Genomic DNA, 70629 nt, shown 5'->3' on the forward strand with positions numbered 1-70629 from the left:
ATTCCACCTCCCCTGGCCGAACCCCCGCCATAACCTGCCGACAAACCAGAGTATTGTTATCAAACGACCATGGCCCTTCATCGAGTACCCTCTGCACGTCGGTTTCATAAAAAAAAGATAAACATGAACACGCCTGGCTGAATCTCTGTAGCTTGCATACCCCAAACCGGCTGCCATACCGAAGCCATGACTTGCCGCAAGTATTTAAGCTTGATCACCTTGGTCGTTAAGAAGCGCCCCACGCAAACCCAAGTTTTCTCTTCCTCATCCGCCACAACTCCAACCCCATCCCCCACCAGTTCGAAACCGGCATCCCCCTCTTCCTCAATCGCTAGGTCTGCCCAACGCTGCGTGAGCCGCTCGACCGTTTCGTCCGTTTCCTCTCGCTGTTCGACGATATCATCATGGCCTTCATGGCCTTCATGTTGCAGGGGGTCCATCGTCGACGCTCAGCCAACACCGTTGCCGTAACAGAACTGGATTTTGCCGTTCGTTTAACCAGAAGATCAACCGGAGAACCAAGAAAACATAGAAGAACCCTAGGGAGACCCAAAAACCCTAGAGAGAATCTAGAGAGAGAAAAAGTATATCCATTATCTAATGTTATGTGCTTATTTACTCACCCCACAATTTCAAATAATCACATAAACTTTAAATCGTATGTACAAATTAAAACTTATGAATATTAATTTCCCTATAAGTTTTCTAACAAGATCGAATTGGAATGACAATAACAAAGCTCTAGCTAGTTAAATTTTACGAACTATGTATAGAACTGAATGAGTTAGAAGAGCTGTAGCTCTTTATATAGTTTGTGCTATTTCCCGGTAGCATATATTTAAGTTTTCTTTGATCACTTTTCACATCCAACTATATTCAACAGCAATACAATAATGCCTAATTAAGTTACGTACTGCTAGTATGTAACAGATACTCCATTGTAACAGAGTTAGTAGTATTAAAAAAATATGTGTCCAAACTTTGCACAGTAATTATTTGCCCAATTTTAATGTCTAATGAAATAATTTATGGTTTATCGGGGTTCAAACCTAAGACCTCTCGTTTGCTCACCCCAAGGTCTTTGGCAATCAAAATATTTATATCTTGTGATTTTTTTTTTTTTAAATTTGACAATAATGAATATTTGTTTTCTTTTAAATAATCATATCCAATTATATGAATTGATAGCAATACAATAATGCACATATATATATATATATATATATATATATATATATATATATATATATATATATATATATATATATATATATATATATATATATATATTTAAAAAAATCAAACAAACAAATAAGCATGCCCTCAATAGCTATGCATTTGCTTCTATATATATACTAGCTACTCAATGGTAACAAAGAAAATAAAGGTAAAAAAAAATCCCATGATTGACTAATCACATTACAAATAAATATGGTAAAATAAATCTCTACAAAACATGTAGGAAAGGCACCAGCATCATCTGCTGCGGGCGCTGTGTATGAGCAGTCAGAAGAACCCAGAAAACGAGTTGGCTAATATGATCAGAGATGAAGAATATGAGAGCAAATCCGGCAATGATATCATGGAAGCACCCTCCGGCGACGATCAAGATCCCAACCAACGCCCTAATAAAAAGAAGCGCCGCCACTACCGCCACACTCAACATCAAATCCAAGAAATGGAATCGTAAGTTGGTTCTGCATGTTAGTCAAAATAATCAAAAATAGTTTTTCCACTTATCAACTGTCCCGAGCTAAACTGATTGAGAGATAATTTTAATGTAACAGGTTTTTCATAGAATGCCCACATCCTGATGATACGCAAAGGAAGGATCTTGGACGTAGATTAGGGCTGGAGGCTCTGCAAGTCAAGTTTTGGTTCCAGAACAAGCGCAGTCAAATGAAGGTTCAGTTCCCCCTTTGTTTCGATCGGTTTAATGATTTTCCTTTTAATGTCGTTTGATCGAATTTAAGGAAAACCAACATCCTTAATTGCATTAAAAGATGTAAAAATGTCACCTTTAATTTGCGGGCTGTTTTGGTTTAGGCACAAAATGATCGCAGTGAGAACACGCAACTTCGGGCCGAGAACGAGAAGCTTCGAGCAGACAACATCCGTTACCGGGGAGCACTACTGGGCAACGCCACTTGCCCCAACTGTGGAGGGCCGGCGGCCATCGGAGATATGTCATTTGATGAACAACAGTTAATAAGGATCGAAAATGTTCGCCTCAGAGAAGAGGTATATATTATATTATTGATCGAGCGTGTAAGTTACAAGGAATTTCTTGAATTTAATGTTACTATGTATGTATGTGTAATCTGTGTAGATTGAAAGGATTACCCAGATTGCTGCGACGTTTGGGCATCAGCCAGGGGAGCTGTACAGCGCCGGCGATCTTCTCCGGTCAGTTTCCGGCCCCATGGAAGCTGACAAGCAGATGATCATTGAGCTTGCGGTGGCGGCAATGGAGGAGCTGATAAGAATGGCGCAAACTGGAGAGCCTTTGTGGGTTCCTAGTCCAGACAACTCCAGTAAGGTCTTATGTGAGGAGGAATATGTCCGGACGTTTCCCCGAGGAATCGGCCCAAAACCTCTCGGATTGAAATCTGAAGCTTCGCGAGAATCTGCGGTTGTCATGATGAACCACGTTAATCTCGTCGAAATTCTCATGGATGTGGTACGAATATAATAAAATTCTGGTGAATATAATTAGCCATTATATATAGTTATTATTGTTTCTAATTTCGATCATTTCTTGGGTTTTAACTGGTTTCAGAACCAGTGGTCGAATGTGTTTGCTGGCATTGTTTCGAGAGCGATGACTTTGGAGGTCTTATCGACTGGCGTTGCAGGGAACTACTACAATGGAGCATTACAAGTGGTCGGTAATTACATTAATAATTAATCTTAATGCAACATTTTAATTTGGTTAGAATGAATGAATTGAAGCTTCTTTTCTTTAATTATATATGTATATTGTTTGGTTTTTCTTAAATTAGATGAGTGCTGAGTTTCAAGTCCCTTCACCGCTTGTCCCAACACGGGAGAATTATTTCGTGCGATACTGCAAACAACATTCCGATGGAACTTGGGCTGTCGTCGATGTTTCCTTGGACACACTCTCCCGATGTAGAAGAAGGCCTTCTGGTTGTTTGATCCAAGAAATGCCTAATGGTTACTCTAGGGTACGTCAATCCTCTCCCATCCATCCTAGTACTAAGCATTGTTGAAAAAATCGCTAAGCGCCTGGGACCGCCTAAGGTACCTAGAACGCCTATGCGGTTAGGCGCGCCCATGCCCATTTGCCTATTTTGCAACACTGCTATTAAGTTATTACGGTAAATTGTCTCAAACTGCGGGCCCTATGGGACTAGGTCAAGTGATCAACCACCTGACCTAGCACTCCAACAATAAGATTATATTGAAGATTGGGTTGGCAAAGCATACGCCTAGGGCACCTTGGAGGTCGACGACCGTCTAGCGTTTAAGCGTCGATTCGTGATTTTTACAACACTGCTATTAAGTTATTACGGTAAATTGTTCCAAATTGTGGGCCCCACGGGGCTAGGTCAAGTGATCGACCAACAACATATTGACTGACTTGGAGACTGTTTAGGTTGCTCGGGATACTCTTTAACTTCTGGGGTTAACTGCTGGAGTTTAAGATTAGTCTGGCTTAAACTTAAAACAGAATGTATGAAAAAGTTATGTAAATCATATTAGCTAATATTCTATCTTCCATGATTCCATAATTTGGTGCAGGTGACATGGATTGAGCATGTGGTTGAAGTTGATGATCGAGCAGTTCATAGCATTTACAGGCCATTAGTCAACTCCGGCCTTGCATTTGGAGCCAAACGCTGGATAGCCACACTGGATCGGCAATGCGAACGCCTGGCAAGCGCAATGGCGGCTTATAACATTATTCCGGCAGTAGACGGTGGAGGTATATATATATATATATATATATATATATATATATATATATATATATATATATGTCAATGCCTTTTACTCTCTCTGTTCTTCCTCTACAACAAAATAAATCAATGGTATTCATCTGATCGAGGTGCTGATAGTGATTGGTGTGCAGTAATAACAAGCCCAGAGGGCAGAAAGAGCATCCTTAAACTGGCTGAGAGAATGGTGATGAGTTTCTGCGCCGGTGTTGGGGCCTCTACTTCTCAGACATGGACGACGCTGTCGGGCAGCGGCGCCGATGATGTTAGGGTTATGACTAGGAAGAGCATAGATGACCCTGGGACACCACCTGGTATTGTGCTAAGCGCTGCCACTTCATTCTTCCTCCCCCTTCCACCCAAAACAGTCTTCGATTTCCTTCGCGATCAAAACTCCAGAAGGGAGGTAAGTAATAACCATTTATATCATATCATATTCTTTTCTTTCTTTCACTACCAGAAAACCCACACCCACAAACATATATATATATATATATATATATATATATATATATATATATATATATATATATATATATATATATATATATATATATCCTATGATTCATGAACAGTGGGATATTCTCTCAAATGGCCGTCTTGTTCAAGAAATCGCACATATTGCCAATGGTCGTGATCCAGGGAACAATGTATCTCTACTGCGTGTTAACGTAGGCTTTCTCATCTCCTCCTGGCCTCCTCTCATTTCATGTCTTCCCTTTCCGTTGAATCTGATAATATGTACGATGAATTCCGGTACTAATTAATCATGCATATATATATATATATATATATATATATATATATTTATTTATTTATGTTACAGAGTGCGAATTCAAGCCAGGGAAATATGCTGATGATACTGCAAGAGAGCTGCACGGATTCAACAGGCTGCTTTGTTATGTACGCTCCGGTGGACATTGTCGCCATGCGTGTGGTCCTAAGCGGCGGCGACCCTGACTACGTCGCCCTCTTGCCGTCCGGCTTCGCCATACTCCCCGACGGGCCACCCGGCAATGGAGGGTTGAGCCCTGAGATTGGGTCCGGCGGATCACTGATCACCGTTGCTTTCCAGGTTCTGGTCGATTCAGTTCCGACGGCGAACCTATCTCTTAGCTCGGTAGCGACGGTTAATAGCCTCATTATGTGCACTATGGAGAGTATCAAAGGTGCAGTCAGGGCCCGCTTTGAGGGCGGGCCGGAAGGGCATCCGCCATGGACCCAACCTTAGGAAGGACTCCACTCCTAGCATAATTTTTTTTTATTTTTTGATGAGGTTAAAAAAATGTTTGCATATACAAAGATTTGAAATTATGCTTCAAATTTATTTATTAATTTTTAATCTACTTAATAATTGCAACTATTTGATATATATTTTAAGGGTTAATTTCACTTTTGGTCCTATGATTATTGGGATGTTGTTAATTTTAGTCCACAACTTTCAAAATTAACAATTTAGTACCCTAACTATTTACTTTTTTTTTTTTTATCAATTTTAATCATTCTGGTCAAATTGTCAGCCAATTGTCGCCAATTTTTTTCCACATCCCACCAGCCTCTGTATTAATTCAAACAATGGTTTACAAATTAGCTTCCATTTTAACACTGAATTAAAAGAATCTGGCAACAATTGACTGATAATTTGGTCGGACTGACTAAAATTAATAAAAATTAAATAGTTAAGGTACTAAACTATTACTTTTGAAAATTGTGGATTCAAATTGACAACACTCCAATAATCATAGGACCAAAAGTGAAATTAATCTCTTATGTTGGAAACTTCATTCATGAGCCACACCTAAAATTATTATCCATTTAAGAAACTCTAGACCTCTTTTGGAAAAGACTTGCAATGCATTCTAATAACCATGCATTTTGAAGGTGTATTGACATCACTTGAGTTTGAAGGTGTATTGACATCACTTGATGAGATCCTTTATACCTCTAACATCCATCAATGAATAAAGGATTTTGTAGTTTGCTTTCCTTCCTTAATTTCCTTTTATCAAGCTTTAAACCACTAACACAATGAAATTTCTCTTAAACATTTTACCGTGGTCTCCCGTTTTGTTCATTATTGGTACCATTTTGCTAGTTATTGAGGAACCGCAAGTTATACCCGTTATTCTCTCGTCTCTTTCAACTAGTTGTTGTACTCATGAGTTTCATTTTTTGAAGTGCTCTCAGTCACATGGTTTTGACCTCTAGGAAGATTTGCGGTTCTTTCTACATCTTTCTCTTATATTATCATTTCATATCCTTTCAATTTTAGTACACATTTATAGACATACACATTTATAGACATCAAATCTTTCGATAAGATACCTAGCTAGTTAATATATCATCTCACTCAGATAGGCGCAAGTTTAATATTGCCCAAAACCTGACATCTTCTACATCTTGTCTTTGTTTTAGGGTGATGGAAGAAAATAGGGTATGCACTTGTTTAGGGAACATCCTTCTTAATAGATATCCATTCTTAGCAATGGTTTGTTCTGGTGTTACAGTTTAAACTTTTTTGGTTAGTCTTTTTGTTGGTTGCTAATCAGAATAAGAATGAGAATGGAATCAAATACTTAATAATGATAATGGATTTTGGTGAAAGTATTTTGCATGTTTGGTACTATGGTGGAATTGGAATGATTAGCAATATTTGGTTATGTATGACCCTATAATGTAAATAAAGGTTTTAAAAATACAAAAATAAAAAAATCAATGCAATTGATCATAATATAACGACATCCAAAACATCAATATGAACCAAAAAAAAAAAAATCAAAACAAAAATCTAAAAGTACTCTTGCAATTAAACTTAAAAATTAGATTACCAATACGATGGAATGATACCCTTTTTAATTAGGGAATGAAATTTTTAATTGACGTGGTAATCAAATCCCATAGTTGTGTTTTAAAAAATAGTCAACCAAACACTAACTATATATGATTTTGATTCCCTTTCCTAATGTGAAAACCCATGAACCAAACACACACCCTAGATTTATTGAATATAAGATTTCTAAGTAGAGAGCGGTTGGGGTATGCTGAATAAATCCAACCATGCTCTATAGAGAAATAAGATATTCAATAATTGTGGGATCATTCAGTTTCATTTTATACATACGATAGTTTTATTATAGAATCACTAAAGTATCATTCTAATTTAACTTCATGTTCATTTGACAATATACATTTAATGTATGAGACTCGATATTCAGTTTCATTATTATATACACACAATATTAAAGTATCATTTTAATTCATCTAAATGTTCATTTGACAATATACATTCAATGTATGAGACTTGCTATTCAATATACATTACCGATTTCAATAAACAAATTCAATATTTATTTACCTATGCATGAATATTTCCGATATAATATTGCATTGATATACTTTGAAATACTTATTTAAAAATAATCATTGGGCATTATTTTATTCGCACAAATCGCCTAAAAGAACTAGTGTATATATATAATGAAGCTTAAGCCTAATGAACCAGCTTATTACTACATTGTAATGAATTGAACGTCTTTACATTTCATTAGTGTTTAGGGTTCTGAACTTTTAGTTTTTCTACGAAATATTGTGTCTGTTTTTCGAATGCATTTTAGCAAGGAATGAATTGAAGCAATGCCTATATATAGGATAACAATATTACCACATTTAATGAAGCTTTAGACTTGCAACAATGGCGTCGGAAAGAGAAGAACACAAATGCTCGAAGCTTGGAGAAGTAACAATAGCGCGCTAGAAAAGTAATGAAATCAAAAGTTTGCTTTTCGTTTTTATATTTTTAAAAAGTGGTGCATGTTGCATATATGCAATTGGTTTACTTTAACAACGCTACTTTATTTTCGAAACGACACCGTTTTGAATCATTTAAACCATGATCCATCATATAATGATTAGATTGAATACACACCAATTTTTCTTAAAATGTTTAGATTAATTATTTGAAACATTGATTTTAATGTGAAAAATTATTATGTAGACCTAAACCCACTTTGCAAGATGAATTTGGATTAAAAATACACAATTTACATACTGAATGTTCACAATTTACGTACTAACAGGGCGTTTGGTTGGAGGGATTTTAAATTCCCTTCCCACTTAATTCCCACCTAATTCTAAAGGTCATTAAATTCCGTAGTTTGGTTGGAGGGAATTGCAATTCCTGGAATTGCAATTCCCCCATTTTCATGGAATTAAAATCCCATGTCTCCCCTGGTATTTTAATTCCTAGGAAATAAAGATAGTGATGAGTCAAAATTACCCCTTCCTTTTTTAACTTAAAATTAATGTCTAACAACAATAATGGACATTTTTGACTTTATACTATTTATTCCCTTTCAATTCCCATGTATACCAAACATTGGAATTGAAATTCCCAGTAATTCTATTCCTGTCAACCAAACACTGAAATTTAAATTCCAACTTTATTCCCGGTAATTCAACTCCCGTGGAATTACAATTCCTTTCCCACATAATTCCCCCCTTCCAACCAAACGCCCTGTAATGGGCTGTTTGAATTGGTTCATAGAATAGGCCTAGAATGACATAACATTCCCAGTAATAGCTAGACCTATTCCTCTGTTTGGTAACCACTTGTATTCCCATGAACATTGTTCCCGGGAATGACAAGGGGAATAGAGATTCCTGGGGCCCCCTGCTATTAGGTTATTCCTGAGTTCTCGAGAATAGCCTAAAATTTCTATTTCATATTTCACCCCAATTAAATTTATTTCCTATTTCACCACCGCCACCACCGCTACCACCACCACCACCACCCCAGTAGCACCACCGCTACCGCCCACCACAACCACGCCGCCACCACCACCGTCGTCGCCGCCGCCACCACCACCACCGCCACCAACGCCACTGCCACTGCCACCACCACTATCGCCACCATCACATATTTTTGTAAGGGTATTTATGTCTTTTAAAACATATTTCATTTCTATTTCTTAAATCAACCAAACACGGTAATGTAATCCTAAAGTCTATTCGTTTCGCGAACCAAACTAATACAATTCATATTCTATTCCTTGCCTATTTCGTTCATTATGGAATAGCATTTCTATTACTTCAAAATTCATTCCGTGAACCAAACGTGCTGTAAATGTTCACAATTCAAATTGTAAATATTTAGTATGTAAATTGTAAATATTTAATATAGAAATTGTGTATTTTAGATTCGGGTCCACCTTGAAAGTTGAATCTGGGTCATCAGTCATGGTGTCCTTTTATAAATGGGCAATTTCTCATTGCTCTAATAAATGGGCCTATACTTATATCTTCCGATTTCTTATGGACCCAGGGTGTTATTCATTTTATTTGTTAAGACATTAGACATATGACAGCCCAACTCGGCAACTCGTTGGTTGTTTGTCTCCCCTCTCTGTAGACCGCGTGCGCAGCACGTGCACACAGTCACTGAACGTCCAGCGATGGCAGATCTTCTTTCTCAATGCCCCGCTCTCTTTCCATGAAAATTTCCATGAAAACTAACGTTTTAATTTCGATCTCTTTTACCTTTGAAAAGTCGAGGCTGAGTAAATACTGAATCTAGCTTTACTTGATCGGAGAGAGATGGCATTCATGGCGGTTTTGGAGTCGGATCTTCGAGCTCTCTCCGCGGAGGCACGCCGCCGGTATCCCGCCGTTAAGGACGCCGCAGAACATGCCATCTTGAAGGTTTGATTTCTTCTTCTATTTCTTTGATATATACTATAATTTTAAGCTGATATTGTTAAGCATTCCGCAAATAAACTGTTCAGTAACTGAAAGTTTATAATTTTTGAAATATAACTGAATTTCACATACCGATACCACTTAGCTACCTAAGCTTTCCATATTTGTTTCTCTATTCCGTTTTGGTTATTGAATGTGAAAAGAAGTGGAATTTTCAGAAGATGTGAGTTTTGAACTGGGTATGGTACTGAATTTGCAGCTGAGATCATTGTCGAGTCCTAGTGAAATTGCGCATAGTGAGGATATACTGAATATCTTTCTGATGGCCTGTGAAGTTAGGACCGTGAAGTTGAGTGTGATTGGACTATCTTGTCTGCAAAAGCTCATATCCCATGATGCAGTTGCACCATCAGCTTTAAAGGAGATTCTTAACACCCTCAAAGATGTAAGTTTACCTTTACAATAGTTTCACGACAGATTGTGTAGTAGACTAAATTTTGTTTCGTCCTGCATTTATGCAGCATATAAGTATTTATCATGAATTGTGATTTGTAAATACTTTGAGGTTGGGAAATTTTTGTTATGAAACTATTGCAAGTCAATTTCGATTGGTATCATGCTTTGTATGCTCCAATTAAGGGTTGAAGCAAAATTGAGCCTCCCTAGCAAAATTTAGTGTCCATTCTAACAACTTATTCAAATATCATGTTATTTGTATCTATGCATTTGTGAGTTGTGAAGTTCAGGGTATTGAATTATGGTTGAGAATATTCTGATACATGTTTAATTCAATGGATGAGAGTCCTTGCTTGATTGAGGTAGTAATTCACAATTTATAGCTTTTCAACAGTGCTTAATACTCTGGTGCTCTTTAATGAACTTAACTTCTCAAGAAAGAAAGGAAAATGAGGGGGGTGGTGATATATTTTTCAGAATGTGTACAACTGAACAACTGAAGAAAAATGATACTGTAAAATATATACTTGGATTTGGAATTATAGCTGTATTAGGGTGAAATGATTATGGATGGAGAAGTAAGTTGCTTTAGGCCAATAACCAGATGTGACAGTGGCCTAGTGGCAAAAATCTAGTTGTGCTGTTGGAAGCCAGGAATTAAGAAGTTGCAAATGGAGGAATTTTCTAAGTTTGGAGGATAAAGTAACAAAGATGGAGCATAAAAGGAACCCAAATTTGTATGTTGCGTGAAAGGTGCCACTTCTTTTGTTGGGTGGAGTGAGGGAGGAACAACAGTGTTTGACTACTGAAGATTAAACTTAACATTATACTAAAGTTTACTTTCAGAAGCAAACTGGTCTGCACTTATTGCTGTCCAAAGGGAAAGGGGGTTGCAATGTGAGTGGGGAAAGGTAGATGTGCTCTGTCCGAATGAAATTAATCACCACCTTCTGCATTGGTCTAGTAGAAGGGAACATGAAAAAGATTTACTTTTTCTATTCCCAATTTTCCATCCTTTCTAATCTAGGAGAGGCTAAAATTCTGAAATGGAGCAGTTCATAGTTTTTGGAACTTGAAAGAATTGACCACCTAACATGTTGTAGTTTCGGCAAATAAGATAAACTGTTTTATGACAGAAAATCATGAATGCATAATAAAGTCTTTAGTGTGTTCCTTTTGAGTAATACATGCTTTAGCTGCTATTTTTGTACCTCATTTAATTCTTCTTACTTGTATTTTTATTTATATTGAATCTTACACTACATTTTTATTTTCTATTTTATTTTAAACAGCATAGTGAAATGGCTGATGAGAGTCTTCAACTTAAGACACTACAAACTATCCTTATAATATTCCAATCTTCTTTACAACCTGATAAAGAGGTAATTATTAATTTTCTTTTATTTTGTGTAATCAATATAACTCATTCCCTCTGTAACATAATTTTCCATCTTAATATTTGACATTAATATGCTTAATATAATGTCTGTGTGTTTGTATATGTGTGTGTGTGTGTGTATGTATATTGGAAATGATTGACCTAAATTTATCTAATTCAGGGCTTCTGTGTTTCTCATTTTATTCATTCTATACATCACTTAATAATACTCTATTGAAATGCAATCAAGAGTTGACATGGTCTCATGCATAGATAGTTAGATACATTGGGACATTAAACAACAAAGTAACAACTGTATATTTGGATAATTTGGATATTTGGAAATGGTTGATCTAGATATATGGAAATCAGAGCTTCTACGTACCCTAAATTTTATTCATTCTATGCTTAATTTAATTTAATTGTACTCTTTTGAAATACAATTAAAAGTTGGCATGGTCACAAGCATAATTTGTTCTCATGCGGTTAGAGTTGTCTTTGGTGATATTTTCTGAAACCCAAATTTTACCTTCAATGAGACCATTTTTCTATGCAATTTTGATATTTTGAACCAAGGTAGCAGAATTGAAGTTGTACCACACTGTACCTTTGAAAACAAGTTTTTCTAAATCTTTTAGAACCGCCATGCATTACACTGATTTAAGCACAACTTTAGCAAAGAGTGCTTCATAAAAATTCCTGATTAGATAAAAACATTTGCTTGAATTTTGTTGGATTGCAGCTTTCTAAAGGCTCCTTTTGTCCTCCTTGATCTGGGACTAATGGGAAGTTCTCTGTTTCGGAGTACTATTTATTTACAACCTTATATTTTCTTAAAGTGCATTTATGACATGGAAAGGCAAATAGTAATTTGGTAGTTGGGTACTGAATGTTAACTCATAACTGATCTTTCAACACTAGGGAGTGACACCACTGGATTGTTCTGGCTCTTGAAGTTCCATTGTGTTAACTGCTCTTCATATTTCAGGAGAATACGGCCCAAGCGCTTGGTATTTGTCTGCGGCTTCTTGAGAGCAATAGATCCTCTGATAGTGTGCGAAAGTGAGTTCCAAGTATTACACTGGATCATAATTTATTAGGCATCCCTTACTTGTTTTAGTTTTTACAGTGTCATTTCTTTTAACTGTTTATTTCCGGTTTTTTTTTTTTTTTTTTTTTTTTTTTTTTTTTTTTTGTTGTTGCAAACTTTTTTGCAAATTATTTCAGCACAGCTGCAGCAACCTTTAGACAGGCTGTAGCATTGATATTTGATAGGGTGGTTACTGCTGAGTCGCTTCCTGCTGGGAAATTCGCTTCTGGGATCTATATTTCTCGAAGTAATTCAGTTACTAGTGATGTTACCCGCAATATAAATCACCTAGAGTACGTAATACATACACATTTAGAGGTTGATATTTTATTTCCTTTCTTCCATGTGCCTTTATAATTAGTTTTTGTCTCTTCCTTGTGTTATTTGGGAGGCTAGTTAATTTACTCCAAAGATCAGCTTGGGTAACTTGTAAAAATATAATTATGGAAAGGAAATAAAGAAAGAAAAAATAAATAAAATGATAAATCATTTAAAGTACTCCCTGTGGAACATCAAATATGTTCTCTATTTATCCTCCATCTACATCCAAAAATGTATTCACTACATTCACAGTTTATTAGTCTTTGACTCATTGCATCTCAACCTGCATGATTGATTCTTTTGAAATTTGTGACTAATATTGTTTTAAGACAGTATTACATCATCATTTCAAAAATGTTAAACTGGCAATTGAAGTTCTTTTTTGTGCCTAGAAGTGAGCATACATTGTAAATGCATTATGTTGCAGAAGTCAGAACTGAACATTGCTTGAATAGGTCATTGGAGCAAGAGTTTACTTCTGGAACTTCAACATTAACGAGGAACACATTAACTAAACCCGGAAAGCTTGGCCTTAGATTGCTCGAGGATCTAGCAGCTCTTGCAGCAAATGGATCTGTATGTGTCCTAGTGAATTATCTCGTTTCCTTGACAGATTTTGAATTTGGTTCTGCATTTTGGCCAGTAATTGAGAATTTTCAATTTTCTATGATAACCAATTGTAAAATTAAATCCATTGGGGTGCTGACTGTATTATGCTTGTGTTATTGTTCAGGCTACCTGGTTAAGAGTTGGTTCCCTTCAAAGAACATTTGTGCTTGACATACTTGAGTAAGAAGGCATCCTTTTGAATTGGTGTATAGTGTTGACATCAAGTTTGCTTGATGTTTCTTAATTGCATCCATATTAACATCCATTGGGGAAAAATATGGAATAGTTTGAAATAGTGTTCAGGGGTTTTTGAGGTTTGTATTCTTGTAGCATCAAGAACTTTTTTGGTGGAAAACTCAAGGAAATGCCTATAAACAGAGGTTATGACTTGAATACTTGTTTCCAAATCAATTTGATTATATTTTAATTGTTTCTTGATTGTTATTTAGGTTTATTTTGTCCAATTACGTGGTGTTATTCCGGACCTTGATTCCTTACGAGGAGGTGCTGATATTACTACAATATACTAATGTATTGCCTTTATTTTCAGTTTCACTATTTTCATTGCCTAAACAATGGCCTATAAAAATTTACAGGTTCTCCGTCACCAGATATGCTCCCTCCTAATGACATCACTTCGTACAGATTCTGAGGTGATGCTTCTATATGAAATGTAGTCTTAGAAAATCAAATTTCTGTATATTGAAAATTTGACTTGCTAACTTGAAAAGAAACTGAACTTGCTAATTCTTTTCATTGACAATTTCTTAATTCAATCAGTTTGAAGGAGAAACTGGAGAACCTTATTTCCGTCGGTTGGTCTTGCGATCAGTTGCCCATATAATCAGGCTTTACAGTTCATCACTAATAACTGAGTCAGAGGTATGATCTTATTGTTTTAAAAATATATAAGTTGTTACTGGTTAGTTTTGGTCCTTTGTTTCTTGAAGTTGTTTATGTGTTAATTGTCTAAAACAATACAGAATAATAAAGAATAATGCTGACAGTGGACCCAATTTGACATACTAATATTGACAGAATCTTACATAGAAGGAGGGTTAGAGAGGTGAAGAGAAGATGTAGAAAGGTGGATAAGTGAGATGCTGAAAGAATGTGCAAATTGGTGACGATCAAGTGATCAACTTGATTTTCATGCAATTGACTTAAATTTCTATATATGCAATGGTAGTCATACAGTAACATGCAATCAAACCTCAGTAGCTAGTGTTAAGAGATCTCTATAGCGTGAATCTTGTAATGGAACATTCATCACTGCCTCTAATTCTTCCTACTTTATTCCTTAGGTTTACTTTATTCTATATGGTAGTTTACAAATTCAGACTTGTGAACAATCAATTAGTTGATCTCAACAGTTTCTTGTGCTTATGAATACCTTTCTATGCTAACCTGGCAAAATACCTCTTTGATGCAGGTATTTCTCAGCATGTTAGTGAGGGCTATCTCTCTCGACTTACCATTATGGCATCGCATTCTTGTTCTTGAAATCCTGAGGGTAACTCCAAGAATCTGCTGCAAGCAGATTATGCACTGTAAGTTTATTAAATGACTTGCACATGTACAAACCTATATCTAATTATTAGTAACTCTGAAACTTGCAGGGCTTCTGTGTGGAGGCACGCACTTTACGAGTTCTATTTCAGAATTTTGACATGTAAGATTATCCACTTTGCTATTGATGTATTGAATTGAAGTTATTTGATACTTCACTTTGTTGATGATCGTGATGACCAAACACTGTGCTTTGTCTATGAACATCTTAATGCTTAATACTTAAGATATTTTCTACCTTTTGATTTTACTGAAAACTCTAGTTCCCATTGTGACAATGCTTCATATTTAGTTATAAGCTTAGCCTCTTTCTTTGCTTTCATAACATTCCTGGTGCTTTAGGTCATCTAGTTGTGTAGAGTATCTCAATATTTGGAGCTGACCGTCATGAGTCATTAGAAAGTTCCGTCTTGAAAGAAGTGGTTTTCACTAGTTTTTTTTTTTTTGCTGGTTAACAAAGTTATAAAATGCAACAGCTCTATTCAAATATGAAGTAATATTAACTCTTCTATGTTGATGAAATGACAAAAATATGTACTACACAGTACACACTGACACTATAGTTGCTTAAGCTGAAAATTTGAAGTATGAAAGCAGTAGTACGCACAAATTATGCATGACACTTTGACTATTTTTGGTAGTGCTTATTTTAGAGTTTGTAGCTTATTTTAAGTTACCAATAAACTATAAGCTCTGTTTGGTGAGAAATTACAAGTTTAAAATAAGTTCTTATTTGAGCTTATTCTCAAACACTATAACATAGCCTTTGAGTAATAAAGCCAGAGCTTTTCATTATTTCTTCCATTTTTAATTCCTATGAATTTACAAAAATAAATCATACTACCATTATTTAATCAAAATTCACCCTTCCCTCCTTTTCTCAGTTTTGCCTTTTTTTTTTTTTTTTTTTTTTTCCTCTGTAAAATTTATTTTTCATCTCATTCATTCATAAGTTTGTCAACTCTTTGCATTATAATTTTAAATTCTCGTAGACCTACTTAAATAATTACTTCGTAGAATATAAAAAATCAACTTACATAACACATCTTATATCTACTTTATTATGTAAACTGCACAAATATATTACAACAATTATAATATTATATTCTCCAATTAATTTCAAATTAAACATGTAGAATGCTTTAATACAATAAAATATTTATTTTTGTGAAATATTTTTCAAGAAATATATATGTTTTCAAATTATCGTTAATATATACAGATTTCCTATTTTATCATCTAACATTTATTAGCTTCCTTAACAGCTAATTTTGCCAAATGCTTCTACCTCCAACAAGCTAGTTTAACGGCTTCCTTTCTAACTACTAACATTTCAGTTTTCCAGCTAGGCATGCCAAACAAAGCCTTTATGGTCTTATGATTAGCTGATTTTAGAACACTTTCTAAATTTTCTAGTAAACAGAACCCTCACCCCCAAGATTATATTTTATATTGCCCAAGACTTTGTTCTAGTGGCATAAGTGTGAAATTGAAGTCTCGAGATTGATTACCCTTTGTGTGCGTGTGTGTGTGTATGTTATACTCTTCTATCTGAATTTTCTGTGATCAATGAAATTGTCACTCGTCTTCTTGTTCTCTTTTTATTTATTTATTTATTTATTTATCTTTGGTTGCTTTTATAGGCATCCCAAGAACACAAATGTTGTTGAGAGTATGGTAAAATCACTTGCTCGGGTTGTTTCGAGTGTTCAGGTATATATAATGAGATCTATGTTTTATTATTATCTGCCATAATTCTGTAAATTCATTTGTCATATCAAATGTTGAAACATTATGTTCTTTACTTGAACATTTGCAATTTTGTTGGATCTTTTTTTTTTTTCAATTGTAATTTGCTTAATGTGTCTTTTTTTTTTTTGTTAGTCTTGTCTACATTTCTCCTTATGCTGTTATTATTTTGCAATATTCATAACCTGGTACTATGCATCACACAAAGTTTATTGGAGTATTCACCCTTGACCATTTGGTCTTGGCATCTTGGGTCTATCCTTGCCTCCTTGGGTACAAGGTACACTCATCTGCTTTTCCATAGGCATTAGTGACGTGGAAGCCATGCACCTGCATCTGGTTTTGTGTTAATGTGATCCCAGATTTTAGAAATTTCTGGAGGTATTTTGTTATGAAGGCAAGAAGTTTCCCTATTGATTAAATCTTTTGGTTAATGAAGATGAACTCATTTCTTCTGAGTGATCAAATCTGTCCATTAATGTCGTCCATCCCTATTATTATGTTACCATCATTTGTACAAGTGTTAAACCCATTGAATGTCTTTAAGGCTTGAGCACTGACCACTGGTACATCAGCTTGCAATGATTGCATGTTCTAAGATGCCCCCTGATATTGGCATTAGCAGTGATGAAATAGGAACTAGTGCTCTTTATGTCACCTTGTGATAGGTGGTATGCTTTTTGGTGACTTAAAGAAAGTTATCCCTTCCAACTGGTGGGAATATTTATAGAAGGATAACCACATGATTTGGTTCTTATTAAACACATTCATTGATTCATTTGTTTGTAGAATTCAAAATAATAATAATATATAAATAAAGAAGAGGTTCATACATAGTGCTGGGGCATTGTTTACAGATCTTGAAAGAGCATTCAGTTTATTATATGCTATGACTTTTGCTTCCTGTTACAATCTATTGTAGGACAATCTTCAATTTTTTTTTTTTTTTGGGTATTATTTGCATATTTGTTTTTGTTATAATCTAAGACTAAGATTGGGCTAGGGTCACTCAATTGGGCTATAATAATGTACATGGGCCAAACTACACTAAAAGATTGAATCCAACCAATTAGCTAGTTTAACCTCTGGCTTTATAAACCCATATGTTCTCTCTTATTTTATCAATGTGGGACTCTTAACACTCCCCACCGGTTGACCACTTGAAATTGGACTGGACCCTCTCACTAACGAAAGCTCTGGACACTACCAAAGTGGGCCGAATAAGAGGGCTTACAAAAGCTTGAACGCCATCAATACCCACAACTGGGTGAACCTAAAGTGTACCGAACAAGCTCTGATACCATGTTAGAAACTAAGATTGGGCTAGGGTCACTCAATTGAGCTATAATGCACATGGGTCAAAGCCAAACCACACTAAAAGATTGAATCAAACCAATTAGCTAGTCTCACCCATGGCCTTATAAACCCATATATTCTCTCTTATTTTATCAATGTGGGACTCTTAACAGTTTTATGCTATTGTCAGTGTTATTTCACATAATGAAGTTAAACTAATCATGTATTGGTCAATATTGCAGTTTCAAGACACATGTGAGGAGAGCCTTGCAGCTGTTGCTGGAATGTTTAGTAGTAAAGCTAAAGGTACTAGAGTCTTGATTTTACACTGACAAAAGGGTGACATACTCTGGTTATTTCACACATTAATTTTGTGGAATTTGGTGATTTTAATGTTTAACTGATAGTATTATAGATTGCTTTCAAAAGCTGTGGGGATCTCCTTTTTTCTTTTAACTGACACCAAACTTTGCGCTTTGTATTAAGTCAACTTGCAATTGAAATTTCAACGACATGAAACTTGAATTCACAAAAAGATTGTAACCATGGTGCTATTGTTTTCCTTTCTCTGCCGGGTATTGAAAATTTGAAATAGTTCTTTCTGAACTCGTAAAATAGTTTGACGAAACAAATTAGTAACTAAAGTTTTGTATACCCACCCAATTATATTGGAAAATGTTTACTTATCCCCAAATAAAAGGTATTAGAAAATGAAGTTACTTCATGATATCTGTACCTTGTTATAATTTTTGGCCGTGCAACACCTTGATTTCTTTTTCAGGGGTTGAGTGGAGCTTAGATAGTGATGCATCTAATACTGCTGTCTTGGTTGCAAGTGAGGCCCATGCAGTAACTTTAGCCATTGAGGGACTACTTGGAGTTGTTTTTGCTGTGGCTACTTTGACTGATGAGGCAGTAGATGTTGGTGAGGTAAAATATGATTTATATCTTTCCTGTATATTTTATATTAATCATTCAGATAGTGTATCAGAAGCTCAGCTGTTTATCATGTCTACTTTTGTCTTGGAGCGAACAGCTTGAATCACCTAGATATGAGATTGATCCACCAGCAAAATGCACTGGGAAGACTGCATTTCTTTGTATTTCTATGGTTGATTCGATGTGGTTGACCATTCTTGATGCCTTGTCCTTCATCTTGACAAAGTATGCATATCAAGTGTTTCATTTTATCTTTTTAAGAAATTTGTGTATGTGTTATGTTGAATCTGTTTAGAGAACAATCTATATTTGCTCTTTGAAGGTCTCAAGGGGAAGCTATTGTGTTGGAAATATTGAAGGGTTATCAAGCATTTACACAGGTAACAAACTTTTGACTTGATATTCACCTTTTCTTTTAATGGCTTCCCAGTTGGTAAATATATATTATTTTCCTTTTGCAACATGCCAACATTGGAGCTGTGTATTTTTTAATTCTTTTTTCAGGAAAACCCCTCCTTTTTCCATCTCTATTAAGTGGACTTGACATTTTCAACAGAGCTACTTATCGTGCTACAAGCTTTAAAAATGTTGTTTTTGCTGCACAGGCTTGTGGAGTTCTCCATGCTGTTGAGCCTTTGAATTCTTTTCTTGCATCTCTTTGCAAATTTACAATCAGCATACCAAATGAAGTTGAAAGGAGAAGGTACATACTATACTTGTCTTTATTATCTTTTATGGTTCTTCTCATTTGGTCCACTTATCATGTTGTGAAATGGTTTCTCTTCAAAGCTTGTTATGCCATAGATACTGCAATTATACATTCAAGTGCATCTCATAATCATCACTATGGAGATTTTGATTCTGGCAGTAGTAAAATATAGAATGAGATACACATGGATCTTTTTCCAACATCAGTTCAGATATATTATTAATGAAGTTTTGACTTTGGACAAGTATAGATAGGACTGTAAGAACACTCATTACTATTTTATGTGTCTGATAAATATATTAAGATAAAGCAAATCATGGGAAAATATACCTCTCAACTTTATGAACATTTTCTTTAAAAATTTATTTTAAATTGTTTTTTTTTTTTAAGTAGTCTTTCTTTGGCAAGCCTTATCCATCTCAAGTTTTTATAAAGCAATTTTATGTATAAATACTTTGTGTATTGGATAATTGATCCAACAATTTTTTACTTGCTTTGGTGAGATCTGATAATATTATTTGGGAATTGTTGATTCTGTACGCTGCACCGATTTGGTAGAAATGGTCAGTAAAATTCTGGTAGAATGGTAAAGTTGCTCTATTGCAACTTTTACGACCAATGTTTGAGTCTAGGGAAAGATCTCCTTGTGATGCAGGGTATGTTTGTATCCATTTTACATCCCATGGTGATAAACTGAAGAACTATATGCATAATGGGAATATACTTTGTTGTTATTTTTTGAAGTGGTAAGCTGATTTCTGCTATAGCATGCAAACTTGAGGATATATAAGTTTTGTTAATCTTTCCTGTAGTGTGCAATCACCTAGCTTAAAACGGTCAGAAGCATCTCTAGAACAGAGGGAAACTATTGTTCTGACACCTAAAAATGTGCAGGTACTTGGTCAAGCCTCGTGTCTATATTATACATCATGGCAGTTCAATGCAGAAATTATTCTTTATGAGAATCCAGTTTCGATTAATGGTTCTAACAACTTTTGTACTAACCCTAATTGCTGATTTCAGGCATTAAGGACACTTTTTAACATAGCTCATCGACTGCATAATGTTTTAGGCCCTTCATGGATTTTGGTATGTCAGTTCAACACTTTGATTTATATTTTCTTGCTCAAGTGATCATGAATTTAATACTTACAAAAAGAATGTAGAACTTAAATATATGTAGCCTATCCCAGCTATATTAGATTTAATGATTAGCTGATTTGAGTTGACTTCAAATTTATGTTATGTGTTGAGTTCAACTCTGTAACACTACAAGTAACTTGTATGCTCTATATTTAGTTCTATTTTATTAAAACTTTTCAGGTACTGGAAACACTAGCTGCTCTTGACAGAGCGATTCATTCTCCACATGCAACAACACAGGTAATTTTGAATTCCATAGAAGAAGAAAAGAAACAGAAAAGTAAGACTTTTATTTAAAATTCAATTTATTAGAACATGTGTAACATGTAATCTTTTAAGTTGCATTCTGGTGGGTGCTTGTTGATAATTTATGCTACTTAACCAACTCCTGTTCTTCTTTTCTTCCTTTATTTTCCTTTAATTGTTTTTGTCTTTGGGGAAGGAAAGGAATTGAGGTTTGTTTCAGAAGGAAACTAATGGACTTCTATCTTCTCTTAGTTCAGTATTGCAATTGGTCTTGTACAGTGGATAACTTGATGCCATACTGTATTCACAAATTGTTATGCTTCCTTTTGAATTTAAAAGATTCACAAATTCTGTTATAGCACACAACCATTTGAATTTGTAATGAAAGTTTTTGCAATATTATTTGCCTTTTTGCTAGTTTGCTGTTTGATTTTGGATGTTCTTCATATATGTGGTTTGCATTTCCTTAATCACTTCACTTATGTTAATGAAGGAAAAGAAGAGCAGAACTTTGGATGGATGTTTTTCCCTTGCTTGTAGAATAAGTCACCTTATTATCTAGTATGAATGTGTATGTGTTAGAGTGTAATGTGTCTAGGGAAAAGTGTACTGTAAAGAACTGTATATGAGTAAATATTGTTTGCTTCTTGGGAATGCAGTGTGCATTCTGTGCATGGATGCTGTTGAATTCTCCTGATCAAAGAATTTCATCTTCCAGGAACTTTGCTTTGCATTGCATTGCATTATCTTGCCAATTTAAATCTCTAATTTTGATCATACAGGAGGTCTCCACAGCTGTTCCAAAGCTAACCAGGGATTCATCTGGCCAATACAGTGACTTTCATATTCTTTCTTCTCTAAACTCTCAGGTATTTGGAGTTCTCTTTACCTATATTCTTTCTGCATTTCACTTTTCCCTTAGTTGCTGTGTTTGATCATAATTTTCTTCCCTTTTTCTTATATATTCTTTTATTTACAGCTTTTTGAAAGCTCAGCTTTGATGCATATAGCTGCAGTGAAATCACTTCTTTCTGCATTACGTCAGTTGTCACATCAACATATGTCTGCAACTTTCAGTGGCTTTGTACAAGCATCAAATCAAAAAGTTGGAAGCATTAGCTTCTCGGTTGAAAGAATGCTTTCGATCCTAGTCAACAATCTTCATAGTATGTTAAAGTAGTTTTTGAAGCATTTTGGTTCCTTTTCTATCAGTTCTTTTATGTCTTGATATAATCTGAATTCTCATAACTGGTTTGCCAGTATACTGCTCTAATTATTTAGATAAACTACACCTAGTTTTTCCAAAGTGTTATGGTTCTCATTCCCTTGGCTGGTACTTTAAGAGGTGCAATGATGTGAATTTGAATGATGCAACAAGTTTGCCACTTCATATTATGCTTTTCATTTGAGTTTTTTTTTTTTTTTTTTTTTTTTTTTTTTAAATTTTATATGAAGTGATTAAGGTAATATATTATACAGAGTAGATTATCTATTTGCTAGCTGTCTATGGCTATCACGTAAAGCTTAGGTTTTAAACAGTGTCTGATACAAAAGCACAGTGAAGGATCCATTTCTGAATTTAATAATTATTCATTGTTTCAATGCTCTTGAGTATTTCTGCTGAACTTTTGTGTTTTTAATATGGCTATCTCAGTTGAAACAACTAACACAGATCTGAATCAGCATCCATATTTGAAGGAATTCTGCTTCTCTTAAGATTCTTTTGTGTTGGCTTGAAACTGATAATTTACATAATTCTTTCCTAACTTGATTAAAAATAAAGTATTATGATATCTAGAGTCCAAGAACAAATGAAACACTTGAGTTGGATGAGAAAGAAAACTTTAAATCCTTGGCCGTAAGAATGCTCTTAAAGCGATATAAAGATAGATTTGTTTTGGTTTTAAATGCAATGCCGCAAGTTTTCTTTTTCTCTCAGGAGTTATGAGTTTGCTAAATGTGAATTAAACACTCTTCTCCATTAATTTGAACACCTATGGGACTGTATCTGCAAATTTTGTTTGTTCAGGCATTGTAGCAGTACAGGGAATTTTTCTTTCCCCTTATGATGCCCAATGTGCTTCATCATTTAATTTATAATTTGTATGACAGGGGTAGGACCATTATGGGATGATGTCATTGGCCACTTCTTTGAGGTAATTCTTATTACTAGATATGTAATTCAATGTTAAATTTGCATTTCTTTCATTATTTTCATATCCAAAAAATATTTTGCAGCTCACGACTAGTTCAAATCAACATGTTAGAAATATGGCTCTGAATGCAATGGATCAATCGATTTGTGCTGTTTTAGGATCTAATATATTCCAGGAATATGCGTCCTCTAAACTCCTTGCCAACAATGTGAGATAATATTTTTCTTTCCAGTTTCAACTAAAGGTCTTCAATTTTTTATTTTTTATTTTTGCATGAGAAATATACTTTTATTTCTGATGATTTCTCCAGGTCTGGCCTGAGAATATAGATATGAGATCACTGGAATGTTCTATCATATCTCCATTAGCGACACTTTATTCTTCAACACAAAGTTTTGAGATTCGTGTTGCATCGCTGAAAATTCTTGTTCATGTTTTGGAGGTATGTAGTGCAATAAACTAAACTGAGAACTGGTGTAAAGTTCCCACATTTTTTTTTCTGTGATCCTTTATATATGTATATCTCCATCTTGTGTATTTTCTTTCAGAGGCATGGAGAAAAGCTGCAGTATAGCTGGCCAAATATTCTTGATATGCTAAGGTGTTTCTAATTTATTTTTTTTAAAATTTATTTCCATGTTTGTCCTTATCTGCATTATTTCTAGTGTTTTTGGATGTGTGCAAGTCCTCCTTTGCTTTATTACCAAGTTATTTTGACTTTATTCTCAGGTCTGTGGCACATGCATCTGAGAAGGATCTCATTTCTCTTGGATTCCAGGTGAGAACACAGCATTTTGTGGAAGAATTTTTATTTTTTATGTTTTATTCTATACTGCAATTTCATATTACTATTACATCCTTGCATCTGCTTTCTCATTTATGCTATGGATAATTTCACTTTGCATGGACAAAGTAACTATTCATATGTCATAGAACCCATTATCTTATGAATTTAAGTGGTTGTTAACTGTTAGAACCCAAAGACTCATAAGAAATAGCAATACACAATGAAAATGTAAAATGGAATTCCAATATGTGATATTACTATTAGGTATCATCATTAAACAATATTAATATAGACCCATGATGAATAGAAGCAGAGTTCTATCACTTCTATAGTGACATTGGACAAAAAACAAAACCAGATTTGTTTATCACAATAATAATTATAGACAATGGCTCTAGCTTTCCTAAAGTGTAATGTGTTAAGTATTTGTCCAGCTGTGGCCTTGTTTTGATAATCTTTAAATCCTTTCAGTAAATTATATAAAACAAAACATGTTATCTATTTTCATACCCCCTCCATCCTTTCTTTTATCTCGTTTTGCTTGTTAGATGATTATTAGGTGTAATTTCTACTGATATTGAAGTTTAAGTTTGAACTGATTGAGATTTTCTACGTATAGAACCTCCGTGTTATTATGAATGATGGGCTTTCAACAATACCTACTGACTGTCTCCATGTGTAAGTAATTATTTTGTACTGGCAACATTACACCTTAGAGATAACACTGAGATTTGGTACCAGGACAAAGCATTGATAAATCTTAATTGATTTTACAGTTGTATTGATGTTACTGGAGCATATAGTGCACAGAAAACTGAATTAAATATTAGCCTGACAGCAGTAGGCCTTCTATGGACTTCTACTGATTTTGTTATCAAGGGGCTCCAGGATGCTACTGAAGAAGATAGAGAAGCTGGTGAAAGCATTTCTAAGAGAATACTGAATCATCAATTCCTTCTTTTTATAGATCTATATTATTGCTTTTGTTGGGCTCATATCCTTTTTTGTTTTGTTTTTTTTTTTTGTTTTTGTTTTTTGTTTTTGTTTAAATCTTGTTTCAGATAGAATAAGCAATGGGAGTAGGGAGGAACAGAATCTTAATTCTCCTAATAAAGAGAGTGAACAAGCATTACGGATTAATGTTATTGATCGTGACAAATTGCTCTTTTCTGTTTTTTCATTACTACAAAATCTGGGAACTGATGAGAGACCTGAGGTATGCAATACTTTCTGATAACAATTGAGTTTGTTTTTAACTCAAAGTTGAAGCACTGTAGTTTTAATTTCATTCAAGATACCTCTGTTTTGTATGAGTTTCTTTTCCTGAAAAATTAGTAAAAAATAAATAAATAAAAATAGTGAATTTGTTTCCTTGTATTGACTAATTTCAAGTACAAGCTAACTTTAATTTGAGTCCTGGGTTTCATTAATCTACTTCAGTAACTCTGAACATATAAAAGCTTTTGCACATTAGTGCTGCAGAACCTTTAATGCTTGGAAGTTTAGTGTTCTACTCAAAGTTACTATCATCTACTTCATCCAAGATCAATCAAATTTTATTCAGGCCAATAGTTTCTAGTTTATGTATGAAACTCCAAAAAAAAATTGAGATAAGTTCTTGGCATGTAGCTATCAGAAACTTCTGACCTTTCTAATTCTTTAGTTCAGTTTTCAATTGGAATTTCTCTATGATTGATCTAATGTGCCTCTAGGTTCGGAATTCTGCTGTTCGGACACTTTTTCAAATCCTTGGAAGCCATGGACAAAAGCTTTCAAAGAGCATGTGGGAGGATTGTCTTTGGAATTATGTTTTTCCTACACTAGATCGTGCTTCTCACATGGTAGGTTCTAATGAATATCCATTGTATGTCAGAATTTTCATGTTGGCTGTTGCCTTCTCTTGACGCCATTGTAGCAAAAATCCCGCCTAGGCGCCGATTAGGCCTCCTAGGCACCGACTAGGTCGCCTAGTCGACCGATTAGCTATTGTTCTCCTCTGTTTTAAATGGGTTATTTCACTCAAAATGACATTGTTTTGAGCGAAATAACCCTAAATTGTTCAAACTCTAGATGTTTTTTAGATTAATATTTAATATTTTAGTATTAACTGTTGAATTTGGAAGATGGAATGGCCTGGAGGGTGGAGAATAACACCACCCGCCAGTTAGGCGGAAGCAATAATAAAGAATCAAGGAATGGAAAATGTATAGATAATGTATGATTCTGTATTATCTGTCTATGTTTCTAACAAAGAAACATAGTATATATAATAAAATTAAAAAATACATGGGCGCCTGCGCCTAGTGATTTTTTCAACCATGCTTGACGCAACAGAGATCTTCTGCCCCTAGGCTGCAACATCCTCAAAAGCTGAATGGCAAGGAAAAGAACTTGGAACACGTGGAGGAAAAGCAGTTCATATGCTCATACATCATAGGTATATGAATTTTGAAGTGCTTCGTTATTTCCAATGTCTTTTGCCTGTAAAATTCTTTTGATGTGATTATTTGAATTTGCAGCCGAAACACTGCTCAGAAGCAATGGGATGAGACACTTGTGCTTGTGCTGGGTGGAATTGCTCGCATTTTAAGATCATTTTTCCCTTTACTCAGAAATTTAAGCAATTTCCAATCAGGTGAATTCATTATTCTTTTGATCTACCTTTCGTCAAAATTATATTCAGTTTGAATAACTTGGATAATGAATGATATTGTGCATCCACAGGATGGGACTCCTTACTACGCTTCGTTGAGAACAGCATTTTGCATGGCAGTAAAGAAGTAGCTCTTGCAGCAATTAATTGCTTACAATCCACTGTAGTTTCTCATTCTCCAAAGGTAGTCATTTGTTTTTCTGTACTATTGCTACTGGAAGCAATGGCTAATTGCCTAATTATCTCTAGTAAATAGTTTTATTTACTAATTAGTGATAATTATTACTTCATGGAATTGCTTAACTTTTAATCTCTTTCAGTAACTTAGTTTAATAAAGCAGGGAAATTTGCCAATGCCATACCTAACATCTGTGCTTGATGTTTATGAGCTTGTTCTTTGTAAGTCGCCTAGCTACGATGATAGTGCGACAAGCAAAGTGAAACAGGAAATTTTACATAGTCTTGGTAAGTCTCTTCATTGTCTTGAAAGAAATTTAGATCATTTAAGGTCGCTGACTGGTGCAGTCGGCATTGAACACTTTTTTTTGGCAGGTGATATATATGTTCATGCTCAGGGGATGTTTGACAGTCATATGTATGTAAAGCTGCTAGCAGTTGTAGATATGGGGATCAAACAAGCCAGGATCACCAATAGTAACTTTGAAGCTGAATATGTATGTAATTTAATTTTCATGCTAGGTTATCATCCCTGCCAAAAATTTGCCCACTTGCTAAATTTTCAGATACTGTAGCAGCATATTGTCTCCTTTAAGATTGTAATTGATTCCCAGGCCTTACAATATGAGATTGAATTGGTTTTTCGTTTAGCAGAGTGGGTTGAGTATTTACTGAGACAGAAAATAGAAGTTGAGAAATTCTGAGAAAGATTTAGCTGTGAACCTTGGAATTTGTGTACCTTGCTCATTACTTTGTATCCGATGAAAATTTCTATGCCTTTCATTACCTTTTATCTAATGATTATATATATATATATATATATATATATATATATATATATATATATATATATATATATATATATATATATATATTTATTTTTTTTTTTTTTTTTTTTTTTTTTTTTTGTTGTCTCTAGGGTCATCTTCCACCTGTACAACGCGCAATACTAGAAATCTTACCAATGTTGTGTCCAGCAAAGCACCTTGCTACAATGTGGCCCCACCTCCTTGGGAAACTAATGCAGTATCTTCCAGGATGTGATTCTTCCCTTGAGAAAATTGAAGATGATGCAGATCAAGGAACCAGTAAGATTTTTATTTGAAATGCTTGTTTATCTGGAATTTTTTCTTTACCCAAGTAAATAAAAATTATCTGGATACATTTCATACAGTTCCAAATAGTGATGAAGTTTCTCATGGAATTGCTTCAAATGCCCAAAAGAAGGCAGAAGGTTCATTAACTGCAGGGTCAAGTGGACCAAGTCAACTGTTTGCTGAGAAACTTATTCCCGTACTAGTGGATCTTTGCCTACGAGCTCCAGCTGCAGAGAAGTACAGTGTCTTACCTGACATTATTCAAGTTTTAGGAAGGTAAGAATTTATTAGAAGTGCTTTGATCTCTGCACACAAATTGCAATTAGAACCCCGATATCTTGGAAAATATCATGTTGGTGGGGTTGTTTTATTTTATTTTTTTAATGTAACAAATGTGATAAGAGTAAAGAGACAGGATCAAGAAATCAAGGAGATTATGATATTAAAAAGTAAAACCAAAGGAAAGAAAAACAAGGGAATTCAAAGAATATCCTTCCAACAAGAATAAATTCTTGCCCACAGCTACTTAGAGCTAATTGTTCCAATTCTACTGGATGCCCTTCTTCTAAGAGATGGTCCCTATTTATACTCTATTACCATATGTAAAATAAGGTAGGAGCATCAATTACTGATTACATAATTATTCAATCCCTAATTATACTCTCCATAAAATAAGCAAGGATTTACATAATCAGTCAATCCCTTATTCTATGTTTCCTTGAATTCTATCACTAGAATGATTTGATAACTTTCCTTTCCTGCCTGATTTGTATCAAAATGTCAGCATATAATAGAGTTGAAAATTTAAATTGTATTTAAACGTTGTAAAGGTATGCTCTTCAATCTTCAGGGAGTTCTAATTGTTTTATTAAGGCCTTCTCTCCCAGACATTGGGAAGAATAATCTCATGTTAAGAGAAAATGTCAACATGCTTCTTTTTGCTTATGACAGAATCATTGTAAGTTTCTATGCAATGTGGTTGGAATATGTGATATTATATTAGCTTAAGTTGTGCTGTTTCATTGCTAATGTGGTATCTTTTTTCTAGTACTTAGGACTGATACATTGATTCCAACTTTATTTGATAGATGTATGACTACAAGAAGAGACAATCCTGATGGCACACTTTGGAGAGTAGCAGTTGAAAGTTTCAACAAACTTGTGATTGATGATCTTTGCAAGCAGATTGAAAAGTCAGGAACAGATGTTGCTAATGTCAGATCTGCAAAAATACGTGCCTGGAAAGGAGTTGCTGATATGTATGAAATATTTCTTGTGGGCTATTGTGGCCGTGCCCTCCCTCCCACTGCACTTTCAGAATCGGCACTAAAAGCTGATGAGTCTCTTGAAATGAATATATTGGATATCCTCGGAGACAAGATTCTCAACTCCCAGATTGATGCACCTCTTAATGTAATCATCAGACCTGAAATTTATTACTTAATTACGCTAAGCATAACATTCATTAAAGCTTGAATACTGCACCTCATAGATAGACTGGGAAATTTTAATTTTTCCTTCAAACTAAACTTTGATTGACTTATCTTAGGAACCATATTTTTAAGTATATATACAGAGATAATTAATCGGATATGCTCGACATTGGCCTGCCCACTTTCTCTCTCTGTTAATAGGCCATCCCATCCTGATATAAACATGCTTAATTGTGTTTTTCCTGACTATTGCCAAGTTGCCTAATGGGTCTTCTACATTAATGTTTATTATGTCTTATATGAACAAAAATCTATAGGAATAAAAGCTTTCAAGCATGATTTTATTGTCTCTCTCTCTTGCTAGTTGCAATTCTCTGATGCAATTTTAATTTGTTTACGCAGATAATGCAGCGGCTAATTTCAACCATTGATAGATGTGCTTCCCGTACATGTTCTTTGCCTCTTAAGACTGTTGAACTTATGCCTCCACATTGCAGCAGGTTTTCCTTGACCTGCTTGCAGAAGTTGTTTTTCTTGAGCAGGTATATATAATCCTGCATTTGATTAAAGATTCTATGCCAATTTGAGTGATTGCTAATTTGAGAATCCCTTATTTTCAGCCACAGAACAAGTGACCAAAATTTGACTACATCCGAAGTTAGCAAAATCTCAATTGCAACGCTGATGACCAGATGTGAATGCATACTAGATAAGTTTTTGAAGGATGAGACCGAACTAGGTAAATCATTTATTTATGCCGGGTCTTAATTTTGTCTATTTTCTTATGGCTTCATGTTTTCTTAAACCTTGAAACCTTAATTTCAGGTGATTGTCCGCTGCCTGCAGCAAGAGTAGAAGAAGTCCTCTTTGTCCTCAAAGAGTTAGCTCGCCTTGTAATTCATTCAGATACTGCATCAGTTCTTCCTATCCGCCCACAATTGAAGAATGGCCTTGTAGAAGAGAATCATGCGAACAAATTGCATTTGTTCGTTCTTTTCCCATCCTTTTGTGAGCTCGTCGTATCAAGGTATGTAGATTAATTAACAATTGAAAATATGGTTTTCAGTATGCTGGGAGTAACAGTAAGTGAAATAATATTGTTGTTACTAGTTCGCATACATCTTTCTATTCTTCTGTTACCCAATATGCCTGTTTAGTATAGTAAAGCATGTGTGTCATTGAGTTATGATTATGGTCTATGGTTATGGATTGTGAATAATTCATAATCTAGTAAGAGGTACTTTTGGATTATTGACTTAAATGAGCTAACACAAAGCTGTGATTTTTATTCGTTTTATCACACCTGAGTGAAATTTCTAAACATACACCCTGTCCAATGTGGGTCACTATGGCCCTGTTTGCTAACATAGTTAGCTTATCAGCCAATTTTAACTTATGTGACCACTATTAGCTGTTTGACTTGGTTAAACAGTCAATATAAATGTTTGATTAATTACCTTTTTGTAACAGCTTATTGTTCAAAAACACTAAAATTCAAAAAGCTTAACTTTTTTAGAAAGTCATTAGTAACTATCGGCTAACAACTAATTTACCAAACATCTTTTTACAATCATCTAATGTTATCAACTATTCAAACCCACTAACTCAATCAGCTAACATACAGCTTTCCATGCATTCACCGCTGCCAATCTACATGCATAAGTATCTATATATTTTGGTTCCTAGTGAGTAGTCATGCATTCAGAGAACTGGTAAATCGTATTTTAGGTGTTAGATCATTTTTGCGTTTTAGAAAGGGATGTTTTCTTATCTTGTTGACCTATCTATCTATCTCTGGGCAGGGAAATCAGGGTGAGAGAACTGGTGCAAGTATTACAGCAACTAATCGCTTCAGAGTTGGGTCTGCAGAAGCTTTCTTTAGCTACTAGTTGATTCTTCTCGTAGAGAGTTCGTGGTCAGTAATTTTGTTTTGTTTTATTTTATTTTTTATACGGTTTTATCTGTGAGAAAAATTTTATTTTTATTTTTTTATTCTGAATTTCTGTGTATAAGGAAATAGAAATAGCAAAAATGTGACATGGTTTCCTGTCAAAATGGTAGTCTAGATGAAACAATTTTACATAATTTATGTAATTGTATTGAAATGTTTTTTTTAACCTATATGGCTATATTGCTCATTACAATTTTACATAATTTATGTAATTGTATTGAAATGTTTTTTTTTAACCTATATGGCTATATTGCTCATTTTTTTGTTATAAAATTTTCTGTGTTTATTGTTATCTACAAAAATCACTACTAATTCACTAGTGCCATTATTGTATTTAGTTATAAATATTATGTAATGATTCAAATTATTGATTATTGATTACCCTTATCGCATTAAAAATCACTCTATATTTAAATCACTTTATGCGTATTTAAATATTTTCTTTTGGAACAAAAATATTTTGCTTTCCAAGGAGGTTGTTTGACAATATTTGGTTGTTACAAAGATTATGAAAGACCCATTCGTGTACGAACACCAATAGATCAACTAATGCAGTAAAAACCCGTGTAATGAAACACAGTGTAAATTAAACAATATCGTTGTAGTTTGAATGCAATCCTTATATCATGTACCAGGGTGCATAATGTTAAAAATTTTCCTGTACCAAATGTACAGAATTGTATAAGTAGAATACGCATAAATTTTTAACATAATATAATATAATACATAATACATACAAATTCTTAACATAATACACATAAATTCTTACACATAATACACATGAACTCTTAACATAATACACATAAATACAAAAAGAATAAAACTGTAACAGGATTGGACGGAAGGAACAGTGTCCGTTGCGTCAACTCCCCCAACTTATTGAAACAACGTCGTTTTGGGATAGGGCGCACAATGCATTGTGCGCGCCTTGGTGCACGATATAATTTGCCGTTTGAATGTGTTTGGGTCCCATTTGTTCTCCTGGCACTATTAATTTGTGTTACCTAATAGACTTTTCCTTTTCCAAAAAAATAACAGTAGCGTCTCACCGGGAGACCTAATGGCACGGCAATTTATATTATAGACCAGGGTCCACATATTATTATGGACCCTGAATCAAAACGAAGAGGTATAGAATTTATAATCGTAAGATATAGAATTTCATAACACAATATATAAAAAGTTACACGCATGTTATATATTTATTTATTTTTCAAATCTGATTTAGATACATAATTTGTGTTTATAAATACAGAATTTTACAAAAGAAAAAAAATTACTAATTTGTTTCAGGTACAGAATTTTATAATACAAAGACACAAAAACTCACAACATAAGATACATACACATACACTAGGGTCAACACTGCACCGTGAACCTTAATTCGTGATATGAGGATTTTAATGGCACAATATGCCTCTCCGATATGACTGTACTAAATTGTAGTATATGTTCATACATACTTTCTCAACCTGTTAAAACACAAAGAGTCAACACCACCTCCAAAACTCGATCTCATGACCTCCCATATAGAAGAGTCACTACATGACAATGAAATTTGAACACCCCCAACAAGATATATTTTTATGTTAAAGCCAAATAAAGTTGTTAAAGCGAAATAAATAGCATTCACCAACTCAAAATATATGGATTACAAATAAACTACAACCTAAAATAAACAAAAATTACACGAAACATATACTACACATAAATTAAAAGATCCCTCGACTACATTCCCCAGCTCTTCTTAATAGTTTCACATGCATAGCGATGCGTTTGGAGCTGCTCTTCTGTCATTGTCGAAGTGTCCTTCATAAGGATTTGATATTCATTGACAAAAGTATCTCTTGCCTTCAATGAATTATACTCCTCAAGCTTGTCTAGTTGTTTTTGCATTGTGTTTGAGATTTGATCAACATTTATAATCGGGGCTTTTCTTTTCCTCCCCATGTCCTTTTGCTCAACCGGACGAGGGTGAACTTCGCCTTCATCCACATCAACAGTGTCCTCAGCACTGGAAGAAGACGTGTGTTGTCCTTGCTCGGTAGTCTTCTTCTTCTTTGACTTGCGGCCATTTGTTGCCCACATTGGGAAATATCTGACAATATTCCACAAGTGTAAGTAGGGAAAGTGGATGCCCTTGTGTGTTGCCTTGTATTCTTCATGAGTTTGCAATAGTATGTCCTCGTCACTGCAACCATCTGGGCGCGCACTAAGTAATTCATTATAGCTTGTATTGAAAGCAGTAATCTTCATACGAGCTTGATTCCAGTGAGTTTTTAGTTTCGCCCGATCTCTCTTCACTGTACCAGTAGGACGATACTCATTGTAGTACTTCTCAATAAGTTGCCAAAGGGTAGCATTCCCATGTGAATTTTTTAGCTTCTTTCGATCCTCGCTAAATTTGATCCATGCTTTTGCAAGAATCACGTCTTCCTCTATAGACCAAGTTGCTCGTCCACTATGCTCATCACCAGTTCCAGAACATGGTTGTGGTAAAGTTCCGAGCCTAACTTGTTTCAAGAACAACGGTGACTGAGAACTTTGAATAGGAGACGGTGTTTTGGTGCCCAAACCTTCAATATTACCACTTCTTGATTCATTTGAAGGAATGCCCGATGGATCAACCCCCTAGGAAAAAAATATATATATATATATGAAAAGAGATAAGATCATGCTTCAAACAAACAAACAAACAAACAAAAAACGAGAGGGAATAGGGAACTGGAAGCGTAGTTTTATTGAGAAAATATTTCAACGTGAGCCAATTTACTTCTATCACACCAAGCACTAAGGTAGCCACTTCCAAATACTGCTCTTAAATCTTAAATAAGATATTTTTCCTTTTTTGATTTATTCCACAGACTGATTTAATGACTTGAGATGTTTATCTCTTTTTTTTTTAATCTATGGGTTTTGAACAGACAAACATTTATCCTTCTTTAATGAGTTCTAAAATTGGAACAAAAATCATTCTAACTTTACTACTAATCTTTTATTTCAGAAAAATCCCAAGTGAATCTATTTTAAAAGGGAAAAATTTTAAGATTATAAAAAAAGGTAAATTCACATCAGTTTACACACCATACTGCCTACATTAGCTCCAGGATTCATATTCTACTCATGAACAAACAACTTAAGCTGAGACAGAGATTAATCTCAAACTAAACAGAGAAACATAATTGTGCAATTTAATTACATATACACCACAGCAAATTCTTCAGCAGAAGTGCCAGAACAGGCTGTCCTGGGAACAGCTTGCTCTGATTTGGCAGCATTAACCAAAATTTATAATGAGGTTCACGCACTTTAATTCTCCATATCAGTAGAAAAGTAAGACATTCAGAAATAAAGTTTTTCAGATTCAGAAATTATAACTAAGTCAAGAACTGCAAGAAGGTGCAGTGCTGAGGCTGGTGAATTTAATGTAGATGCATAATTGATGTTTTGACTCACTAATGTTGATCTATTACGGTGACATTTCAAACTGATGTGGCTTTGAAAAATTTCTTCAAACCCCGTGAAACAAGTGACTTCACCATTAATTTCAATCTATGTTTATGTCTTTAGACTTTAAATAACTCAAGTAGACCACAAGCTGTGCCAAAATCATCTTTACTCCTAACCTTTGGGAGAGTACCATTAATGAGCTTACCAACGCAGTCCAGAATCTAGTACTCCTTATTAAGAATTCTATTTACAATCCTAGTTCAACTTAGATATAGGAGATTTCATGCTTACTATTTATTATCATAGTTCAACTTAGATATAGGAGATTTCAGGCTTACTATTTATATCATAGTTCAACTTTTTCATATTATATTATGCTATGTTCATATTGAGATGAATTATTACTTTACTATTCTAGTTTAACTTAGATGGAGATTTGAGATGGTGGGATGACTACTATTTTACTTATTACTATCCTAGTCTAACTTATTTCATATTATGGGAGTAAATAACCGATTTGGTCCCTCAACTATTAGGATTTCACCACTTTGGTCATCGACTTCCAAACTTGCTCAATTTCATCCCCAACTATGCAATTGTTAACCAAAATGGTCATAATCAGGACTATTTTGGCTTGGACAAAGGATTATTTTAAGTAAAAATTGTATAATTGGGGATGAAATTGAGCAAGTTCGGAAGTGGAGGACCAAAGTAGTGAAATCCTAATAGCCGAATGACTAAATCGGGTATTAACTCCATATTACGGTATGTTCAAATAGAAGACAATAAGATGGCTTAGAATTTAAATATCTTAGTTTTAACTTGTTCAATTATGCAATAAGCATATATGAGAGTTGCTAAAAAAGCCTAAACTTATATGCTAAGTTTCAATACCAATGCCTTTATTTTATCATCACCTACATGTTTTACAACCCATGAAAACATTAAGAGGCAAATTGTTGGGCAGATTATTTTATTTAATTTACAATTTCAATAACACTAAACAATACCTTTCAATGACAATACTAAAATGGTGAATGAATAGGAATGTAGAGGTAGAAACAAAATACCATTTTCGAAATGCAATTGGCAGGACCAGTGAGTTCCTTACACTCCATGCGCTGGCAATCAGAATAAAGTGTAAACAGTCAAGAAACAAATAGAATTAATCAAAGCCAATAAGTCTAACAAATTTCTGGAACGAATAAAATATTCTGTGCGATCAAGGTTTTTCGTCGTAGCAGCGTTTAATTGAAGAAAAATGAGAAATACTCAATGCAGATCTCAAAATCACCTATGAAACCGAATTGGAGATGAAAATTGAAGTACCGAACAAGTAGCTATATATCAAAATTTATGAAATTTAATTGATAAAAAGTTGTTAATTAATCCATTACAAAAGAAGAATAAAACCAAAACTAGAGATAATTACGATCTGCAGAGGAGTGATGCCGACGGCGGCGCAACGGAGAGATGAGATACCTACTTAAACGGCGGCGCAACGGAGAGATGAGATACCTACTTCAACGGCGGCGCAACGGAGAGGCGAGAGAGCTACTTTCACGTCAAGGAATATCCGCATTGGAGATTGGAGATTAAAGATTGAAGATTGAAGATTGAAGATTGAAGTGGATATACACTACACTCCGACTGTGCGTCTGTGCGGGGAGTGTGCGCGGTGAAAAAATTGCAGAGCGTGAGAAGTACGCTGCACCGTTGCGGCCAGACTGTGGCCCACCGCCTTTAAAAAGAGGGAGCGATCATTTATACCGTCGACCATAAAAACCACGGCCGTTGTGAATTATAATGATATTTTAGTTGTGCAAGTACCGTGCGCATAATGAAATTGAATAGCATGTATCATATATTAAGTGTGAATTGTCAAATAAAATTATAATTGAATAAAAATAATACTTTAGTGGTGTTGTAATAAAATTATATTGTACATAATGGAATTGTCGTTCACCATTATTAAAGAAAAAAAAAAATAACATCATTTTTTTTTTACTTTATTTAAATTTAATAAAGGGTGAATCAACAATTTGATCCCTCACTTATTCGCAACTTGTCAATGTTGTCCCTGAATCACGTATTCATCGATTTAGTCCCCGAATATAATTGTTTTTCGTCAAATCAGTCCCTTCCGTCAAGTCTCAGGCGAAAGCTCCGATTTGTCCTAGGCATTTTGATCTTTTCACGCTTTTTTCTTCATTAACTCTGACCAATGTTGTTCAATGGCCCAATTACATGTTTTTTTTAAATTCAATGGCCTAATTACATTTTCATGTATTTGACCCGTATTTCTTACTTATTTCACCTTTTTCCTAAAATAAAAGAAGCAGAAATTTGGGTGCAAAAGGCAAAATCTCTTGCCCCTAGAGCCTCACACTCGGCTTCATAAGAATTGTGGAAGAGTTAAATCACGATGACTCAACAACTCCTTAAGTGCCATGACCAATGCATAATGACTGGTGCCCACAAGAAACTACTCTCACAAGAGGTTGAAACTTTCACACTACGGTTATTAGGATTCAATCATGTATCCTTAGGTGCGTAATATTCTACCGAGAACCAAATAACCAATAACTTGCAAAATAATTTGTCATCTCAATTGACACGCAATTTCAATATAAACACAGTCACAATTGCATGTGCCAAGAAGGATAGTGCAACTATTTAGCAACTCAACTATTGATTCAACACTCAAAAGTGGGAACTTCATCAACAAAAGGAGAAGCTAATGCCCTATATGCTGTCCTGCGAAACAGACTTCTATAAGGATCTTCCTCTCTCTTCTTAAGCAAATAGGCCATACTGTTCTCAACTTCAGACTTTACTTCTAAGTACAGCTTATGCGCTTCCTCCCTGTCCTTCAACATCCCCCGCTTTCCCTTCGTCGAAATAGGCTTTCCAAACAAGTAGTACAAGCGGCCAGGGACCTTCGGCAACATGCCCGGGATGTATAATGTTTGGTTGGCAACCTCCCCGGCCATATTAGTCCTACAATGATATGCTAGTGTTGAGCTATAACATATAGAATATAAATGCGTAGTTATATATTTGTTTAAACTTTTAGTTGAAACAGAACACATCCCGTTTTGCTCAGCACATTCAGGAAAGCACAATTACCTTAGCCTTGTACCCATCTTCTCGTCGAGTTCACTACTCCTCCTAATCGCATCACTTACAATAGGGATTTTCGTCAAGTCATCATAGTCGAGAATTAACTGCAGATCAAAAAACATGAAAGCGCCAACATATCCGGAGGGTTTAGTTGCAGTGTACACTTTGGAGCAAATACAAATTCAATCATGGGCACACCAAAACACATAATAAGAAGACTCTATTTTAAGGCACCTGGAAACCAAGAAAAAGTGACCTAAAAGAAAAAGAAATAGTTTCTTGCATATATCCAATGTAAATGTTGAATATGTCTGATATGAGGAATAAGAGTGGAGCGGATTGGTCAGACCCATAGTACAGAGGTATTAATTAATAAAGAATGGTTTCACCCCTTAGATGTATGCACATTGCCGAACTATATAAATCTTGCCTTCTTTACTTTCTGTCATTGTTATTGTTTCTTGTTCTTGTTAATCTCAATAGTAAAGAAACACGTAGAAGTGTCAGTAACATACTTGTGCTAAGTCATCTTCTCCAACAGCTCCAAACGGCACAATTGTAGCCCCGAATTTAGCAGCCATCCTTACAAATTCAGGTTGGTCTGGCCACATTACCTTGTACTCTTCTCCCTGCAGCAACACAGTCAAAGAACGGTTCTGAAAGTACATTAAAGTATGAATCTCAAATGCACCGTTCAAATATACTTCTGCCCTCGGAGTAATTCTTTATCTACAAAGAGAAGTATTAGAGAACAGAGAAAAAGATCGTAGCCAAGAATGTGCACCTTACGATGCAAGGCCTCCCGAGCACCACCAGGATAGAGGAGCACATGAGACTTAGTTGCAAGCAGCTTAAAGAGGTTACTGGCTGAGACAGGCAATGCCCCGTATAGTCGTGCCATATCAACGATAAATGATGGAATATAACTCCCATTCTCATCAGCTAACTGTGTGAACCATGTTGGGTGTGCTACTCCACGAAGCACAACTTTTTTAGCCTTTAAAAATTCTTCAACTAGCGGGATCAATTCTAGCCCCATTAGCATGTGATAACCAACTAACAACACGGGACCTTCATTAGGAACCCCCGCTAGACCTCTTACTATAGTCCCATTTTCCATCGTGGATAACATTACCGGATCAGTAGCATAGCGATAAAATCTGCAATTTGTTTACCGAGTTACTAGCATCAAGGCATTATATGCATTATGCAACCACAATGGAACTAAATCATAGCACAAAAGAGAAGGGTTAGCAAGCGAACAAGACAGAGATTCCTTAATTTATCTTTTTAAATGACATTATCGTCATAATTGATTACCTATTGTTCTCTAATGCTTTCTTGAACTCTGACATACTAGGTGGCAAGTAATCCAAGACATAGTCATGCCTCCTTGAATGGCGATATGTGCTTGTACCTTTGATGATGCTTAATAGATTGAAACCGTTTTCCAGCAAAATCCTATGTCCTTTATCGTTAAAGTATCGTACTTTGCAGTTTCTTAATGACCTTTCAAGCCTTTTAGCTTCATCTTCACTTGGAAGTACATTGTCCTTTCCACTGTAATGCAATTTTTTCATCAGTATACTAAAACAATACGAGAAAAAGGCAGTAAAGAAACAATCAACCTCCAAATAATGTATAGCATAGAGAGATTACTAACAAATGAGTGCAGGTTTATAATAAATGAAGATAGCGAGATTACTGATAGAAATGTCAAAATGAGTACAGGTTTATAAGAAATCAAGATAGAGTCTATACCTAGCAAGCACAAGTACTTCTGCTGTAACAGCATGGAGACGGGAATTGGCATATTCAGATGCAGATTTAAGTAGCTTCAATTTCCACGCAAGATTTTCTTTTGGTTTAATATCAGTAAACTCCTGATAAAGAGGCAAACACCATATCATTTACTTGTGTATCATCTTAAAAACTTGAGCATCTATCAAAGTAAATGCAAGCTTTAGTTTCATGCTTTAAACCCCCAATTTTCCATTAAGATCCACTTTCATCGAAATCTCCTAAAGAAAGCCGTGCACAAATGAGTCACTAGTGAAAATTAGTTTTCTAGCCCAAACATTACTTTTGTGACAAGAGAATACTCACATTAAATTTGGACAGTAAAGCTGCAAGATCATCAGAGATCTTGATGTTAACCATTGGCATCATGGTTAGGTCACCTGACAAATTGAAACAAATGGCTTAAAAGGGGAAAGGAAATACAATGACTATTAGGAAGCCATGAAAATCTCTCCTTTACCTTTTCTTGGTGGAATTGAACGCTAAAAGAAATTTACTATTGTTAGTACTTAGAGCAGTAAAGAAAACAGGCTAAGATCAACTAATTGGAAGTTGCGATTTTCAAAACCATAACAAGAACATACCCAAATAGTATAGAAGATGAGGGAATGCAACACGTTTGTCTGGCAAAGCTTCCAGGAAAGGAAAAAACGGTTGCAGTTGTGACCTGCCGAATGAAGTTGCTAGAAGTAATACCGATAAACATCAGAACATAATATGAATAAATAGTCAGCAGAACCATCGAGTACTCCAAATGAAACGGCACTGCTAACCTGGATTGGTTAATATCACGACAAGATCAATTGTAGGATTACGAGCAGCAACAGCAAGCGCTAAGCATCCTCCAAATGAATCTCCCACCAGATATATTGGCTTATCTGGAGACGATTCATGCTTCATCCTGATAGTCTGTTCAACGAGTTTCACCAGTCCTATAAGATTTACAAGAAAAGAAAAAAGACGGTTACAGTTTACGAATTCTTGTAAAATATATCTCCCTCGATTGGAGAATACATTTTCAAAGTGGTATAGGTGCAGGTATTCATGATAGTCTTGGACTCTTGGGATGATCTCAGCTATATTTAGAAAGGACTACATAACTAGTAATGGAAGTAAGAAAAAAATAAATTATTACCTATAAATGGTGTTCTATCATCTACAGGAATATTTAAGCTCCAGATTTCAAACACTCTGCAAGGAGGAGTTTACATCCATAAATAACACCAAAGGAAAAGAAGCAATGGGTTAAGGGGTAAAAATCAGCACCAAGGATTTTTTGCATCATAAGAAATAAAATTTAAAAAAAAAAAGAATTATAAACACCAAAACTTATATAATAACATGGAAAATTGCATTTTTGGTCCTCTAATTATACCTGATTACCCGTAGTACAGACTTAGTCCATGAATTATATGCATGATCATCTTTAACGCCTAAGTTATGCGCGAAGTGACGATTTAAATCGCCCAGGGACTATTTTTGCCACCCTCACTTAATAAAGTGGCGGATTTGGTACTTTAGGGACTAAAATCACCACTTTGCGCATAACGGGGATGGTCACGCATATAACTTATGGATTAAGTCTGTACTAATATACAACTGGAGGACCAAAACCAAAAATGCAAATTTTCCCTAATAATTTGATAAAAATGTGTGAAACTTACTTCCCAAGTGCCTTATGGTGCAGAATAAGACCTAAACCACTTCCACCCACTCCTGCAAGCACAATGAAACTTTAGCAGAGAATTTACAGAAGAAAGCTGCATTATTGGTTCTATTCATCTGATAAGAAAAGTAAGCAGATAGACCATAGAGCAAGAATTACCAGGCAAGAAAAGAAGAGCAGGTGAGTGTTTCAAAGGAGGGCCACAAGACAGGGGAGTGAACCACCGTGGCGGTCCACCATCAGGCCTAGTAATCTCCTGGGCTAATTCTAGATAATCCTTTGCAGTTTGAGTCCCATACCCATCATCCCATAAAGCTTCCAACTTTTCTTCCCCAACACTTGTACCCAAATCCCCATTTCCCAAAGGGCTATTTATTCTCTCCTTCTCCCAAGCAGAAGAAAGACCATTGGGTCTAATAGAATCGTGGCGAGCTAAACACCGAGTTGTAGCACCACATTTCAGCTTATGCTCTGAATTCAACCAAAAATAAGACGATATTTTAAAACTCTGCATAATCAAAGCCATGGGCTCTCTCTAATCAATGCTTTGCAGACTTAAATATCAAGAAAATAATCTCAAAAGAGGCTCTCGACGAGACCCTTTTTTCGAGATGAGCGAGCAACTAAATGAATAAGATCAACTGCCGAAAACATAGAATGCATGTATATGTGCAATCTTACTATGAATAGCCAGGAGTCCAGGACAACGATGCCGTGATGTGAGAAGTCAGGGGTCACAGAAACTCATTCAACAAAAGCAATTTGAAAAAATAAAATGTTTTAAGAATTTTTAGCGTAAAAGCCACCAAGAACCAATTCTTCCAGCCACAGTAGCTTTTGGCACCATGCTTGTTTGTCAGCGCATTCGCTGAGCTACCTTAGGAATAGTGGTCTCAATTCACACCACTCAAAATACGAAAAATAATAAAGGTCAAATAGTCTATAGAATTGAACACGATAATATAATTAAATTATTAAACTTAAAAAGTTTGAATTCTTAAACTAACATATTTTATACAATTAGTCTAGTTTATAAGTTTTTTAGATTTCTAACGTGTTATCCCAATTTAAAATATTTTTTAACAATAATTTTATTAGAATAATTATTTAAAATTTAAAAATATATATATTAAAAAAAAAAAAAACAAACAGAACCTTCCGTTATCTTCGTCTCCATAGCGGGAGACGGTTCTTTTAAAAAAAAAAAAAATTTAAATACTTATTTTTTACAATTTAATTTTAAAAAGATATTTTAAATTGGGAGTGACTTGTTAGAAACTTGAAAAAATTTACAAACTAACTAATTGGCATGAAATATGTTAGTTTAGAGATTCAATTGTAGGTTTTTTATGTTCAGTCATCTTATTGTATTATTGTGTGCAGTTTAATGACTTATTTAATCCTTGTTTCTAAGAAGAATATTGTGTAAAAAAATATCGAAACAAGTGGTCAACCAACAAAGAGTACATACTAACTAACAAGAAAGATCATCTGATTGTGTCCCAGTGATATATAAGTTGACAATTTTTCAATTTACACAAAAAAAAAAAAAAAAAAAAAAAATCATGGTGGGAGCTTGAAGCAACAAATTGGAATAAGATATATGGGTATTTTACTATTTTGTAAATAGCTATTAAATACAATTAGTTGATTCTTTGAGCAAATTTGATTAGTTAATAGTTAGGTGATTGTATACAAGTGTTTGGTAAATTAGCTGATTACATACGAAATGACTTTAAAAAAAAAATTGATCGAAAAAGTTATTTTGAGCAGTGTTGGAATTTTAACATTTCGGAGTAATAAGTTATTACAAAAAGTTAATTAATCAAACATTCATATTGATTGTTTAATTTAATCAAGTCAAATTGTTAATAATGGTCATATAAGATAAAATTAACTGATAAATTAATTATGTTATCAAACAGGGCAATATTTTGCATTATTAATATTAAAAAAAAGTGTCTATATATATATATATATATATATATATATATATATATGGATACGGAATTAAAATTAGAAAAGAACCAGAGGTAATTATAATTTCATTCCTTAATTGCAGTATCAATTTCATATTTAATTTTTAATTATCAATATTACTATATTATTTTTTAAATCTAATTTGAAATTAGCAGTAAGCAAATTACTAATGCAATTATAATGTTGGAAATTTAGGTGTGGCAAATTATTTGTTATATACTGTGTGTATCATATTAAATATTTTTTTTTTTTTAATTCTAGCTAGCTAAACTATCGTCAAATGACAAATCAATAAACTCTAACATAGCAAAGCACATTATCTTGGTTATTTCTAAGCTTGTGCCTTGTCGAGATGCTTGCAAGCTTTTATATATATATATATATATATATATATATATATATATATATATAGCTGAGTAGTTTGTTAGTCGCTCGGTCAAAGCTCAGCTCGTTTTATATTTAATAATTTTGAGGAGTTAATTATATATCTTTTTAGTTTTTTGAGTTCAATTATATTGTTTGGATTAGAAGGGCTTATTTGATTTTTGTACACAAAAAAAGGGGGCTTAATTATTTGATTTTTATTCCAAATAAATAAAAAATAGGAGAGATAACTTCATTTACACACCCTCAATAATGTTTAATAATTAATTAAGAGAAAATTATCGATTTGGTCTCTCGACTATGAGAATTTCACTAATTTAGTCCTTGATTATCAAAATTACTTGATTTGATCATCGACTATGACATTTTTACCTGTATTAAGTGTTATTTGTAAGTCAAACCTAAAGGGCAATTTTAAGATTTTAAAAAAGTATCTTCCTTCTTCTTCCATAAATCTAAGTCATTTGTTTTATATAGATAGGTTATTTGTTTTCGATAGCCGTCACAGCTTCAATATGCAACCAAAGTGCCGTGAATCATCTTCATCCAGGTATAATAATTGAATGATGTTCAAACATTTGCTGCTTCGTGCCAACATCATTTTCATCCAGCTATAAGCATCTCTATTTTCGAACATCATTCGATTCTTATAGCTGGATGAAGATGATTCACTGCACTTTGGTTGCATATTGAAGTTGTGACCGCTATCGAAAACAAATAACTTATCTATACAAAACAAACGACTTAGATTTAGGGAATAAGAAGGAAGATACATTTTTTTTAATCCCAAAATTACCTTTTAGGTTTGACGTGTAAATAACACTTAGGACCAAATCAGATAAAAATGTCATAATCGAGAACCAAATTAAATAATTTTAGTAGTTAAGAACTAAATTGATAAAATCCTCATAGTCAAGGGACCAAATCAGTAATTTTCTCAATTAATTAATAATGTGCCCTAAATTCTCATGAACTATATATTGCTCCCTCTCTACAAAATCATGTGGTGCTCCAGAGAAGACAGATAGATCATCAGCACTACTATGGTCTATGGACTATGGCTCTGCTGGCATCATCCAAGAGAGTGGTGATATCAGTGCCGGTGCTTGTTCTCTCCGCCGCGGCAGCCGCCGTCTTCTTCTTCTTGCTCCTCTCCTCCCTTTCTTCACCTTCATCTACCTCGAATTGCTCTTGCCCTTCCGCGCCTGACCGCACTGCCGCCTCTAGCGCTGTCAGACCGGGGGAGCGGATCTCGGCGTCGGCGGAGGATGTTGAGTGGGCGAGGGAGCAGATCGAGGCCAATGGGCTCCATATGAAAGAAAATGTGCTCCGAAAAGGGATTAACCCTCGTACACGCCAACAACAGCTCCAGGATCTGCTTCAGTATGCCCCTTTAACCTTCTGTCCGTATATTATGCTTATTTGAGTACACGAGTGAGGTTATAATTTGGTTAGGTTTGATCTTCTTATTCGCAAAGTGAATAATTTTTGTTGAAAGATGAAGTGCTATTTTATCATTTACGGAACTGTTGAGCATCATATATGTAAGTATCTTTAACGCCACACAAACAGGAAGTATTTTAGAGTGCCTTTTAATTTGTATGTAAATGAATCAATTAGGGAATATCTGGTGGCTAATTAACAAGTTATAAATGCTTAAGTATATGCTAATAGGTCAGTAAGTTCATCTAGATCATTGTATTGGTGGCTTCCTTATTATAGGAGAATTCTAATTTTTCTCTCAGTCCTCAGTCTCAGAGTCTATTAACTTCATTTATCTTCTAAGGCGTACAATAAAGAAATAATTTTTAATGTTGGACTGTTTAATTGCAGAACTCGTGGATTTGAAGTGTTTTCCTTTCAATTTTAATGTTCCCCTTAGCAAATCATAATGTATTTAAAATCAAATTAGTCTTGAACTATTTTAGAATATTTTTTAGTTTGTTTATGAACTAATCAATTAAAGGAAATTTTGGTGACTAATTAGCCAGTTACACATGCTGAACTGTGTGAATGGTCAGTAAGTTCACCTAGATGATCGTGTTGGTAGCCTCCTAGTTACTAGGGAACTCTATGTTTCTTTTAGAGGCTATTAACTACATTATTGTTCTTCTATATGTTATTTTGAATTATGAGAAGACATACAATAAAGAAATTTTTAATGCTGGACTGTTTAATTGCAAAACTTGTGGATTTGAAGTGTTTTCCTTTCAATTTTAATGTTCCCTTTAGCAAATCATAATGCATTTAAAATCAATTTAGTCTTGAACTATTTTAGAATATTTTTTAGTTTGTTATGAACTAATCAATTAAAGGAAATTTTGGTGACTAATTAGCCAGTTACACATGCTGAACTGTGTGAATGGTCAGTAAATTCACCTAGATGATCGTGTTGGTAGCCTCCTAGTTACTAGGGAACTCTATGTTTCTTTTAGAGGCTATTAACTACATTATTGTTCTTCTATATGTTACTTTGAATTATGAGAAGGCGTACAATAAAGAAATTTTTAATGTTGGACTGTTTGATTGCAAAACTTGTGAATTTGAAGTGTTTTCCTTTCAATTTTAATGTTCCCTTTAGCAAATCATAATGCATTTAAAATCAATTTAGTCTTGAACTATTTTAGTTTGTTTATGAACTAATCAATTAAAGGAAATGTTGGTGTCTAATTAGCGAGTTACACATGCTGAACTGTGTGAATGGTCAGTAAGTTCACCTAGATGATCGCGTTGGTAGCCTCCTAGTTACTAGGGAACTTTCTGTTTCTTTTAGAGGCTATTAACTACATTATTGTTTTTCTATATGTTATTTTGAATTATGAGAAGGCGTACAATAAAGAAATTTTTAATGTTGGACTGTTTGATTGCAAAACTTGTGGATTTGAAGTGTTTTCCTTTCAATTTTAATGTTCCCTTTAGCAAATCATAATGCATTTAAAATCTCAATTTAGTCTTGAACTATTTTAGAATATTTTTTAGTTTGTTATGAACTAATCAATTAAAGGAAATTTTGGTGACTAATTAGCCAGTTACACATGCTGAACTGTGTGAACGGTCAGTAAGTTCACCTAGATGATCGTGTTGGTAGCCTTCTAGTTACTAGGGAACTCTCTGTTTCTTTTAGAGGCTATTAACTACATTATTGTTCTCTAAGGAACTTGTTACTCTGAAAAAAAAATCCAAGAAGTTATTATGCAATTGATTTTAAGTTTTTAACTTTGTTATTCTGAGTACCCACCCTGTTATATTTCTCTGGTTTTGTGTCTGAATATTTACTTCAAAACTATTGGCATTTAGGGTTCTTTTAAAAACAAATCTTTGGTTTTTTGTAAGTAGGTGTTTATTTTGTTGTATACTTTTGGATGGATAAATGTAAAGATGAGGCTGACAAATCTGCATTGAATTTTGTTTTTTTTGGTCTTGTATTCATATTAAGATTGAAGGAGAAGAATGACAGAAAGAAAGAGAACAAACTTTCACAACTAATTAACTAAATACGGAGTATTAACTTTGTTTAACTGAGTAGAACAAGAAACAGATTACATACTCAGAACCAATAATTATTTTCTTCATTGTTTGCTATTTGACTTCTCATTTCATTCATTATTTTTTCAAATTGAATCTGCCTCTTCCAGTAGTAAAACTGGAAATCTTATTTAATTACTTGAGCAGTTGAGCTAATTGTCAGAAATCTTGGTGAACTTTGTTATCATTTCAAGGTTCAAGGGAATATCACACTATGAAGGAGAGGAAGCGAATAATCACACTACTCTCCCTTGTCCTGGTGAGCTCCTTGTAGAAGAGCACCACAGCAATTACGGGGAGCCTTGGGCAGGAGGGCGAGATGTGTTTGAATTCCTTGCAGAATCGGTTCATCTAGCTCCAAACTCCAAGGTTCTGGAGATTGGATGTGGGACTCTTCGTGTTGGTTTGCATTTCATTCGGTACTTGAACCCTGAAAAATACCACTGCCTTGAAAGAGATGAGCTATCCTTAATGGCTGCCTTGCGGTATGAGCTTCCATCCCAAGGTTTATTACCTAAACGTCCTCTTATCATAAGAGGTGAAGACATGGAGTTCAGTAAATTTGGATCTGGAACTATCTATGATTTGATATATGCAAGTGCTGTTTTCCTTCATATGCCCGATAAGCTTGTATGGGCTGGGTTAGAGAGACTTGCTGATAAATTAAAACCTTTAGATGGTCGTATTTTTGTGTCACACAATATAAAGTTTTGTTCAAGATTAGGAGGAGACGAATGCACAAAAAGGCTAAGTAATCTTGGCCTTGAGTATCTTGGGAAGCACACTCATGATAGTTTTCTCTTCAACCACTATGAGATTTGGTTTGAATTTAGGCGTTTCAAGGCTTAAGAGGTGGAGATTGATAATTTGTATTTCCGAGGAAGCAATTGGAACTGTGTTCTCATTGTTCTTCTGATTCATTCTTTCATTTATGAGGAAGTAATCTTGGCATTGAGTATCTCGGGAAGCACATTATGATAGTTTGCTCTTCAACCACTACGAGATTTGGTTTGAATTTAGGTGCTTCAAGGCTTAAAAATACATACATTCAGATGGAGATTGATAGTTCATATTTCTGAGGATGCAATTGATCAGCACTCAGAACCATCTGCTCATCTTGTTCTTATTGTTCCCTTGATCCATTCTTTACCGGAAACATGACACCTATGCACTGTTTCGCGATGTGCAAGAGAAATGACAGATTTTTGATAGAGGAGCTTAGTGGTCATTAAGTTGTAGTTGAAGTGTAGGAGTCTGCTCTGAACTTACCATGGAGAATGTTATTCACCATGTCATCACTGTATTGTAGTTATATATGCTAGGCAGTTAGACAGTTATGTCATAATCACATTTTAGCATGCCCATATGTGTAACTTTCTGATGTATATTTGAATTTCTACTTAACAAAGGCTTCTGTTATACACATTGTTTCAATGACGCATCAGTGGACATGTACTTGAAATAAATGTTCGTCAATTCATTGACTTCCAAGTTTTTTTTTTTTTTTTTTAAAAAAAAAAAAATCACCAGATGTTTATACTTTGTATTATGAAAAGAGATATTGATAAATAAAGTTACTTGTCCACACCATAACATTTTTAGTATTATATATATATATATATATATATAGAGAGAGAGAGAGAGAGAGAGAGAGAGAGCTACAATAATTTGTCAAGAGATAGAGAAAGTTATGTTTGAAAATTTTTAAAATGACACTTATATTGATATATATTTACTATATTAATAAGAGTCCAACAGAGTTAGGCCTATAATGGATGAAAAAATGGCGGTCAATTTTTTTTTTAATGAAATCAATGATGGATTAATTAGATTTTAATTTTTTCCTTTAAGATTTTCTAATTTATCCTTAATGAATATGATTATCCGTTAACTTTTTCGTTAAATGTTATTTTTTCCGTTAATTTCTGTTAGTTCACCGTTAACTTACTCATTGATTTCAATAAGAAATGTCTTAGGTTCGAATCTCATTCCAATCAAAGTTGGCATAATTATTACTCTATTTTACTCCTATTAAATTAAATAATAATTTAGTAGCTACAACAACAAAAAATAATACATATGCATTTCTTTAATTTAGAATTATGTGTCTACAATGTCTTTAATAAAAAAAAATTATTCATTATCAATAAATTAAATAAGAGAAATAATTTCATTAGTTATATTGTACTTATTTTTCTCCAATATAAAAATTCTTTACATTCAAATTCATCAATGGATTATATTCACTACATTGTCCCTACAATGTAAAAAAAAATTATACATTATCAATAAATTAATTAAGAGAAATAACTTTAATAGTTATATTGTTTTTATATTTCTCCAATGTAAAAGTTCTTTACATTCAAATTCATAAATTGATTATATTCACTACATTGTCTATTATCTTTTTTTTGTGCACTATTTTTTAATTAAATATCAAATTTATAATACAAAATAATGTTATATATTTATTTATTAAGTATTTTATTAATACCATGAAAAAACTAAAAAAATATAATTAATAAAGTTAATCATATTAACTACTTGAGGGATTTGTTGACAAAGAGAGTATTCAAATCACACAACAAATTGAAGTGAGAACTACCTCGCAATGTCCATGTTTGACAATCAGCAATTAACGGTTAGCGTTACCGAATTATATTAGCGAATTATGTTAGCGAATTTGACCAGCGAATTATATCAACAGTTTGTAAAAAGATATTTGAAAAAATTAACTGTTTAGATTAACATGTAAAATGACGTAAGGGTATACATAATAATAATAATAATAATAATAATAATAATAATAATAATAATAATAATAATAATAATAATAATAATAATAATAATAATAATAATAATAATTGTTTTAAAAAAATAAAAAATATATAATTAAACCAATCATATTAACTACTTGGGGATTTATTGACAAAAAGAGTATTCAAATCACACAACAAATTGTAGTGAGAAACTATCTCGCAATGTTTTTGTTTAGCAATCCGCAGTTAGCTCTTCAATATTAGTATATATTTAATATTTTATGCCATAATTTTAATTTGCTCTCCCTTATGTCCCGTATTTGGTTTCAACCATATCTATACAATTATTTTATTGACAATTATAATCAATCTTGACTATATTATTTTGCATTTGTAAACTTAGAATTGCCTATTTAAATACGCAAATTTAATATTAAATTATCTATGCATGAACAATTCCAATATAATCCTGCCTTGATTTCAAACTATCGAAGTGTGAATTGAGTCTAAATAGTAAATAGATAATTAACCGCGTGGATGTCCATAAGTGATTTAGATAAGGTCACAAAGGTTGTATACCCACAAAACTTAGGAGTTTTACTATAAAATGTTGTTCACGGTCTAACAAGAAAATGAAAAAGCGACATGAAGTATTAAAATGACCACGTTGGTTTAAGAAGCTTAGCCCTGAAAGACGAATGGAGATAATAGGAAAGTTAAAACTCGAGAGATTACTCTTCTTTGTTTTAAGATTTCAAGATCACTTATCTTGAATCTTGATTCATCATTTGCTTCTGATCCTTTTACGTGTAAAGAAAGTTGTAGAAAGAAAGTCGTCATCCAAATTAAGAAGCGGAAGCGGAAAGAGTTTATTGAAGAGTTGAACTATTACCCATAATTTAATTTGTGTCTTTGAACTCTTTCATAGCTGCAAACGTTTTTGTCAGTATTCTTGTTTTCTGGCAACTTGGTTACGCTGTTCTTTTTCAATGGTGCTGCTTCGCCAACGAGCCCCTCCTTGAGGACATGTTCCATCGCCTTTAAGGCATCCTCAATAGTTGAGGATTTTACCTCTAATTTTTGTGGGTCTCAACATTCACCTCATCATCCACTATCTCACTCAATTACAAAATCTTTTCGCCCCATTAGTTTTTAATTTTTTTCTCAACTTTTTGTGGACCCACCATTTTATCTCCATATTTTAATTATTTTTTTATTATTTGAAATAAAAATTTATAATTTTAGAGGTAAACATAAATGATACGTAAAAATAATACGTAAATTAGCATACGTAAAAATTGCAAGCTTTCATTTTCAAACTTATAATTAAAATAAACATAATAAGCCTAATTAATTAATACGATAGTTATAAAATGAAAATTAAACAACTAATTGCTTAAAAATTAAACTACAAAAAAAATAAAATAATAATAATAATAAGTTGTGCCGTTGCAAAATTATGGTCGTTGTCATTGGCAACGACACAAATTTTGGTCGTTGCCAATGGCAACGATCAAAAACAATTAATTTCAGAGTGGCCGCCAGTTGTCGGCCACTCTGAAACGCCTTGGCGTGCGCGTGTAACACACGCGCACGCCAAGCAGAGTTACACGCGCCCGCCAAGCAGAAGGGTGAGACGCCGTCTCACCCTTCATTTGTTATTATTTTTTAAAAAAAAAACTTCTGACAGTTTTTTTGTATTGCAGGCATGGTTGCAATAGGCGCTAGGCGCTAGTCGGGCGCCCGGGCAGCGCCTAGCGCCTAAGCGGTCTAGGCGGCGCTTAGGCGGAATCTAGGCGGCGCTAGGCGGGCGCCAAAAAAACAGTGGTAGACTTGCAGTTTGACAATTTTAATGAGGTTGTTTTCAACATTTATTCAAATAACACATCCAAATAAATGAATTAATGATAATTCATAAGTCATAACATCAAAACTATGGTTTTCCAAAAAAAAATTATATATATATAAATGAAAAAAATTAGCAAGGTCAAGTCGGCCGGGTTAACTCGGCTAACTCGACAAAAATTGACGAGTAAACTCGGCGTAATCGGCCGAGTTAGGCGCTAGGCGGCCGAGTTAGGCGCTAGGCGGCCGAATTAGGCGCTAGGCGGCTGGTCTCCTAGGCGGGAGCCTAGGGGGGAAATCGCCACGGCTTAGGGGCGCCTAGCGCCTAGGCGGCGATTACTCGGTGCCTAGGCGGGATTTTTGCAACCCTGATTGCAGGAGAAAAATACAGCTTAATTTTTGGCTTCCCATTAGTTCAAAAGCAAAGCAAGTAGATTTTACTGTTTCAAAATTTGGGTATGAACCCCTAATGGGGATGCCCTTAGAGTACTGTCTAATTAGAAATTAAGTTAGAGATTTTTATGAGATAGAATTTAGTTTGTTACGTTTTTTACTATATTAATTTTCATTCTACTGTTATTTTATTACACTATTCATGCTTTTTTGGCGGGTGGTATCATTAGCTACCTGTCGGACCCTATTTAAAGTTTAACATGGTATCAGAGCAATAAGCTTCAATCAAGAAATTTCAGATGTTTATATTAATCTCTAATAAGAATATATATATATATATATATATATATATATATATATATTGCATACATGAGAAAGAAAGAAAAGGAAATGAATAGATGAATTCAAATTGATGTTGAAAAGGAAATGCATACATTAGTTTTGCCTCCTCCGTTAACATTAGCAACACAACTCCACTAACACTTCCTCTTCCAACAATTCATAATCACAAAAGCTTCAACAACACTAGAAAAACTACTGATGTATATTTCATCTCTTTCTAGTTTGATTTTTTTTTTTCTATGAATTTTATAGAACTGGTTTCCGATGCGAAACCAGTCGCATCGGAAACCAGTTCTGGTTTTCGCACAGGTTTCTGATGCGGAAACCAGTGAGAATGCTGCATTTAATTTGAGCCACACTCTAACATAAATTTTAACATGGTATCAGAGCATTAGGCTTCTATCAAGAACTTCCAACATAAATTTTAACATGGTATCAGAGCATTAGACTTCAATCAATAACTTCCTGGTGTCTAATAACATAGTATCAGAGCAATAGGCTTCAATCAATAATTTTCAGGTGTCTAATCTTATGGCCCGTTTGGTTCACGAAATAGGCCTAGAATAACATAGCAGTAATAGAGATATTCCTTTGTTTCGCAAAGATTTGTATTCCTAAAAATAATATTCCGGGTAATAACCTATTCCCCAAATAAGGTAATATAACTATTACCTAGCCTCCCCCGGTATTAACCTATTACTGAGTCCTCAGGAATAAATTTTTTATTTTATTTTCTATTTTAATATTTTGTTTAACCTAAACATTTTATGCTATCTTTCTCTCTTATTCTCTGTCTTTGTGATCCCTTTCTCATTTGCATCAAATTGAAGCTTTAAACAAATGTATTAATCTCAATTTTATTTTATACACCAATGGGGCCAGCAAAATAGAGACAACCAGTAATAGACCATCAATGTATTCATCCTAAACTATAGCACCATTGAGAACACTCTGGAATATCATCTAATTTGGTTTTCTTCACCGCTTCTTCTGCTTTTGCTAGCAATATAGAAATATTATTCTCTCCAAGTAAGTGCTTTAGTTCTAAAGCTCCCCCAATATAACCACCCATATTCTCCGGTGGACAAGGAATTCTACCACTTTCTTCATATTTCCATGTATGACAGAAACCACTAGAGCTCTTTATGGATCAAGTGTGTTATCATTGTCGCAGGATTTTTGAGCAAAATCAACAGAATTAGTCTCTAATTAAAAATCTCTTGCTCTTTGTTTTCCGATGGTTGAGCATTCGCAACAGACCCACGACCACCATTCACTGTGTTAATCGCCGCCGACTCCGAGACTGGAACATTAGCGCTGTCTAGGTTTGACCCATTCTCAACCATCTGAGCTCCCCCATGCGAACCACCAGTCGCCTGCGACACAGAACCGAGAATCCTCCTTGCTATCTCCATTATAAAGATTCATTGGATATGTAATTGTTTAGACAAACTAACACAAGATAGATTTTTTCTTTTTAAAAAAAAATGTCTGCAGGTAAAGAAATAGAAGCGGCTGTGGTGATGATGATCTCACTAGATGGCTGTTGGATCGAATTTAGGTAAGAATACCACCGGTTCCTTTGTCATAGTCCTCTGCTCGTTGGAGACTTGCCGGCGTCGCAACAAATCACAGAAATCCCGGCGACCGCCGATTGACAATCTGAGCAGTGAGGGGCGTTCGCGACACCTCCCCAACGTCAACCAAAGCCTCCAATCGTCCATGCAAAGCTTCAATCGCCGGTAAAACCTCCAAACCCGAAGGCTGGGTTACGATGCGAGACTTCGCAATTGACTGCCGATCGCCAAATTGATGATGGCGATCACGATGTTGAGGACGGACAAGACAATGGGAGGGCGTCAGGATCTCTCTTAAATCCTAATGACATGCTATAACAAGTCAATAATTGATTTTTGGACTTCATTGTAAGAAAATAACATGTTAAAATATTTAATTATAACTTTTAAAATTTTAAACTCCTAATTGACTTCGCTTCAATTCTCGAATAATAGTATAAAAATTTTAGATTAAAAGTTTAGGTTAAACTTCGCAAATAATAATATAAAAATTGTCGACGTACATAAATAATAAACTTCAATTCTTTAATTATTTGATTTTAGGGTCCATTTGGCATTTTGGCGATCCAAAAAATGTTTTTTTTTTTTAAAAGAAAATAATTATTGAAAAATGGATCATTTCTTGGAAAGCATATCCTTTTCTACTATTTGGCTAAAGTCATAATACAATCTTTTCCTATTTTGCTGGGAATAAAAAAATATTTTAATGTTTGGTTCAGTTTTTAACAAATGAACATAAATATATTATAGAGTTATTTATTGGATATTTTGCTCTCTTTTCATTTTATATTTTCCTTTAATTTTAAGCCTTGTTTACCTACGAAATTAGAGCTCATCATTCAAAAATTACAAATATTTGATGGATATTTTGCTCTTATAGGAAAAGTGATATTATTATTATTATTATTATTATTATTATTATTATTATTATTATTATTATTATTATTATTATTATTATTATTATTATTATTATTATTATTATTATTATTATTATTATAGGGTTATTTATGTTTTTCTAAAAACATATTCAATTTTTATTTCTTAAAATAACCAAATACTGTAATAACGTAACATTTCTAAAGTCTTTTTTTTTTTCCTTCACCAAACCAAACAACAAAATACAATTCATGTTCTATTCTTTGCCTATTCCATTTCTTTATGAAATATCATTTATATTCCCTTAAAATTTATTTTATGAACCAAACATGATGTATTAGTTTTAAAGTAATTTTCATCACTTTTTGAAATATTGTTGGTCAGTAAATTGATTATTTTTAAATATTAATAAAATAAAATAAAATATAAGTTGACATGATAATGTAATATTATATTAATGTGACAATGATAACATCAACAAAGTTTTGTACGTATACTGTATATATGGTTTAGCTATTTACTTTTTCTTAAACTAGTATAGTTTGAAACTTTATTTCTTAAATTAATTAAGGTACTTTTAAACTCTTTTATCAAACTGGAACACATTTTACCTTATCTATGTTATTATTGAGTTGTCATGGAAATAATGACATGTCATGCAACATGTGAAGGTCATCTACAACGTTGCAATTGCAGCACGTACCATACTTATAAGATGGCGTGACAATTTCTTTTTAAGTCACATTGAATTGCTTTAATTTGCAATAATATAATTCTGATAGAGACAAAATTGAAAAATTTGCAACTCTATTGTCAGAATTGTAAAAAACTTGTATATATTTTTTGTTGTTATTATTATATGCTAATAATATAAATTTAAAATAAATTATTATATAATTTTAATAATATTTATTTTACTTCAAATTTATATATATTTTGTATATTTTATTAAATTTAAATAAATAATTTATATTTTAATTTTTTTATAAAATTGAAAATAATATATATTTTACTTTAATATATCTATGCCTAAAAATATAAAAGGCTAGGAATATATTTCAAATCATGCAAGAAATATTTTTCCAAATATACAAGGATAATTTTTAGTAGTTTTTTTTTCCTTTTTTGAAAGGATAAATTTTAGTAGTTCTTTACACAAAAAAAAAAGAGGGGTTTTTATCTTTAAAGGACTGTAGCGAATTATATAGGTAGGAAATTAACAAAAAATCTTTTTCAATGAAAATATTAAAGATTACCATGTATATATACCGTTTACATACATCTTAAAGATTAGCCTTCTACAAGAATCAATGGCTAAGAACATAGCGATATTGTCATTTTTACTGATGCTTTTAGTGTTGTTTGATGTAACAATAGGCACTCAAATTTATAGAGTTGGAGATTACTTTGGTTGGAACAATAGTACCAAGATTGATTACTCAAAATGGTCTGCTTCAAAAGATTTTCACGTCGGCGATGTTCTTAGTAAGTGATATATGCATGCAAATTAAACTCCCTTTATTGTATATATAAGTTAATCTTGTTTGATGCTAAATGTTGTAACATATATAACGTTGATGATGATCAGTGTTCCAGTTCGATCCCAACAACGATAATGTGTTCAGAGTTTCTGCGGAGGATTTCGCAGGCTGCCGTGCGCCGTCACCGATCGGCCTCCCCAGCGACGGCCAAGAGTTTTACGCTCTTGACAGTCCCGGCCGGTGGCACTTCATCTGCAGCATTCCCGGCCGCTGTGAAGCCGGCGAAAAGCTAGAAATCGTGGTCCATCCATCGGTGTCTTCAGCCCCGTCGTCTCAGCCTTCGTCACCGGTACCTCCGACGACTAATCCACCGGCCATGGCTCCTGCTCCGACCCGGTCTCATCAGAGTGAAAATCAGCCGGCGCCGCCACCTCAAAATAATCCGTCGTCGTCCAGTTCATCTCCGGCGGGTTCACCCCTTAATGAATCTCCGTCGTCAAGTGGTAAACTCAGTCCTGATCAGTCGCCGTCAAATTCTCCCGCCGACGAGAAAAGTGCCTCGGTTTCGGTACCGGCGAACGTATGGGTGGCAGTGGTGGCCGTAGCGGTCTCTGTGTTTTCCATTGAACGGCGCAACTACTAGCAGCAGATGATTTAGTGAATTACACCTTTCTAATATTTTCATTCTCTCTTTACTATTGAATTTATTTAGTGGTAATTGGTTTTGTCCCATTTTTAGAATTTTCTAATACTTTATTAGTATGATTGTCACGTTTTGAATTTGATTTGTCCAAATTATCGAAATCCATATTACTAAAATCATTAAAATAAAATTATAGATATCATAATTCTTGATCGTGTAATTGAAATTCCGTTACATTGAAGCTACACTTCGTTTTGATCTATATATTCATATGTTGTTAGTCTTCTAAAGCACCCAAACAAAATACATGCATCTATGATCTATATATGATATGTTGTTATATTACTAGTATTTTCCCGTGCAGTGCATATTATTGTTTTGATGTTATGGTTTTAAATAGATATAGTCTAATTAAAAATGTATAAATATAACGGTTAGTTTTACCGTTTAGGCCACTCGGACGGCGGGTCAATACTGCCGTAAAATACTAAGTAAACAAAGGGTTATTTTGAAAAAAGGTGAGACAGAATAACGATACATGTATTGGATTCCGACTCTTTACAGTGTCACCCCATGGGTATTATAAACAGAATATGGCCTTCTAAGGCAAGAAAGAAGAAATTAACCAAAATAATCTTGAGAAAGCTTCTAAAACTGCTAGAGTACCTTCCTAATGTGAAAAAAAGGAAGTTACTTGTTGTATAAGGAAAGAATCTCCGCCCGCTGAATATACTTTTAACTGCCTTTGTGATGCGCACTAGGATCTTGACTAACTCAAACAAAGAATTAATAAATTAAACAGTAATTAATAAACAATAAACAATAATTAGTAAATTATAATTATGTCAGTCTAACAAGATGTGGGAAAATATATTTTTGTTCAAGTAATGTATAGTAGTAGCCTTAAATCAAGGAAGAATACAAAGAATTAGGGATGTGGGTAGAGAATATATACCTTGAGTCGAGTAATGAGACCTGAAATAGTTCAATTATTGATAGTCCAAAATCTTTGCCAAAATTCAAGTGAGAAATCATATTACCGATTTACCGCTTTGATATTAATGGAGGATCGCCAGATTGAATGAATTGGAAAGATCGACGAAAGTACTGAGACGAAATGAATCGCCTTTTTGGGGAATTTGAAAGCTAAGGTCAGTCAATTATTTTTTTTCCTTTTCAAATATAAATATAAATATGTGACCCGGAAGGGTCACAAATTCTCACTTTTTTTCATGACTCTAACATACGTGTTTCGTACAAGGGTCGGGAATGACCTATTTTGTACTAGTGGGTGGTCGGGACTGTGGATTTCAAAAACTTAAAAGACTTCATATAATTAAATATACATCACATATCTCTTATACAATGACAGTATAATACAATGAAAATACTAGCTAGGATAAGAGAGGGATGCAGTCGCACATCTCCACTTTTTAGTTCTTAATATCTTATTTTATAGGTAAAAAACACTATAAAGTTCTTTAATTTCTTAGTCCTTTAATTTATATATGAGATAATCAGTTTATGAGTTACGATTCTCTCTACTTTGCTGAGACATCGCCGGCCGCCGGAGCACCAAAACGGAAGCGTTGAGCACCGCCCTGAGCGGCGTAGAAGTTGTACTTTCCGGTTTGCAATCCATTAGGCTTGTGATCATATTCTCCATTATTATTATTCTTCCCAGTGGAAGGCTTTACCCACCCGTTCCTGCGACGGTAATTCAGTTGGGACATTTGCATGCGAACCTTCTCGAACAAGTCTTGTTCAACACTGTTGTTGCTGCTGCTGGGGTGTTCGCCGCCGGCGACCACGTTGTCCTTCATGCTTAAGAAGCTTTCACCGGCGGCGGGATAGCCGTGATGAGCGTACGACGACGGACGGTGAGCGCCGCCGCTGATGGAGTTTCCGGCCATGTGTCGCTCCATGGCCTTGTAGGTGTTAAAGTTTCCTCTGTTCGTGAAGCCATAACCTGCCATGGTGGTATTGGTCTAGGTGATGTGATGAAGGTTTAACAACTTTTGTTTTTTGGTTTCTTTGGTGAGTTGTAATAATGATGGCAATAGAATTTGGGTTTATATAGAAGAGCGATACCAGCGGGTTTCGTGGAAGCTAAGATATTGTTGGCAAATTATGCCATGGACCAGAGTGTGTCATGGCAAACCGCAAACCCTATCCAATTCACACATTATGTACTTATAATTAATATGCTAAATTATTAATCATTAGATAGAATATATTAATTATAAACACATAATTTTTAGATTAGAGTTCACAATTTGATATGAATCCGGGTTCATATTATAACAATAGGATATTGTTACAAGGACGGAACCAAGCTACCCCCTCACCCCATCCTCAGCTCATAGATAATCTTTGTATGTATATATATATATATAGTACATGATTTAGTATTAGTATAAAAAAACTATTAAATGTTAATAAAATAATAAAAAATGAGTTAGATTAGTTGGCCAAACATATGTTTAGCAATAGTAAATGTCAAGCTAAGGGCTTGAATCTTTGGCATGCATCAACATAGTTTACCGTTTTTTTTTACTCCTCCCTATGGCTTCAATACAGTCACGTTTTTAATAGTTTTTTTAGTATTTAACACACACATATATAACATTCTTTTATATTAATAATGAGATGTATAATTTATAATGTCTTTTCTATTCAAATCATTTTATCAAATTAATTATGTTTCATATTTTGTTATGAATATATTTATAAAGTTTCGATTTGTTTTATTTTTCGTCCATATCCAACAATATAATATTTCTTAGGTAATTTATTTAAATAATCTTTTTTATTTTAATGTTTCTCCTTTACTAAAAAAATTTTCTGAATTCGTCTCTATTGCTTTGCCCACCTCAACCAAATTTCTGGCTCCGTCTTGTTACTTGATGGTATTCAATAATTTGAGGTATATGATGCTTTTCTATCTCTAGCTAGCTTCACTTTTGGACGGTTATATGAGAATCTGGACTCTATTTTCCGAAAGTACAATATTCTGCATCTGTACACGTACATGTTGCATGTGGTGGTGAAAACAGAATCAGCTAGACCCAGGCTGCAAGACATTTGTACTACGTGAGAATTTATGCTAGGTTACAACAGTGTAGATTGTCGGATAACTACTGTTGGAATTATATTCAAGCTAGCCTGTTTGATTGGGAAATAATAGAACTAGTGTTGGAAAATTTGGCATAAATTGACGAGTGTGTGATGGGTCATTTTGACTATCGAGGCATTATTTTGAATGGGTACACAGATATTTCAGAGTTAGAGTGGATTAGCATCTCCTTTGTCTTACCCAAAAGACTGAATCCTCAGCCCTAAGGGCCCCTCACACTCCGATCCGACAGAGCATGTGGGAGAATATTGTAGGGACCGTTGATTAGAAAACAAATAATAATCAAATAAAATTGACTATTATTTTCTGGAAAGAAAGGAAGAAAAGATGAAGGAAAAATGGCTAGTGTTTGGTGTTGGGTTTTTACAAGAGTCGAGTGACCACTCTTTCCTTAAAACCTTATTTGCCACCTCCCGTAGATGCTAGGAGCGTTGTGGCCTAGGCTTCCGAGGATAAAACTTGCGTTGATTCAATGTTTGAGCACTCAAACAAGGAATCCGGCGAGCAAGACTGGCTATGAACACAATAGGCTAGAGAAGGAGTAGAAGCAGAGAGGTTTTGAGGCTTAAAAAATGAACTAAGTTATGCCAAACTTCGGTATCATTTTCCAACTGTATAGTCACTTGCCCGAGAGCACCACTCTCGTGCTACACGAGAGGGGCACGAGAGGTTGTGGTGCACCGAGAGCACAACTCTCGTGCAACAGCGAGCACGAGAGGTGCAAGGGCCGAAACTAGGTGAGGTCGAAAGTTGCGACCGAACCCTGTACGCCAACGGTCTGGAACCCGAAAGTTCTGACTGTTGAGGAGATTGAATTCATCCGTTACGGAATTAATTGTCTATTAATTCTAATTTTGAATACCAAGATATCTCACCTCAAACTTACAAAGAAAAACAAGATACCTCACCTCAAACATCGGCCTAATAAAATGGTGGAAGAGTGAATCACGATCACTTAGCGACCTCTTAGTAATTAATAAAACACTTATCTCATGTTGAAAAAGAATGTAACTTAGGTTTGGACAAGTATACATATACTTTTGCTAATTTTCAAAAAATGTAAAATATGTTATTGGCCTTGAATTGTTTCGCAATCAGCAGTTAGCGATTTATGTCAGCGGATAGCGGATTGTGTTAGCGGATTTAACCAACGGATTGTATTAGCAGTTTGTAAAAAAATATTTCTTAAAATTAGCTATTTAATATTAACGGTTACTTGGTAAAATACACAAAAAGACATTCATAGTAGTAGTAATAATAACAATAACAATAACAATAACAACAACAATAATAATACCAATTGTTTAAAAAAGAAGAAGAGGTTGGGTATTGAGCTACTTCATTAAAAAGTGATTTGGGATCATAGATCCAGCATAAAAAAGGAAATAAAAAGAACGCGTTGAGCTCAATGCCCCTTATTCAGTATTCACCCTTGCCCATCCGATTCGTACATCAAAACATCAAGAAATTAAAGAGAAGCCTCAGGTTTCATTATTAAAGAAGCCTCTGAGACTTCTTTGTTAACCACGTACACAAATCTTTTTAAAAGATGTAAGGCATTTTAGGCAAAAGTCCAAAATGCCAAGTAAAAATGCTACAAAATATAATGCGTGTTTCAAAAAACAATGATTTGAAGTCAAATCGTTGTTCCAAACAGCTAATTACTAAATAATTTCTTTAACAATTTAACCAAGTTAAACTACTAAAGATGATCAAGTTCATCAAAAATTGATTAATCAGCTATTAACCAAACAAGTCCATAAGAAATCTTACTATTGTTCCTAGGCTTACTAAAGTCTGATCTAGAAAGGGACATTTTATACAAGAGGGTATACGAAATTATGAATGAAGTCTTTTGCATGTCTCGTTTTAATTAAACAGTGGTAGCATGTAGTCCTTTAATTTTACAAAGACCTTCAATTAAAACTTTCAAAAAAAAAAGAATAATATTAATTATAGTAGATACATAATTATTAATTGAATATATAAAATTTATTTAAATATCTTTTTAAATTAAGGTTTATAATGTAATTTGAACCTCGATATATATGCTATAACAATTGGTAAACAATTAAATAGGCCAATTCCGATCCTGTCATGACTCATGAGCAGTATATCAGATTGATGCATTTGATTGTAAATAATGCATGCATTCATTTTGATAAACACGTAGTTTGCATTTATTCGAATGGAGAAATTTGGACGCAACGTAACATTATTATTTAAAAAAATGAAAAAGATTATTAAATTATTCTATTCAAATCCAGACGAGAATCTTATTCGTGTACCACTTTACCGACCGTATCATTTGATGACTTGGAAAGTTAGTCTTCAATAATTGTTTTGATCTTTGTGGTCTAAGAACATCCACAATGGTTGGGGAAAATTGGGGAATAATGTAAGAGTGATTAGGAGAGAGAATGTGAGAAGAGGAGGAAAAAAAACAAAAAAAAAAACCAAAATCAAAAAATCAAAAACGAAAAAAAAAAAAAGAAAAAAAAAAAGAAGAAGAAGAAGAGTCAGGCGCGCCTGACGCGCCCGTGTGGGCTGGCTGCTGTGCGCGAAACGCGCACAGCAGCCCATGTTTTATTTTTTTTATATATTTTTCTTCTCTTTCTTCTTTTTCTGTCATTATCTCAAAATTTGCAGATGAATTCTTCCCCAATTAATTCTCCCCCACATTAGCTATAAGAGCATCCATATCAATTGTAAATATTAGGGGGAGAATGTAAGAGTGAGTAGGAAAGAGAATAATGTGGGAGGGGAGGGAAAAAAAAAATCAAAACTGATTTTATAAAAAAAATATATAAAAAATAAGCATGTCATTTCTGTATTGGTTGTCTTTCCTCCATCATTAATTCTTTTTCTTGGGCAGAGTAATATCTCAACATTTGCATATGCTCTCCACCCCTTCTCTCTCTTGATTCTCTCTGCCACCATGACATTTTGGCCTCAAAAGTAGTGAATTCTCCCCTATTTCTTCTCTGATGTAAATGCTCTAAACTTGAATGGAGTGAATTAATGCTGCATTCTCCCCACATTATCCACTATTGTGGATGCTCTAAGCTGAGTACAAGACATTGATTTACTATAGCCTGCAATTCGTCAACAGTATTTCTTGATATATTGGAAAGTCAAGAAATAATAATAATAATAATAATAATAATAATAATAATAATAATGTAAATCATTGTATTGAATGATTTTAATCACAAAGAGTACAGACAATAAGAATATATATAAAATAGAATTACAGAATGACCGGGATAAAAAATCATACTGATTCAAATATATAGAGTCCTAATAAAAATGACGTCGATCCCAAACCTCATCGGAATGACGCTTTATTATTCCAATAGTGCAACAACTATTAAAGGCTATATTCTAACACTATACATAGTCTAGTAGAATTAGATTTCTTAGTTTGTTCTGGAATTCCTCCTTAAAGGAGGGAATCATCAGTCATATTTGTTAGATTTCTCCTAAACACAATTAGTCCTCCATTTATATATTACTGTTGAGATAACAAGAAATTACATATTGTTAGCTCACAAGAATAACAAACGAAAAATCTAAAGGAATTTGAATTATGAAATCTTAACTATAATAAAGCTATATGGTTTGAGAAATAATTAATGTTACAATTAATGCCACAACACCCTTTATTATATATAAATAAAAAAAGCATAACATTTGAAAAATAAAATTGCTATATATTATATATCATATAAAAAATGTGTTCAATTAAAGTTTAAATTTACTCATACAAAATTTGAAATTTGCTTTCCAAATATAATTATCTTAGTTATTAATTTATTATTCTATTGTGAAAATTATAATATAGATGAAATACAATTAAAAATAAATTAATGTATCATGTAAATTCTCTCTATAAGTTTATTTGAATATGCACATAATTAGAGATTATATTAACCATACAAAATTTTAATTTTAATTTTAATTTTAATTGTAATTTTGTATTCTATAAAAATAATAAATACTTGACCAATGGAAGCTCAAAAATATTATTATATTAAACAATTTAGAATATTTTAATTTTTTTATTTTTTATTTATATTTATAATAACATAATTTTTTCTCGTGCATCGCACGGATGAATTACTAGTTACTAATAAAATTAGAAAGAATGAGCTATAATTGACATTTTGTGGTATAATTTTTATTTGAGTTAATATCCAAAATGATCATCGACAATAGTGATTTTTTTCAATTTTGTCTCGACTTTGATGAATTAATGTAGTTCCAGATTTTTTGTTTTTGCTCAATTTAGTTCTCAGCCTGTTATTCCGTCAAATTGATGTTAAATAAAAGGACAATTCAGTAATCTCAATATTGATCTCTTTTTACTTTCAGCCATAGGAAGTGCAAAATCAATCTTTCTTTTACGAATTACTCCTGGACCTGCAAATCAAATTTTATATTCGCAAGTTATGGATTAATTCATATAAGAAAGAAATATTTCGCATTTCACAGGTCTAGGAGTAAAGAGATGTCAATATTGAAATTACTGAGTTGTCCCTCTATTTAACACCAACTGGACGGAATAACAAACGGATGACTAAATTGAGCAACAAAAGTCTGGGACTATATTAGATCACCAAAGTCGTTTAGGACGAAATTGAGAAAATCATTATAGTCAAGGACCATTTTGAGTATTAATTCATTTTTAGTGGGTCCACTTCCGATTAGGGTGGTGTCAAAATAGAATTGGGTTCTCCCAAGTGAAATGTTTAATTTGATACAGAGTATATTATATGCTTAAAATCGATAATGGTTGATTGAGCAATTAATTTTGAAAGTATACCAATTTGAGTTAGGAAAAATGCACTTGAGAAGGTTTTTGAATAGTTTTTAATTTGTCCCACATTGAAAATAGATGTGAGTTTGCACAAGTATATATACAATTCAACTTTTTAAAAAGTTTAATTGTATATATCATGTAGTTTCTCTCGAATGTGCGCCATGAGTGGTGCAAATTAAATTTAAATCAAAATTTCAAAATGAGCTAAAAAAGTTTAGACTTGTGTGCACCCACGACTCGTGCACGTTGAGGTTCTCAAATTTGTGTTGTTGTATATGCAACATAGAAAATGTAAGTTAAGTTTGATCAATTCTAATTTTTATATTTTTTATATGAAAATTAACTTTGTAACATCATATTTAATCTGACTAATTTGCAAATTATAGTAGTTATACGCGTTTGAATGTCATGAATGCTATGAATTTCATTTCTCCTATAAATAAATTGTGTTGGGCATAATGTTTACTTCTATTATATATTTTGAAGTGTGTCTTTGTTTAGGTTCGTTGAAACGTTAATTTTTGAATGTTCAAATATCTACGTAGAATCCATTACATGGTTAAGAAAATCGCTAGGTGCTTTTCAGGCGCTCTGAGGACGCCCAGTGACTAGAGCGCCTAAGTGTCTATGTATTTTATATTTCTAAAAAATTTATCTAAAATTTTAAAATTTTATAATTTAAGACAATAATTATAAATTATTTAATACTTTAAGCATTAATATTAAAATATTAAATATTAAACTAAAAAACATCTTTTATCTTATCTTGCTAGTTGCTACTAGTACTTGTACAGCAACTCACTTGAAAACAGGAGTGTAAACGAGCCGAGCCGAGCTCGAGCCTGGGTGGGCTTGAGCTTGAGCTCGTTAATGGAGGCTCGGCTCGAGTTCGAGCTCGAGAACTGATGCTCGAGCTCGAGCTCGGTAATTTTTGGGGTGCTCGAGCAGCTCGATTGTTCGGGTTCGAACTCGAGCTAGCTCGATTTTGACATTGAATTTGACCTATTTAATACTTTTGATTTAAAATTCAAACAACTTTGTTTTATCCATACATAAATAATAGAAATCTTTTAGGGATTTTGAGTTTAAAATTTTAATTTCTAACTGTTATTTTTATATATTATTATTATATTATATTATATTATGTATTATATATATTATATATATGGCTCGCGAGCGAGACGAGCCACGAACCTAGAATATCTAGGCTCGACTCGAACTCGATTACTAAACGCGTCGCTTGAGTTTGATTCGAGCTTGATTTTGACCGAGTTCGAGCCGAGCTTTGACGGAGCGAGGTGCTGATTTACACCCCTACTTGAAAATGTTGAAAAATGAAAATGATATGTGTGCTTTTTCGCCGGGCCGTCTAATCGTTAGTCGTTACAAACTGTTTGAAATGAAACTTCTTTCCCATGTCGTCAAGTTTCCTTCAATTCTTGAAAACAGATGTCTCGCTCACATGAAGCCTCTTCTAACCCTCTCCGTTTCCTCATTCTCAAACCACTCCTCAGTGCTCGATACCCATCATTTTCTCCCACCTCAAACCGTCTCTAACGGGCTGCTTCTGTCGCTCTTACAACAATTCTCGAAAGACATTTTCTGGGTCACATCAATTCATGCACAGATTGTTGTAAATTCCTTATCCACTGACCAATTTCTAGCTACGATGCTTGTTAAGGCGTACGCTGAGTTGGGCTCCCTTGAAACTGCCCGCTATGTGTTCGATCAATTTACTAAGCCAGAAGTATTTCTCTGCAATGCCATGATGAATGGATTTCTGAAGTGGGGGCAATACTGTAAGGTGGTTGAGCTGTTTCGAATGATGGGTACGCTAGATTTAAGGATTGATGGTTGCACATGCACGTTCACGCTCAAGGCGTGCAGTGCCTTACCGGATTATGAGACTGGGATGGAAATTGTTAGGAGGGGTCTGGATTGTGGGATGCAAAATGATCGGTTTTTTGGAAGTTCTATGTTAAGTTTCTTGGTGAAATTTGACCACATTGATGATGCACAAAGATTGTTCGATAAGATGGGAAGTAAGGACGTTGTGTGCTGGAATTCAATGATGGGAGGATATGTGAGAACCAGTCAATTCAATAAGGTTTTTCGACTGTTTTTTGTTATGCGTAGGTGTAACATTAGACCTAGTACTGTCACTATGGTGAACTTGATTCAGGCGTGTGAGGGAATGGGGTGTATAAGGATTGGACAATGTGGTCATGGACTTGTTGTTGAGTTGGGAATGGGGAATGATGTCACTGTTCTAACCTCCTTGATTAATATGTATAATAAGATGGGTGACCTTGAAAGTTCTTCTCTTGTATTTAATAGGATGCCTACTAGAACTTTGGTATCCTGGAATGTGATGATTTCGGGATGTGTTCAGAATAACTTGGTTCATAAATCACTTGAATATTTTCATGAATTAGTATGTCATGGGATTGCTTTTGATTCCGGAACTCTTGTTAGCCTTCTTCAAGGTTGCTCACAAGTGGCTGATTTAGGAGGTGGAAAGATACTTCATGCTTGCATTTTAAGACGGAGCCTAGACTCGAATGATATTCTATCTACAGTACTTGTGGATTTATATGCAAAATGTGGAGAACTTGACAAGGCAAATTATGTTTTTACTCCTATGAAAGGCAAAAATGTTATTACATGGACTGCTTTGCTTGTTGGATTAGCTCAAAATGGAAAAGCTGAGGATGCCTTGAAACTATTCCATCAGATGCAGGAAGAGAAAGTTGTTGCTAATTCTGTTACTCTGGTTGCTTTAGTCTACTGTTGTGCCCATTTGGGGTCCTTGAAGAAAGGAAAAAGTGTTCATGCTAATCTACTTCGATTGGGGTTTTGTTTTGATGTTGTTAACATGACAGCCCTTATTGATATGTATGCCAAATGTGGTAAACTAAGTTTAGCAGAAAGGGTATTCAATACTGTGTCCAATTCTGGTGATGTTATTTTGTGGAACTCTATGATTACAGGCTATGGTGTTCATGGTTTTGGCCACCAAGCTTTAAGCATGTATGACCAAATGATGCGTCAGGGAGTCGCTCCAAATCAAACTACATTTGTTGCTCTTCTAGCTGCTTGCAGTCATTCTGGGCTTGTAGAAGAGGGTATTGATTTGTTTGAGAAGATGAAAAGAGAACATAATATGAAGCCATCTGAAAAGCATTATGCTTGTTTTGTCGATCTTCTTAGTCGGGCTGGGCGTCTTAAAGATGCAGAAGCATTTATTAGAAAAATGCCTTCTGAGCCAGGTACTGCTGTTCTTGAAGCTTTACTCAATGGGTGTCGTTACCACAAGAACATTGATATCGGCTTGAGAACTGCTGATAAATTGCTTCACCTAGATTCCACAAACCCTGGTATATATGTTTTGTTATCAAATATATATGCTGAAGTAAGGAGATGGGATATAGTAGATTATATTCGGAGCATGATGAGGTTTCGCAGATTAAAAAAAATTCCAGGATACAGTTCAATTGAAATACATAACCGGGTCCACACTTTCTTTGCAGGGGATGATTCACATCCAAACTGGCAAGAAATTCATAAGTTCTTAGAAGCTTTAAAATCCGAGATTGAAGCTTGTGGATATGTACCTGATACAAGCTGTGTTCTCCGTGATGTTGATGAAAAGATGAAAGTGAAATTACTATGGGGACATAGTGAGAGATCGGCAATTGCATTTGGACTATTAAGCACACCAGCAGGAAGTGTGATTCGCTTGACGAAAAATCTTCGGGTCTGTAATGACTGCCATATGGTTACCAAATACATATCACAAATAGTGCAGCGAGAGATTATTGTGAGAGATGTCAATCGGTTCCACCACTTTAGGAATGGGAAATGCTCTTGTGGTGATTATTGGTGATAAGGGCTCTGAAATCTAGCTTGGAGTTTGAACTGTTGTGCCAACATGGTGTTACTGTAACTCTTGGTTTCAAAAGTTACATTTCATGAAAAGGCATTTGCTTTGCAGATTGATGTCAATACTGATGGTTTCATAGATTTCCCCGAGTTTGTTGCTGCCACTTTACATGTTCATCAGATGGAGGAACACAACTCAGAAAAACAGCTGCAAAGATCACAAGCTGCTTTTCAGAAATTTGATGTTGATAGAGTCATAGAGATGGATTTATTACTCCCGAAGAACTTAAAATGGTCAGCATTTTATTCTTGACTGGTTAATAAGTGCATATGCTTGCTCCTCTACTTTGCAAGATTTAGAGCATACCACCCCCCACCCCACGGAAAAAAGGAAATTTCCTAGCCTTCATTGTTTTTGCCTAAAGGTTCTAAAACAATGCAGCTTTTAATATTCAGGAACCACATACAGAGGATAAATAAATTAAAGTGTAGTTCGGTTTTAAATAGCAGTTTAGGATCTACGTTCATTTCCATATTTTTTGTTTATATATTTCACGTGTCAATCTCGATTAAAAGAAAAATGAAAAGATGCTTACTTGGCACACTTTTAGAAACTTTAAGATGAGATGCACTCTCTCTGAGTTCAAAACAGGGAATAGTAATGTAGGTGAACAATCCATGACATGCTTTTGGATGTCTGTTTAATTACAATAATAATGTGTTGCAGCATACGGGCTTAAAAGGCTCCATAGACCCACTTCTAGAGGAAGTAGACATCGACAAAGATGGGAAAATAAGCTTATCAGAATTCCGCAGTCTTTTAAGAACTGCAAGTATGAGTTCACCGACAATTACTAGACCCTCCGAGAAGGCAGGAGGTTCAAGAGTGAAAGAGTTTTTATGGAGATGTGCGTTAGAGCAGCAAAGTTTCCTTTCTCCTAGATTTCTGCCCGGGGTCATCGTATGCAGACAATGCAGTTGCTGTTTCTGCTCATCTGCAAGCTAAGAGTAGCCGAGGGATGCATTGCCCATCTTGCTTCTTCCCTCCACAAAAGCATTTGACAAGGAGTTTCCATCTGCCTACAAAGGGATGGATGGCATTCCTAATTTGGTATAGCTATTTAGTGTTGTGAGTCTCATTTGCAAAGTGAAATATGCAATTGTGCAATGTATGTGTGGAGAAAATGCTTAGTGTTGACTTATCAAGTGTTTGATGAATGTGGTAGTGGCTTGTTGGTTCAATAAAACGCCGGCGGAAAATATTTCTTTCGAAATTGGCCCATATAGGTCTCGAACCTGCAACCTTCGCGTTATTAGCACAACGCTCTAACCAACTGAGCTAATAGGCCAATTGATATATGATTGTAAAAATAGATATTTGGAGGCTGATGCTAAGTTAGTGAAAATTTTCTTTTGTCAATATGGAAGCAAACTATCCATTAAATCACGGATGCACGTTGTGACCTTTCTCATTTTATGATATAATCATATAAAATATTATTATATTATTATTATATATATAATAAAGCT

General features: G+C 34.2%; 7 protein-coding genes and 1 non-coding gene across 14 annotated transcripts; 5 read left to right on the top strand and 3 right to left on the bottom strand.

The window, feature by feature from the left end:
- The first annotated feature begins 1498 nt into the window (after positions 1-1498).
- On the top strand, positions 1499-5193 carry LOC109181249 (homeobox-leucine zipper protein MERISTEM L1-like). The gene is made up of 10 exons (XM_019331001.1): positions 1499-1686; positions 1788-1905; positions 2047-2241; positions 2330-2680; positions 2780-2884; positions 3003-3188; positions 3766-3949; positions 4097-4368; positions 4538-4633; positions 4789-5193. Exons 1-10 carry the CDS (start codon positions 1499-1501, stop codon positions 5191-5193), a joined length of 2100 nt encoding a protein of 699 aa, XP_019186546.1.
- Positions 5194-9327: 4134 nt separating this feature from the next.
- LOC109181684 (protein MON2 homolog) lies at positions 9328-31602 on the top strand. 3 transcript variants are annotated; one of them, XM_019331563.1, is made up of 44 exons: positions 9328-9659; positions 9916-10101; positions 11405-11494; positions 12479-12552; positions 12718-12873; positions 13357-13477; positions 13635-13690; positions 13960-14014; positions 14107-14163; positions 14291-14392; positions 14943-15023; positions 15130-15182; positions 16723-16792; positions 18367-18430; positions 18906-19054; positions 19161-19288; positions 19386-19443; positions 19669-19766; positions 20582-20666; positions 20796-20861; positions 21096-21155; positions 21944-22030; positions 22141-22327; positions 23274-23317; positions 23400-23525; positions 23628-23759; positions 23866-23918; positions 24047-24095; positions 24724-24782; positions 24881-25020; positions 25166-25320; positions 25817-25945; positions 26456-26541; positions 26624-26739; positions 26829-26941; positions 27099-27222; positions 27310-27431; positions 27854-28022; positions 28109-28307; positions 29120-29444; positions 29867-30006; positions 30085-30203; positions 30290-30491; positions 31267-31602. In XM_019331563.1, the coding sequence occupies exons 1-44, from the start codon at positions 9555-9557 to the stop codon at positions 31355-31357; spliced, it is 4881 nt and encodes a 1626-aa protein (XP_019187108.1). In that variant the 5' UTR covers positions 9328-9554; the 3' UTR covers positions 31358-31602. The 3 variants fall into 3 exon arrangements, with proteins under 3 accessions (XP_019187108.1, XP_019187109.1, XP_019187110.1); XM_019331564.1 differs by having other exon boundaries at positions 20585-20666; XM_019331565.1 differs by lacking the exon at positions 12718-12873.
- A 1418-nt stretch (positions 31603-33020) lies between these two features.
- LOC109181688 (glutathione S-transferase T3-like) lies at positions 33021-36600 on the bottom strand. Of its 4 annotated transcripts, none has more exons than XM_019331571.1 (3): positions 36352-36600; positions 35936-35986; positions 33021-34046 (listed from the first exon to the last, which is right to left on the bottom strand). In XM_019331571.1, exons 2-3 carry the CDS (start codon positions 35981-35983, stop codon positions 33144-33146), a joined length of 951 nt encoding a protein of 316 aa, XP_019187116.1. In that variant the 5' UTR covers positions 35984-35986; positions 36352-36600; the 3' UTR covers positions 33021-33143. The 4 variants fall into 4 exon arrangements, with proteins under 4 accessions (XP_019187116.1, XP_019187114.1, XP_019187113.1 ...); XM_019331569.1 differs by having other exon boundaries at positions 36298-36600; XM_019331568.1 differs by having other exon boundaries at positions 36348-36599.
- An 841-nt stretch (positions 36601-37441) lies between these two features.
- LOC109181685 (acyltransferase-like protein At1g54570, chloroplastic) lies at positions 37442-42000 on the bottom strand. The gene is made up of 12 exons (XM_019331566.1): positions 41614-42000; positions 41453-41504; positions 40924-40979; positions 40562-40720; positions 40373-40471; positions 40095-40168; positions 39750-39871; positions 39309-39548; positions 38773-39148; positions 38504-38617; positions 37995-38092; positions 37442-37865 (listed from the first exon to the last, which is right to left on the bottom strand). The coding sequence occupies exons 1-12, from the start codon at positions 41978-41980 to the stop codon at positions 37562-37564; spliced, it is 2061 nt and encodes a 686-aa protein (XP_019187111.1). The 5' UTR covers positions 41981-42000; the 3' UTR covers positions 37442-37561.
- A 2805-nt stretch (positions 42001-44805) lies between these two features.
- Positions 44806-48784, top strand: LOC109181686. The gene is made up of 2 exons (XM_019331567.1): positions 44806-45201; positions 47538-48784. Exons 1-2 carry the CDS (start codon positions 44876-44878, stop codon positions 48190-48192), a joined length of 981 nt encoding a protein of 326 aa, XP_019187112.1. The 5' UTR covers positions 44806-44875; the 3' UTR covers positions 48193-48784.
- Positions 48785-56445: 7661 nt separating this feature from the next.
- LOC109181250 (early nodulin-like protein 2) lies at positions 56446-57259 on the top strand. The gene is made up of 2 exons (XM_019331002.1): positions 56446-56620; positions 56724-57259. Exons 1-2 carry the CDS (start codon positions 56446-56448, stop codon positions 57257-57259), a joined length of 711 nt encoding a protein of 236 aa, XP_019186547.1.
- Positions 57260-66540: 9281 nt separating this feature from the next.
- Positions 66541-70312, top strand: LOC109181026 (pentatricopeptide repeat-containing protein At3g12770-like). Of its 2 annotated transcripts, XM_019330777.1 has the most exons (3): positions 66541-68594; positions 68748-69393; positions 69827-70312. In XM_019330777.1, the coding sequence occupies exons 1-2, from the start codon at positions 66542-66544 to the stop codon at positions 69101-69103; spliced, it is 2409 nt and encodes an 802-aa protein (XP_019186322.1). In that variant the 5' UTR covers position 66541; the 3' UTR covers positions 69104-69393; positions 69827-70312. The 2 variants fall into 2 exon arrangements, with proteins under 2 accessions (XP_019186322.1, XP_019186321.1); XM_019330776.1 differs by having other exon boundaries at positions 66541-69393.
- A 62-nt stretch (positions 70313-70374) lies between these two features.
- On the bottom strand, positions 70375-70448 carry TRNAI-AAU. Its single transcript has one exon. It is a non-coding gene; the product is annotated as a tRNA-Ile (tRNA).
- Between the last annotated feature and the right edge of the window lie 181 nt (positions 70449-70629).

The sequence above is a fragment of the Ipomoea nil genome, unplaced genomic scaffold (assembly GCF_001879475.1).
Source record: "Ipomoea nil cultivar Tokyo-kokei standard unplaced genomic scaffold, Asagao_1.1 scaffold1043, whole genome shotgun sequence".
In the NCBI taxonomy this organism is placed as follows: domain Eukaryota; kingdom Viridiplantae; phylum Streptophyta; class Magnoliopsida; order Solanales; family Convolvulaceae; genus Ipomoea; species Ipomoea nil.

What these genes read in the sequence shown, in the direction of transcription:
- LOC109181249 (XM_019331001.1), top strand. Translation starts at nt 1,499, where the DNA reads ATGAGCAGTCAGAAGAACCCAGAAAACGAGTTGGCTAATATGATCAGA. An exon ending in ACAATGGAGCATTACAAGTG is followed by an intron (nt 2,885 to 3,002) that starts GTCGGTAATTAC and finishes TTCTTAAATTAG; the next exon opens with ATGAGTGCTGAGTTTCAAGT. An exon ending in TATCTCTACTGCGTGTTAAC is followed by an intron (nt 4,634 to 4,788) that starts GTAGGCTTTCTC and finishes TTTATGTTACAG; the next exon opens with AGTGCGAATTCAAGCCAGGG.
- LOC109181684 (XM_019331563.1), top strand. Translation starts at nt 9,555, where the DNA reads ATGGCATTCATGGCGGTTTTGGAGTCGGATCTTCGAGCTCTCTCCGCG. An exon ending in CTCCACATGCAACAACACAG is followed by an intron (nt 21,156 to 21,943) that starts GTAATTTTGAAT and finishes TTGATCATACAG; the next exon opens with GAGGTCTCCACAGCTGTTCC. An exon ending in TGAAGAAGATAGAGAAGCTG is followed by an intron (nt 25,021 to 25,165) that starts GTGAAAGCATTT and finishes ATCTTGTTTCAG; the next exon opens with ATAGAATAAGCAATGGGAGT.
- LOC109181688 (XM_019331571.1), bottom strand. Translation starts at nt 35,983, where the DNA reads ATGGAGTGTAAGGAACTCACTGGTCCTGCCAATTGCATTTCGAAAATG. An exon ending in CCAATTGCATTTCGAAAATG is followed by an intron (nt 34,047 to 35,935) that starts GTATTTTGTTTC and finishes TTTTTTTCCTAG; the next exon opens with GGGGTTGATCCATCGGGCAT.
- LOC109181685 (XM_019331566.1), bottom strand. Translation starts at nt 41,980, where the DNA reads ATGGCTTTGATTATGCAGAGTTTTAAAATATCGTCTTATTTTTGGTTG. An exon ending in TGCTCTTCTTTTCTTGCCTG is followed by an intron (nt 41,505 to 41,613) that starts GTAATTCTTGCT and finishes TTGTGCTTGCAG; the next exon opens with GAGTGGGTGGAAGTGGTTTA. An exon ending in GAAGTACTTGTGCTTGCTAG is followed by an intron (nt 39,549 to 39,749) that starts GTATAGACTCTA and finishes ATTGCATTACAG; the next exon opens with TGGAAAGGACAATGTACTTC.
- LOC109181686 (XM_019331567.1), top strand. Translation starts at nt 44,876, where the DNA reads ATGGCTCTGCTGGCATCATCCAAGAGAGTGGTGATATCAGTGCCGGTG. An exon ending in CAGCTCCAGGATCTGCTTCA is followed by an intron (nt 45,202 to 47,537) that starts GTATGCCCCTTT and finishes TATCATTTCAAG; the next exon opens with GTTCAAGGGAATATCACACT.
- LOC109181250 (XM_019331002.1), top strand. Translation starts at nt 56,446, where the DNA reads ATGGCTAAGAACATAGCGATATTGTCATTTTTACTGATGCTTTTAGTG. An exon ending in TCACGTCGGCGATGTTCTTA is followed by an intron (nt 56,621 to 56,723) that starts GTAAGTGATATA and finishes GATGATGATCAG; the next exon opens with TGTTCCAGTTCGATCCCAAC.
- LOC109181026 (XM_019330776.1), top strand. Translation starts at nt 66,542, where the DNA reads ATGTTGAAAAATGAAAATGATATGTGTGCTTTTTCGCCGGGCCGTCTA.